Genomic DNA, 60,948 nt, shown 5'->3' with positions numbered 1-60,948 from the left:
TAGTCAGGTATCTCTATGAACTCTAAACTGGAATCTAAAACTATTGCTTCTTTTTTTGTAGTCCCATAGTTATTTATTTATTTTTTCCCTCCTATAAAATTAATAGTTTACAAGAACTCAAATTCAACCTAGAAAAGACGAGTTCTCTCCAATGATTACAAGGAAGTTTTTGAAGTATAGAAATCTTCATTGTTTTCATCTATAAAACTTTTTGTCATACTTACCAAAGTTCAAATGTACACAAAAACTTCAGTATGGGACTTTTTTTCCTCTCTTTCTTTTTTATTTATTTATTTATTTGAATGTTATTTTCTCATATGGCATACTGGCACATACTAAACTAACAGAAACACACTTTACAAAACACATTTAATTGGCATAACTTTCATACAAGTTTCATTTCATTGTTAGCAATTGTTACAATTAAGCCATACATCAGAAGCTTATGTACTTAAGTTCAAGTGTTTTTTAATTGTATTAGAAGGATAATATTATAGATATATTTTAATGGGTCTAGATGTTTTTCTTCATTAAAATGCATTTTAAACTAAATTCATTCTCATCCAAGGACTTTGAAGGGTTAGTATACATTGTACAATGTTTATTCTCATTTCAACTACTTTAGTAAGCATTGATGTTTAAATATAAAAAGAGAGAATTTATATAGCTTATTTTTCTCCTCTTTCTTTCTCTCTTTATGCATATTATAATTGTCTTACACTTGTTTCTCATTAAAAAACAAACAAACAAACAAACAAAACCCCCAAAAAAAACCTGCACACAAATTGAATTCAGTAACATTAGAGATGAACTTCAATTCAGAATCGCTAAGGACTGTGTTTTCATTATATGCCAAAAGATCAAATTAAACTCCGTACTAGCTCACAGATCTCTTAAGCAAGCACAATCCTTATTGCATGACAATTAAAAGAAATGGAGACATGCATTAACTTTAAATACCACTTGTATTTCAAGTCCATATATACTAAAAATGGAGGTATAATTTTTCCTATCTGATGTAATGTACTTGGCTTTGTAAATGCAACAACTGTACCATTTGAAAAAAAATAATTCTTTATTTCTTCAGTATTTTCCAGAACAATGTATGTATAGCATAACCCTGGAAATTCCCTAGATGGATGAAAATCACAGTAGTGTACAGGATATAAAGGTTAAAAATTATGTATCTTGTGGTAGCCTTCATTCTTTATCAATGGTCTCAATGGCCTCGATCAGAAATTAAAATATTTCTGAATATGCAAAAAAATCCCAAAACCCAAACCAAACCCAAAAGCTAGTATGAGCAGATTAGTTGTGATACAAATAAAGGGACTTTTAAAAATAGTCACTTCCTGGACAAAGCAAAATAGAATTATCTGTCCTTGACAGTAAATTCAGAGGTGGAAAATATGACCAGGAACATAGAAGTAGACATAAAAATGACACCTGTCAATACTATCAGAGACTTTATTACCATCCAACCTCTGCAAATAGAAAAAGCATTAAATAATAGAAAAAGTGAGAGAGAGGGAGTGTAGGCAGGGGAACAGGAAAAGCAAGAACTGCAGTTCTGTGACTAGCTCAGTTGTTTGGAGCATGTTGGAAGCAACACCAAAGATGTAGGTTTAACCCTTGTATGGGTCATTCAGTTAAGAGTTGGACATAATCCTTCAGGATCCCTTCCAGCTCAGAATACTCTGCAAAATTTGTCAGCTTAATTACATGCCCTTTCTTAAAGTGTTGGTTAAGAAGTATAGGGTTGTTGAACTAATATTCTAGTAACAGTTTTTCTGTCTCCCACTGTTTACTCCTTGGTGGCTCACTGTGGTGTAGTGTACTGCACTTTGCGAATACAGGAAGAAGAAGGATGACTTTTTGAGAGTGCTTTTACTTTACACTGCAACTAGAAAATACATGAAATCCTTATTTCTTCTGACATTTCTCTCTCTTCACAACCTAAGCATAATGGCTTCTAACACTATCAAGATTTATTTTAATGAGATGAAAAATTGTTTATTAGATGGAAAAATTAGTTTCCATCACTACCACAAATAAAAACCCATCTTCACTTCCAACACCTCCCAAACCCCACCACACCCCATTATCACTTCAATACCTTTCTAATTTTTCCTTTAATGATACTTAAGTCTTTACTGATTGTACATTAATTTACATTATTTTATGTATTTTGCTGTGAAAAATCCCAAATCACAGCTGTAAAGGTTGCTCATAGTGAGAGCCAGAGACCTGTTCAACTTTTATCTCCTCCTAAGCAGAGTTTTTCTGCTATCTTTCTGGTAATGGTTCTTCTATCTTGCCCCCTTCCATCCTTTTCCAGTGCTGTAGACCTTCAAAATCCCTGTCCAGATGACATCAGAAGCTGATAGGTTTTGACAGAGAGCATCCCCAAGATTATCCAGTGCAGACTTTGCTTTTTCACTCATCAGTATAAGAAAGAAGAGTACAAAGGTATGTAGAAGACAGACCTGGCATAATTCACATGAAGACTATCCAATTCTTAAGGACTCTGTGATTGCATGCAGCCTACCAATCCCAAACAAGATATGAATTGATGATATTCAACAGTCAAGAATTAAAAGAAGAGGAAAAGGTTTCTTCTTTCTTTCTTTTGACTGTAATGTTCTGTTTTGTTTTACTTTGCAATATTACCCTTTTTTAAAAATATTTTTTGCTCCTGGACTATACCTATTATGCAACAAAAATACTGCCTTATTTTCCATTAAAAATTACTATTGCAGAAGACTAGAGGACTGGCTGGCTGGCTCAAATCAACCAGTTGAGAAATGGCAGGGAACAGGGCAAGCTCTATATAGGTGGAATGGTGCAGGCCCTCCCCCTGCATCCTGGAGCCTTGTATTGCGCTATGAAACACATGAGCATTTGAAAAGTCAGTGCCAGCCCCCACTGCAATGAGGGTGGTTGGCTGCCTCGGCCAGCTGGGAATGTTCTGGCTCTGCGTAAAATGCAGGCACGAGACTTTAGTTCTGAAATTAGCATAAACTTGTATGTAGTAGACTAGAACAGAGCAGGGCCACATATCATGCTCCACTACCTTAGATTTAAAACCCCCAGAAATCATGCTGAATCTCAGGGTGATTATCTTCCTCTCTTTCTCTTTCTCTTTCTCTTTCTCTTTCTCTTTCTCTTTCTCTTTCTCTTTCTCTTTCTCTTTCTCTTTCTCTTTCTCTTTCTCTTTCTCTTTCTCTTTCTCTTTCTCTCTTTCTCTTTCTCTTTCTCTTTGTTGTGGTTTGACCAGGAAGTGAGTTTCTGGGAAAGTTGTGGTCAAACTAATCAGTGGCCAGATTTGAAACTGACACCTGGTGTGGCCACCGGGGACCTGGATACGCCACTGAGAACACACAGGGGTTAAAAGCAGAAGATTCCCAGAGGGACTCTCTCTTTTGAGTCCGGTGGTCGGTGAGTTGAATCTGACCTCTCCCCTGCCCAGCTGCGTCTAGGAGGGCAAGGCCATGCGGCCTGTGGGAAGGGAGGCCAGAGCCCTGCAAGGGGCAGGGGTAGAGGAGACCTGGGATGTTTTGGGCAGCCCCCCCCGTGAGAGAGTGATAGAGACTGTGCTGGCTTGAAATTTGATATCTTATGCTGGCACCATGGCCAGGAGAAGAAGAAGAAGGAGAAGAAGAGGGGGGGTTGGGGCGGGGGCAAGGTGCCCAGCCGCAGGCAGACCGCAGCTGAGATTTTAATCTCATTGTTTTAATGCCGTTGGTACTGAGATAATGGAAGCTGTAAAAAACACCGATCCTCCCTATCTGAGAATTGAGAGGGGACGGGGGAGGGGCAGATGAGAAGAAGGCTTGACTGAGTGAAGAAATACCAGCAGATGAGAAGTGCCCTAGATGGAGGAGATGATTGGAGTGGCTTTGGCTGGACTTTCCTTTTACATGGCCACAGGACGGAACCAAATCTTCCTGTAATGTAGAGATTGCACCTTGGGGGAGGCGGTTGGCCAGAAGCCAGGAGTGACAAAGCCATTGTGAGAAGAAGTAGAGGGAACAGAGACTGATGGGAAGGGTGTGGTGGAGCCCTCTGCCTCCAGTGAAGGATCTCTGTTCCTGAGATCCCCAGGCCCCAGGAGAGTAAATATGGGGGGGACAGATGTCCCAAATGGTGAGAGGCTGCCACTTCTTGGAACTGGGCGAGGCATTCTTCAAAGGACCTGAGAAGCAGTTTGGATCCATGGACAGTGGTGAGAGCACTGGATATGGAAGGAAGATAGTCACCATGGCAGATTCTCTTTGGGCAGCTGCCATGTGTGAAATGGAAGCACAGGAGGTTCCAACTGTGTTTCCTGGGAGGCCCATGGTGCAAGAGGGAGACTCCTCTCTCCTGGAACTGGGGGGAGGTTGTGTGAAGGATGGTATTGGACTGAGAATTCAGTGTTAGAGGGGATTGAGTGTTAGAGGGGTGGGGGGAGGAGGAGGAGGAGATATTCCATTGTGGATTGCTGTGTGTGGGTTTTTTTCCTTTCTTTCCCTTTTGTCTCTTACGTTGTAGATTAATAAATTGTTGTGTTTTTCCCTCCATTCCCAAGTTGGAGCCTGCTTTGTTCTGTTTCCGGGTCACATCTCACAGTAACCGTTTTGGAAATATACCTTTCATGGGGGCCCTGGCATTGTGCAAGGGTCAAACCATGACACTCTTCTACTTCCTTTTTCTTCTTCATGTCTTCTTCTCCTCAAATTATATTGACCAAGGAAAAAAAACAGTCATTGCCTTGTCGTCAAGTGCCTTTTTGTGCCTGGAGACAAGTTAAAGTTTTCTAAGGTAAACTTTGTTAATGATTTAGTCCCTTGAGCTGTAAACCTTGCAAAAATGTTGGTTTTGAACCTCTAGAGAATTTTGTAGTTTCTCCTGATTACTGACCAGGATAAATCCAACTGCTGTTCTCAAAGGCTGCTGGGTAGATTTGGGTATTACAGCTCCAGAAAAATCCTCTGTAGTCATATTCATATTGATCCAAACACAACATTTTTCCCCTTTATTTTAAATGCCATGATAGCAAATAAACAGAAATTACTTACTCTATACTATACTAACAAACAAATACACTACAATATACTAGTAATCAAAAAGGGAAAAATACATACACACTTATCTATAGTATTACATTGCTGCACACACTGATAGATTTTGGTGTGGCCAACAAATTCCCAGGCAACACATACGCATTTAGTTTGGATGTCCCTGTGCTCATGCTCAGATCTTACTGTCTTTGGGCTGACACTGAGGTAATCTTCAGCAAATTTAACCAGTCACTGAATATAGTTCACTAGTTAAATGCATGGTTATCATTGTGTTTTATAGAAATAAATTTGAAACAGTAATTTCGTTTTTACAAAAACACACATGAAGGCAAATGAAATAGTCTAAAGAAATTAGGTCAACCTAGCAGTTAAAAAACCTAAACATATATAATCAGTCTTGAGGTGGAGATAATGTAGATAAAGCAAAGAGGATAAAACAAAGTGTGGTACATACTACCATCTAGTAAGTAGACAAATTTCTCTCTGAAAGACTATGATGCAACAGAACTATGAATAATGATTCACTTTCTTGAATTGCAAAAGTTATTTTATTAATACTGAAGAAAGGAGTATTTTCATTATCTAAATAAGAAAACAAACACGTATATCCCTATTAAAGGATAGGGAATTGCAAGGTTGAAATTTGTATAACTGCTGAGCATTTACCTCCGTGGATACAGCATGTTTGTCTGAATTGCCAGTGACTGCAAATGACACATTTCTATAACTTCATTTTAGTTTGGATTGGAGGAAACACATTAACTGACAGATAATGAAAATGTCACATCAAATTCTTCACATGCTCAAGTTCATTTCTATATAATGCCATTAATTTGTAGTGAGATATATTTCAGGAAATTCATTATCAGTTTATTTCTAGTATGGAAATTAGGATTACTCAAGTGTTATATCTGCAAAAGTTTTATTTTCAATCTTAATTGTTGTCTAATCTTAAGAATACTAATGAATGTATAACAAGGCTTTAGTAGTAATATGGCCAACTTGATAATGCATAATTCAATCGGGAAAATACATCATTCCATAGGCAACATAATCATCCATGAACTTCTGTTAATTGATAAAGCATTCCCAAAGGAAACTCCCCAGATATGAAAAAAAAAATAAAATTCTGAGTTAGTGCAATCAGGGGAATGCATCCTCCTCACTATCTTACAGAGATAAATAATTGCATTTTTTGCAACAGACGAGAAAGTGTTAAACAAAATAAGAGGTATATAGCTAATATCTTAAAATTGTTATTATTCCACAGAAATAAAAAAAACCCCACCTTTTTGCAGATTATGAAAGAACAACACTAGATTTAAATTTCTTGTTTCTTGTAAGAAAAAACATACTATTATTATGTTTTTAGAGTATGCACTGTAAAAACAGTGGTTTTGGATTTTTGAATTGATTTATATTTTACTACTAACCATTCAACTACTAACTGACTTCACTGCTGAAAAAAACCCAAAAAAACCCAAAAAAACAAAAAAAAAAAAAAAAAATTGCAGCCAAAAAAAAAGAAAATTAATAACTCACAAATTAAGGAAAACATTGATTAAATATAGCACATAGTATAAATTCAGGTCTGGGAATGTGCTACCTCTAGTATAGAACTAGACACCAGATATTTCTGATAAAGGGAGATTTCTGATACAAGGAATTGCTTGCATCAGAAATATCAGGGTAAACAGGACTAAGGCAGTTATCATTCCCCTGTACTTGACATTGTTGAAGTTGCACCTCAAGTCCTGTGTTCAGTTTTGGGCCCCTTGATGCATGAAAAATTTTGAAACACTGAAACATGTCCAGAGAAGAGCATCAAAGCTCGCAAAGGGTCTGGAACAGAAGTCATATAGGAGTGGTGGAAGAGCTGGGGATGTTCAGCCTGAAGAAGGGAAGGCTTAGGGGAAACCGTATTCCTCCATAAAAGAAAGTTGCAGTGAGAAGATGGTTGGTATCTTCACTTAAGTAAATAACAAGACAAGAGAAAATGGCCTCAAGCTGTGCCAGGGGAGGTTCAGATTAGATATCACAAAAACTTTCTTCATCAAATGGGATGTCATGCATTAGAACAGGCTGCCCATGGAAGTAATGGGGGCCTCAAGCAAAGAGATACTTAGAAGACTTGTAGATGTGATGCTTAGAGACATGGTTTAGTGATGGACTTGGCAGCGTTTTCCTGATCAAATTGACCCTAAGGGTATTTTCCAACTCAAATGATGCTATTCTTTGATTTCTGTGGAGTGGATGCAAAAACAGAACCACCAATTATGTTATATATATACATATATTATATTTAGACTATATGTCACCAATTAGTGACATATAATCTAATTTTTTTTTTTTGATATGTAGGATGTGTCTATTTGGTGGATAGTGATTCCAAAACCCATATTTCTGTTCTGCAAGACATGTTCTTCACATATACCAGTCAGGCTCTCAGTGTCTCCAAATCCAGTTCAGACCAGCATCATGGATCCAGGTAAGCAGGATTCTCATTGACTGGTTTATTGGTTTAAACATTGACTGGATGCCAGGCACCCACCAAATCCTCTCCATCCCTCATCTCCACAGCTGGACAGAGGAGAGAAAATATAACAAAGAGTTCATGAGTTGATATAAGGACAGAGAGATCACTCACCAAATACCATAATGGGAAAGCCAGATTCAAACTGGAGATATTAATTGAATTTATTGCTAAAAAATCGGGGCTGGATAATAAGAAGTAATACAGGACCTTAAAAATACCTGTCCCCACCCCTCCCTCCTTCCCAGTTCTGCCTCCTTTACCCCTGCAGCACAGGGAGACAGTGAATGATGGTTATGGTCAGTTCATCACACACTGTTCCTACTGCTGCTTAGGGAAAGGGGTCCTCCCCCTGCTCCAACATGGGGTCCCTCCCACAGGAGACAGCTCTCCATGAACTTCTCCAGTGTGAGTCCATCTCATGGACAACAGTTCTTCATAAACTGTTGCAACAGGGGTCACTCTTCCACAGGGTACAGTCCTTCAGGAGCAGCGTGCTCCAGCATGGGTCCCCCTCAGGGTCACAAGTCCTACCAGGAAACATGTTCCAATGTGGGCTTCGCTTTCCACAGGCCCCTGACAGGAGTTTACTCCAGCACAGGCATCCCATGGATTCACAGCATCTTCTCAGTCATCCACCTGTGGGTCTTCTCCATGGATGGATCTCTGCATCCCTATGGTCCTTCCTTACTCCAGATTACTTTCTTAGTCAAGAAGAGTTAAAAATACTATCTTTAAGCTATATGTGCTAATGTTCTTTAAATTAGTTTTCTAGACCTGAACTGTCTTTTAAAATTATTAACACCATCCAGTTTGGCTTTTGCCATTTCTTATGAATTCTTCTGGGGAACATGTGCAGATAAGATACAGTAAAGAATGATTTAATTTTATTCTGATCAATGCAGAAGTAAAATAATGTTGGCATCATTTTGAAAGTGAGTGTCATAAGCTTAACCACGCATAAATATTCAACAACAAAACAAAAAAAATCAAGCTAAATCAAATCAAACAAATAACTAAATAGCACAAAAAAGAAGAAAAACCCAAAAACCTTTGTTGACTCTTAATATTGACTTTAGAGAATATTCTGGTAGAATTATCCTCCCTTTTGCAAGATAAAACTACTCTTCATACTCAATAGTGCTTGTTCAGAAACTTTAGGCTGTGATAAGGTTCTTAAAAATGACACTTATGATACAGAGTATAAGAGAAAAAAATATTCTTTAACCCCACTTGGTATAACACATTGGTGGTATTCCCAGATGTGAGCTGTTGTTTCTACTTTTGTGGCTACATACTTTTTTATGCACAGTACCATTAACAAGGATATCATCAGGAATATATAGTGTGTACACAGGTGTGCACCCAGTCATCCGAAGACATTTTTCAAACAGTATAAACTATAGTTTGACATTTGATACAGTTAAGCAAATTTCACTGTGTGATATTTTATCCTCCGGAATGACCTTGCTTGCAGGAAGGGTTATATTAGCTTTTTGAAATCTGGATATCTATCCTATTGACTTGCTGGAAATAGAAATGACAGTAAAAGAATCCAAGGGCAAAATACATAAGGAAGGGACAAACAATGAACAAAATGCACCTGTTGAGACATCTCATTTTTATGTCTCACACCTTTTAAAATTATTGCATATTTCTATGAGTTCTTACTGATAGTTAAGCATTACAGAATGGAAGTGTACATAAGGATACAAAATAAATATCAGCAGAGCTGGGCATTTATTCTTATTTATATCACTTTTATGTACACAAACAGGAATTACTAATTCTTGTCCTTTTGTATGTGACCTGCAATATAAGGACATTACAAAGGTGCTGCCTCCAAAATGAATTTTAGTTGCAAGATTAAACAAAGATAGATTCGCTGTATCATTCTCTTTTTAAAATCACAGTATTCATAGGAAGATTTGTATCCTGTTTGGAAAGTCAAACTGAAACAGAAGCTTTTTAATATGAGTTAAGACTGTTTTTAATTGGAAACTGAAATTAACTATTTGTGGGATTTGAGTTAATGTTTGCTTCATATTAAAACAGAAAGTAACAAAATGTCTAAATATTGACTATTTGTAAACTGTTCCAAATTAATTATGAAATGTGTAATGGTATGTTATTCTCTGCCTTTTTTTTCAATGTATGGTGTAAGTCCTCACACACAAAAAAGGAAATATCAAAGATAGGGAAATCACTGTTATTTCCAGACAAGATACTGAAGGGTCTGTCAGTTCCTTAGAACTGTAATGATTTTCCCACTAAATACAATATTACAAATCTTTAACACTTAAATTTCAAAAATTTTTTGTGAAATAGATAAACTGGTTTAAAAGGATCACTCAAATTAAATTCATACAGATTAATAGGGAAACATCATCTTCCATTACAGTGTGACTAATAGGTAGCTGCTGAACAACATACAAGTGGTTTGTATTTCAGCAAATTTGGGGGTTTTTATTTTCAATATTTTTTATTTTCTTTCATTTCTCTCCTTCCTTGCAATCATAATACTAAAAGATAGCTCCATTTTAAGGAGGAAAATAAGCTACAAACTCTGTGGTAAGTAACGATGTATCTTCAAATTCTTAACACAGTTTAGGCTCACTAATGAGTGAAGAAATTATTTTGTTTTGGTGTGTACAAACACCCTCAGAGATCTTCTATACCTCCTTGATTCAAGTACTGTATTGATGTCTTTGTTTGATAGATGTATTATTGATGCACTAATGACTTTTGGAAGATTGGTCATATTCTTGCTACTCACTACACATAAAGGTAGCCCAAACAACCATTTCTGAAAAGCAATAAACCTAAAATGCAAAATCCTAAAGACAAATGGAATAGTTATAATTATTTATAAACACCTCACAAGTAATGAGACTAATTCTGTATAGGAGCCTCCCAGAAAGCTCAATAAAGCAAGCTGAATTATTTATGCCTGTTATATCATCAAAAGTGCCTGGCTTTTGAATATATACTTATTGTGCTCCTAATAAACAAGCTGAAGCAAGGTTTTCATTAGCAAACCATTGTACTCTTTCATGTTGTGCACATGCTATATTATACATGATGAGGTACTGAAGAATTCAGAAAATACTTTAGATGTTCTTTTTCTGGGAAAAAAGTAGAAGGATGCAATCCACCTGAATTCTCCTGACGGCAGAAACATCAAAGGTATGAAATAAAATTCTGATAGCCATGACCCTGCTTTTAGTGGTGTATATTTTTCAGTCAGAATGTAAAGCACTGGGGTCAGCTAGCAAATACCCTACAGGTTTGCTACTGTAGATGAAATTGTAAACATCATTATCTTTTCAAAGGAGTTCAAATATGGCAATCATTAACTTTGCACACTCAGCACTGCATGTTAATCTGACAAGATCAATATGTTGCCTCAAAATTGCAGTGCTTTTACTGCTTATTTTGAGGAAAATAAATCTCACAAATATATTAACACTTCTAGAGTGTGCAATGAATAAATGTAATTAAAGTTAACAGTAAATATTTTCTACATCTTAGTAATTTAGTACAGAAACAATCAATTTTATATTCATAATGCAATATACATATCTAGAGTTCATGGAAATGAAAATAAAGGTGTAAGTTAAAGAGGTGCAATTAGGTATACCATAGAGACACATGATAAAATTTTCTGACATTTACATTCGGAAGTGCTTGTATGGTGTACAGTGGTCTCCCAGCAGAATCCTGACACAAGTTTCACAACAGTACAGGTGAGTTTACAAGTTATACAGAGACTTAGAAATTTCCTCAAGGACTTCAGTATGCCTTGTAATCTTTTATTCATGCATGTAAAGCAAGGAAGGAAACAGACATCTGAGTTGTACACATAAGCCATTTGAATATTTACTATTATTGAAAATTAATCTACTTCTAAAAACCAAATGGACTTTGGTAGGTTATTATTAATATACCACACACTAAAATTCTAAATGTGTATCACATTTATCCTGAATTCTGTATCAAAATTTCATGAATGAGAATGTAATTGCTTAACCTAAACCAGGGACTTTTTCAGAAAATTCAAAACAATGTTGGAGTAAATGAATACAGAAATTAAGAGATTTTTTTAAAATTTAAACTAAGTAGAAAACAATGCTAAATAATACAAAATAATTTTGTTATTCCTGGCAGCTTTTCTGATAATTTATCTTTGTATTTCCATTCCTAAATAGCTTGATTTTTGACTCATTAAAGCTGAGTTAGTCCTTTCCTGCTTTGTTTTTCACTCATGACTATTTATACCAAGATCAATAAATTCCATTTACTGAGACTCTCAGTATCAGAGTACCAAGGTTATAAAAGACATATTTTGAAATTGCAACTCATATTTCTTTTCATCCAGCCTTATTCACATATAAGAGCTAATTCCTGATCTGCTATTGACCTTGAGACAGATACGATTAACGCTTGTACAAACAGTTCTCCTACACAAATAGTAAAAATTAGACAAAGATGTATATTATTAATTACATTCTTTCAGTTAAAAACGTGGGAAAAATTGCAGATGAAGAGAACTTATTCTTTCTGTTTTCCAGCCACTTTACTGTCACAGTAAAATCAAAAGCTGTTAGAATAAACAAATTAAGTCCACATTTATGAGGGTGCAGAAACAGTTAATTAGATGACGAAATACATACTACTTAGAAATGTTCAGAACTACTCTGACATAATATTTTGAGCTCTTAGATTCAGCTGAAGGCCAGAATTCTAGCTGAAGTGTCTGGTTTATGATATTTATTATCCTCATATCCAATACTTTAAAGAAAATAAAACAAATGTTGCACTAATGCTAGAAAACTGAAAAATTCATTTCCTTTCTTTGACACTGCAGTATTTGATACTATACAGTTAAATAATCATAGGAATATTGGTGGTTCAAGGGGAAAACTAGAAATCTATACTGTAGAATTGTAGAACAGTTTGGGTTGGAAGAGTCCTATAAAGGATATCTAGTCCAACTGCTGCTTCAGTGAGCAAGGATATCTTTAGCTAGATCAGGTTGCTCAGAGTCCTCACTGTCTAACCTTGAATGTTTCCAGGGATAGAGGAAGAGTGGCTGGAAAATGGCCCAGCAGAAAAGGACCTGGGATTGCTGGCTGACACAGCTGAACATGACCCAGTGTGTGCCCAGATGGCCAAAGAGGCCCAATGGCATCCTGGCCTGTATCAACAATAGTGTGGCCAGCAGGACAGGGGCAGGGATTGTCCCTCAGTACTCAGCACTGGTGAGGCCACACCTTGAATCCTGTGTCCAATCTGAGCCCCTCACTGCAAGAAAGACATTGAGGTACTGAAGTGTGTCCAGAGAAAGGCAATTAAACCAATGAAGGGGCTGGAGCACAGATATGGTGAGTAGTGGCTGAGGGACCTGGGCTTGTTTAACCTGAAGAAAAGGAGGCTCAAGGGAGATGTTGCTGCTTTCTACAACGATCTAGAAAGAAGATGGTAGTGAGGAGGAGGTCAGCTTCTTCTCCTAGGCAACCAGCAACAGGACAAGAGGAAATGGCCTCAAATGTACCAGAGGAGGTTCAGGCTGGATATCAGAAAGAATTTCTTCACAGAAAGGGTTTTCAAGTATTGGAACAGGCTGCCCAATGAAGTGGTGGAATCACCATCCCTGGAAGTATTCAAGAAATATGTGTTTCTTTACAAGGTGATCTTCAGTCACAGATTGAATTTAACGATCTTGGAGGTCTTTTCCAACCTTTATGATTCTATCTGCCACTTCTCTGGGAAACTTGTTCCAGTGTTTCACCACACTCATCACAAAATATTTGTTCCCTATGTCTAGTGTAAACCTGCTCTCCTATAGGGTAAACATTACCCTTGTGCTGTCACTACAGGTCGTACTAAAGTCTTTCTCCCCATCATTCTCACAAACTCACTTTAAGTAGGAAAGGCTGCAATAAGATGCCCCCAGAGTCTTCTCTTCTCCAAGGTGAACAAATGCAACTCTCTCAGCCTTTCCTCAGAGAAGTGTTACAGCCCTCTAACTCTTTTCATAGTCCTGGTCTGGACCTACTCCCACATGTCAATGCCCTTCCTGTGGTGAGGACTCAAGGGTGGGATGCAGTACTCCAAATGGGGTCTCTCCAGAGCAGAGGATGGTTGGTTCATTAGTTTAGAGGCTTTAAAAAAACAAATAAAATTACATGCAGTAAAATGGTGATGAACTTTCATGCTTCACAATCTGGAATCACAGGGAATGTTTATTAAACATGACTAGCATCACCTATGCCTTAAGAAAAAAAAAAAGCAAATAAGTGGTATCTTTGTAGGGAACAGATTGCTTTTATGGAATGTAGCGTAATTAGGTACAAATCAAAAACATGTGACTAAGCATCTCAAAATATACAAGAAGCCTTTCAGATGTACTGGGGTTCATTTTGAACCAGATTTTATATCTTTATTATCTAATTATTATATTTTTTAATCTTTAGTGTCTAGTCTAAGTTAATTTTCTCTCTACAGTTTGTGAAGAAAAGTCAGAACCCGGAAATAAAGTTCATCCTGATTATGTCTGACATTTTACTTAGGAAGAGACAAATCACTATTGACAACAAGCTTAAATTAGATACTATCTGTTGGATGACCAATGTTAAATTAGATTAATCTCTTTTTTAGTCTGTGATGGCTCAATGAGGAAGAGGCAAGAGTAAAACACTGATTTACTGTTTCTAATTAAACAATTCATTTCTATATATGAGTCAGAATAGATCTTCCATTTGCCTAACAACAATAACATAAAAAAAGAAGAAAAATGAAAAGAACAAAAAACCCCCTGCTCTAAGTCACCTATTGAAACAGCAGATGAATGTGTTTTCAGGATCAAAATTAGAGTGCCTACATTCCTTTTTCCTTCTGGTTCTGATAACGAATTTATTAATCCCTTACCGAATTCCACCCTTTTCCTTAAAACATTTATCAGATGAAGCTATTTAAGCTATTGTTCATTAGTTTCAAACTAACTTAAATCCCATTATCATCCTTTGGGCATCAATTTCTTCTTAGAGTTCCAAGAAGAGTTTTATAACCTAGCAATGGCTAAGGGCATCCAATTTACTTTTATGTCTTAATGCATTTCAAAAACTTCTAGTGTTAACATTACAAAGAGAAAGTTGAACATGGAAAGACAGAAAGGGAAAAAAAAAAGAAATTTGTCAAATAAGAGGCAAGGATCTTTTATGTTGAAAAGTTCAAGGATGTTTACAAAAGTGATTTTGCCTGTGTCCATTTCTTCCCTACTGTCAGGCTGGCAATTTGACTTCAGATGTGTCATTGTCATTTTTCAGCACAGAAAATCTAACAGAGGAAGGACAATAAAAAGGGGAAAGAAAAAGAGAGGTCAAGAAAATTCAAGGAAACTAGATTTTTTTGTATCTTGGACAAGTTTTAAACATGCTTTTATAACAGGTGATATGCAGAGGTCCATTAAATGGACTTGCCCTTTGAATAATTGAAGCTCAATGAACAAAATGTACATCTCACTTTTATTCTAAAGTGATATTTTCAGAGAAGTAATAAATAATTTCTCTCCCTCATAAAGGGAACATATGGCAACAAAAGCCTTCAAAGTTTCACATATAATGCACATATATTTTACATGTCTTGCTTTACATAGTTTCATATGAATTGGCAACTTTTCTTTGGTATAGTGGAGGTTCTTAAACTTGGAATAACAAATTCTAGAATACTTTCATGCAACTCTTACTTTCAAGTAAGGAAACACAGTGAAGATGTGATGTTTTGGGGGTTTTATCTAGACTTTGCACCAGCATAACAGGTAATCTGAATTTGTTTGTTGTTACTCCCAATACTTCCAAGCCATCTAAAAGTCTCTATTAGCAGGTGAGGTAATTATGGCATCCATAATTAACAGAAATAAATGTGACCTAAATGAGATCTATGTTTTTCTGGAGCAGTTACTGTAAAGAATGTGAGATATCTTAAGGAATCTTGCTTAACATTAGGCAACTAAGTTTACGCAAACCAATTAAATGTTCATTTTCAGTGTCATATATTTTCATACTGGAAGATGGACTCTAATTAAAACAATTATTTTCCTTTATGATCAAATAAAAGGTCTTTCAAGGGGACAGTTAAACTCACAAGTTTGGCTTCCAGTCTAGGGGCAAAGCAAATTTAAAAAAAAAAAGCATTTCATGCATTCATGTAAAACACTGAGAACCAAGGTGAAGGGCTTGATAATGGAAATTGCCAGCTGTTAATAGAGATTTGTAAGCCTCATAAATAGTATTCAGTTTCTGACTAAACTTACCTATCACAAAATGTACTAGAAAAGACAAGCATGACAGAAAAGTAAACCAAAATCACTTAGTTATGGCATTGTATTTATATTTCTCAATTCCCGTACGCTTGCTGGTCAAATGACTGAGACTACATATTCACTTCAGCTTGGCTGGTCATCAAAAAATCTCTTTAAAAGTTGTTAATGTCATAGATGTTCAATGGTACATGTTTGAACATACCTTATATTATATTCTGTTTAAAATGTAATTAAATTCTACTTCATTCTCAAAATATTACTTACTAGAAATGAAGATTAAGTTTTCAGAGTACATGAGTTCACACTCAGAAAAATGTTTCCTTTCATTATAAGGCCTCTCCTAGCTATATAAAGTGCAAAAAATTCAGCTTTTACTTTTTTGTCAAGAAGAAATTTACTAATATCTAAAATTTTTTTACAAGCACAAAACTATGCAAAACCAAATAAACATTGAAGTAAAATGCTGATAAAGCAACATGACTCAATCTTTAATTAAGAAAATATATATCAGTATATCTCAGTGATGTGAACCTAGTTTGAGAAACATTTTGCATCAGTTTTACTAAGGACATTTTCCAAAAAAAGTTATTTCATTAATGCTGTGCTAGTATAGGTCATATTCATTAGGTATAAAAATAGAAAAAAATAGATAAAACTACTATAAAGTATCATGGACATTGGTATGAGACCACAAGTGGTTTATCAATTTTGGAGTAGATACTCCTTCCTGTAGTTTCAAGGTCTCTGCTGAAAATAATTACATGTGCATATATATATTTTTTATATTGCTATACTCTCAAAGTAAATACATGCTGTCTCAGTTGTTATAAATATGCAGAATATATAATCAATTTTCATTTAAAATTCTGGGTGTTACATTTTAATCTTACTTCTTCAGAGAGGAAATACAGCGAATTGTATTTATAGCCCTGGTTCCAGAAACATATTTAAACTGTGAATTTCTCAATATATCTCTGAACTGATAATTCAGTTTATTTCTTATCATGCTTTTTATTATAGATAGTCTATTTTAAAAGATTTTAAACATTAAGATAAATCTTTACTGAGCTCAAACGTAACAGTTTTTTAAATCTTGTAAATAAATATTTTGTTAGTACAAGTGACTTTAGTTTTTGGACAAAGGGTCAAAAATACACAGAATGTAATATTTTAGAATGGAATATTTTGAAATATAAACTTTATTAATTTAATTTGTACATGGTATAATATTGCCTCAGTCATATTTTGTTCTGTAGATAGATCTGCTTAGAAAGTAAACACTATATCATTTCACAAAACTAATATGAGGGACACAAATATCTAAGGAATTCACTTCAGCAAAACCAGCAAAGGCCACTAGACACAAAATTAATTTAGTGACACTGAGAAGAGCAAGAAAGAGCACTATAAGAGGAAACCAGACAGTGATATTGGAGCTCACTGACTTCAGGTTTAAGTGAGATTCTTCTCATTTAGCTGTTAATATATTCTACACAGGCATCTGCCTCTAGGCTGTCTTCCTCATTGTGTGGGTTTTGCATGGTTTGGTTTTTGGTAGCAGTGGTGACTTCTGTGAGAAGCTGCTGGAAGCTTCCACCATGTCCAGCAGAGCCAATCCCTGATGGCTCTGAAGATGGATGTGCCACAGGCCAAGGCTGGGCCTCTTCAAGATTGTAGTAATGCTTTTGTAATAACATATTTAAGAAGAAAATCAAAACAAGGGAAGTTACAAAGATTTAATTCCAGCTAGAGAAGAGGAGGAGGTGAGAACATCTGAGGGGAATATAGAGACACCAAGGTCAGTGGAGGAGGAGGGTAGGAGGTGCTCCAGGAACTGGAGCCAAGATTCCTCTGCAGGCTGTGGTGAGACTGTGGTGAAGCAGCTGTGCCCCTGCAGCCCATGGGGATCCACAGAGGATGCAGAGATCCAGCCACAGCCCATGGGGGAGGTGCCCACTCCAGAGGGGGTGGATGCCTGGAGGAGGCTGTGATCCTGTGGGGACCCAGTGGAGAGAGAGAGAGAGCCCTGCTTCCAGGCTGGAGCAGCCTGTCCTTGGAGAACTGCACCCCATGGAAGAGTGACCCACACCACAGCAGTTTTGGGAGGACTGTCTGCCTGTGGGAGGGACTGACACTGCAGCAGTGTTGGGAAGACTCTGCTTGTGAGAGAGGACCCAAGCTGGGGAGAGCAGGACAGGGCAGGGTGGAGAGGAAGTGGCGGAAGTGGGGAGGGAGGGAGGGAGGGAGGGAGGGAGGGAGGGAGGGAGGGAGGAAGGAAGGAAGGAAGGAAGTGGCGGAAGGAAGGAAGTGGAGGAAGGAAGGAAGTGGCGGAAGGAAGGAAGTGGCGGAAGGAAGTGGCGGAAGGAAGTGGCGGAAGGAAGGAAGGAAGTGGCGGAAGGAAGGAAGTGGCGGAAGGAAGGAAGTGGCGGAAGTGGCGGAAGGAAGTGGCGGAAGGAAGTGGCGGAAGGAAGTGGCGGAAGGAAGGAAGGAAGGAAGTGGCGGAAGGAAGTGGCGGAAGGAAGTGGCGGAAGTGGCGGAAGTGGCGGAAGTGGCGGAAGTGGCGGAAGTGGCGGAAGGAAGGAAGGAAGGAAGGAAGGAAGGAAGGAAGGAAGGAAGGAAGTGGCGGAAGGAAGTGGCGGAAGGAAGTGGCGGAAGGAAGTGGCGGAAGGAAGTGGCGGAAGGAAGTGGCGGAAGTGGCGGAAGTGGCGGAAGTGGCGGAAGTGGCGGAAGTGGCGGAAGGAAGTGGCGGAAGGAAGGAAGTGGCGGAAGTGGCGGAAGTGGCGGAAGTGGCAGAAGTGGCGGAAGTGGCGGAAGTGGCGGAAGGAAGGAAGGAAGGAAGGAAGGAAGGAAGGAAGGAAGGAAGGAAGGAAGGAAGGAAGGAAGGAAGTGGCGGAAGGAAGGAAGGAAGTGGCGGAAGGAAGGAAGGAAGTGGCGGAAGGAAGGAAGGAAGTGGCGGAAGGAAGGAAGTGGCGGAAGGAAGGAAGTGGCGGAAGGAAGTGGCGGAAGGAAGTGGCGGAAGGAAGTGGCGGAAGGAAGTGGCGGAAGGAAGGAAGTGGCGGAAGGAAGGAAGTGGCGGAAGGAAGGAAGTGGCGGAAGGAAGGAAGTGGCGGAAGGAAGTGGCGGAAGGAAGTGGCGGAAGGAAGGAAGGAAGGAAGGAAGTGGCGGAAGGAAGGAAGTGGCGGAAGGAAGGAAGTGGCGGAAGGAAGGAAGGAAGGAAGGAAGGAAGGAAGGAAGGAAGGAAGGAAGGAAGGAAGGAAGGAAGGAAGGAAGGAAGGAAGGAAGGAAGGAAGGAAGGAAGGAAGGAAGGAAGGAAGGAAGGAAGGAAGGAAGGAAGGAAGGAAGGAAGGAAGGAAGGAAGGAAGGGAGGGAGGGAGGGAGGGAGGAAGGACCTTTAAGTCATGTCAGTAAAAATGTTGTAAGACATGAATTTAATAAATATTGTGTTAATTTGAAGTCAATAAGGTATGAAAACAAGAAAATCTTTGCCAACAGGAAAGGAATCTGATAATTAAGTAACATAGCAATGAAAGACAATTCTGAAGAAAATGGTACAATAAGAAGTAATTCATTTAAATGCAATTTGAGAAATATAACATGCTATTGAGAAATATAACATGCTATATAACATGCTAGAATAGCTACCTAAAGATATAAATTACAAGAATTATATATCCCTAAGTGTTAGGATAGTCTATTTTGATATTTTTGTGCCAATAAAACTTCACTGGTGTGAAAAGAATTGAAACCAATGAATGGTGATAAACAACAAAGCTGAAACCTTGCTTTAAACCCACCTTCACAGAAAGCCTTTCAGACAGATGAGTACTAATCCAAGTGAATCACTGCCATCTATTTAATGCTTCCAAAGATCAAGGTTTGTTTTAGAAATCTGCACAGTATTTGAACTGGAGAGCTACAGGTGACCAATGGCACTTTAATTAGTTCAGGCTCTGGATCAATCAGTGATTTGCTGGTGCCTGACAGTTCGCATGCTTTTGACATTATTGATCTTTGTCCATTCATTAATCTTCTTTCCTTCTAAATTGTTTGGATTCCTTAATTCTTTGTATTTTCTCTGTCATCATTCTAATTGCATGCATGCGAGTCATTGCAATAGATCTTCATCTGTTTCATTTGTTCTTTTCCATGACATTCAGTAAATTTTCTTATTAAAATTTTATTTTAAAGATTATTTATGTGTGGCATTGAGTTATATTTGTTGATCAGAGATAAAATCTTTGTTCAAACATTCACTGTGACTGCTACATTTCTGAAGGGATGCAAAAAATCCTTTTCTAACAGCTGGTGCTGGAGAACGCTATTAAATGATGCCTTAGTTTAGTAAAAAGATCACTTTATGAAGGATAACTAGATATTGAGTTTGAAATACAGCCCAAAAGTAAAATTTCTTCAGCAAATCCTGATTCTTCTTTGCTATTTTTGAAATTTGAGTGATCAGAAACTATCCACCTGTTCTACAGATCAGTGTTTGGCCACCTCTTGCCTCTCATTAGGGAGCATTCAGTACACGTGGCCACTGTTATGAAGGAAGTATTATGTGAATGTGAGAAAACTGTGGAAACAATTAGTTTAATATTATTTGGAAGAAGACCAGCTAATACTTATTGCTGAAGTCAGAATACCTATTATCTATGCTCAAAAAGAAGTAAAAAATCTAATGCCTATTAAAAAACTTCATAAACTAGTTAAAAACCCCAGCTGCAATAATCCTTACAGTTTACATAATAATCTGAGATGACAATGCTAATCTGAGATTAGCACTTTATTGTTATGAAGGAGAAAAATTATCAGTATTGATGATGGAAAAAGAGTATCACCTATGACAGTAGGTCCCAGATCCAAAAGAGCATTGCTTTAATGTTGCCTTAAGGTTATTCTGATATCACACTTCTTTTTCTTGCTGCGTATAGTTTTCCTATCTGTTCTCTTCTGCTATAAATGATTACATGCTCAACCTGTATAAATAATGACCCAAAGATGGCAAAACCTTTCATTTGTATCAGAATCAGACAGTGCTATTAATAATGAGCCTCATTAGGCTACACTCAAGCTTGCCTTAGCTACAAATTTAAGTCACTAAATATAAGTCACTGAAAAAACAAAGAAAATAATTATGACCTTTTCAGTTCTTTCCAGCATGACTCTCATCTCTGCTTTTATTTTTAAAAGAGATGGGGAAGGATTTATGACATTTAAAATAAATATTGAAGTAAATTTAAAAGGGTTGAACAAACCATTTTATAGCTGGGATGGTGGAAAAAATACAGACAAAAGATGGAAATACAGATATCTACTTTCAGTTTTAATTTGAAAGGATTTTCAGGCAAGAGCACCAGTCTTTTCACTTGTTTATAATCCTTGAGTTTGTTTGCGTGTATATAGATATATACACACACAAACACACCCATATTTGAAATATTATTATAAATACTAATGCTTACCCTGATAAGCTTGAATGCTGAGGGAAAGGCAAATCAGATTCTTTTGACTCTTTTTAAAACTGTTATGTCAAATTCAATAACAGTGTTAGGCTTCTAATATTCTAGTGAAAACCTTAAATATTTATTGTCAGTTCTTTATGTAAGCCACATTTGCTTCTTGCTTTTATTTAAAACATAGAGAAAGAAAGAGAAAAAAAAAATCATCATACACGTCTGTTGCTTTATTATAAAAATTTAGTGGGCTATATTTCATGCACAAAACAATAGGCACCACGTTGTAATAAAGTTTAAACTTTAAAGTTTGCATATGTACTGGACTGTTTTTCTTTCAAAGGTAACAAATTTAATTTGTTAAATTATCTATTGCACTAGAGAGAATAAAATTTCACAGATCTTGAATGACAGCAGAATTTTCAAAATAAACTACATATCTTTTGAGAGTATACATTGTCCTGGTGGGCCAAGGCAATATATGCTATCTTTTATCTGAAGTCAAAAAGATTGATTTTATTCTAAACATTCTCCATTTAAAAAAAATAGAAATATCTTTAAAGCTGAAGAGGGAACCAAGGGGAATATTTTCTCAACACAGAATAAATCTGGATCCTTTTTTGCTTTTAATAATGTCAGCATGTCCTCAAAATGTCTTTTTGGAAAAACCTGTTAGTTCAGCGAGAATAATTTACTAGTCCATTTTTATCAAGACATGACAAAGTATTATGACCACTGTGAATAAAAACACAGTTAGACATTAAATTAATGAGACTGGCATGAGATCTGCTTCCAACTCACCATTTTCAAATTTACTTTGTAGTCTCCTTTAAGATGATGCAGGATTGTATCTATTAAAGCAGCATGCCACAAATATTCTGAGGGGGAAAAAGAGTTCTGATGCTATTAGGTAATATGAATAATCTAATTAGTTCATTTTTTGCTGCAAACTTACAAATATATTTTTCTCCTTTTAATTATCTTCATCTTTTTATGAGAACTTTGGATCTAAAATGGTGACTATTTTAACAAGTGGAACACTGATATACTGTAAACCTGCATGAAGCATTACAAATAAAACAATCCTAAGATGAGGAAAATAATTAATCAAACTGAATTTTCTTTTTAAGACTTGCCATATTATTCACTTCTCTCATGCAGAAGAGAACTCCACTCTGATATCCTGATATAAAACTAATTTATGTTTAGCAACGTGGGGGAATTGAGCTGCACAAAAAAACCACAAAAAATGTTCATAGCACAAGCATATCTCCTAATGTATTCCTATTTTTTTCAATTATGAATGCTTCTATGTCCATCCTTTAGTGAGGAATTCTTCAAGTATTGTATGAATGAATAAAAACAAACATAAAAATATTCTGCATCATTATGCCGACAACATCCTGTTGAAATTAGCATTTTTGGTATAGAATAGTCAACAAATAGAGGAAAATTGATCTATTTTAAATCTAACACTGTCAATTTGTATGGGACGATTAGATCAAAAAAATCTAAGAGGGACATGCAGTAGTCTAACTCTCCAGACTTAACAACATTAAAAACACCTAGCTTTGATTTTGGACAAGGTTAAAGACACTAATGGCTAAGGTTAAAGAAACTGATATCTTTGTGGGTTGGGGTGCTCATGTTTTTCTTCTATCGTCATCCAATCATAAGTTTATATAAAATATATCAAATCCATCTAAAACCAAATTTTTTATTTTAAATTAATGTAGGGATGGCTAGACATTGAAAAAAATATCTCAAGACAAAGAGATAAGTAATGGATTTTGCAGTTTTCATGTTTTTACACACTTCATTTCATTAATGTCCATTAACAAAATAGCTTCTTAAAAGTTGTGAATGGAATTTCTCTCTATTAATATGTTTCTTATTGATACAATAAGTCAATAGTGTTATTCTCATATGGCACACACCCACTAAGTCTTTGTGCTTTCATATAGTCAATAAACAAAGCCCTCATCAACAGAACGATTGTAGACTTTGGTTATCCTATGTTTGCATTTTTTAGAAACTTTTGATTCTACCATTTCCAACAGTGGGGTTGTATAAACGCAGTAGAAAGAGACAGATAATTATGCTTGAATATTAAGAAAAATGTGACAGCTATTCCTGGGATTTTTTTGTCTCCATCAATAAGAACTTCATACATAGTAAAGTATGTATTACTGCTGCTCATACACAAACTGGCAAACACATTCTTATGTATTCTGAAGAACATATGAAAAAGAAAATGCTCAGTTTATCTCAGAAAGAGCCAGAATATTTTCCTTCAGCACTACCTTTTCTTTAGTATTTCTAGCACTTTTGTGTCCCTTCTGTGTAGTTCCATTTGCTTACTCACTCAGCCTGTCTCACCCTCATTTGCTACACCTTTCACTCTTTAACTATTGCCCTGTTGTTAAAGGAACTGCCTGTGTAATGGGAACTTGGAAAGAAGAATTTACAGCTGCTAAAATTACCTATAGTATTCTTTTTCTGAGAGATAGGTCTCTATCTATGAAAAATATCCTCCAGATTTTAAAGATTTTCATTACTTTTTATGTCATGGTTTTGTAACTAACTTTAAGGTTAGTGAAACACAGAATGGTTTCATTAGAAGGAACTTTAAAGGTCATATGGTTACAGCCCTCCACCATTGGCAGAGACTCCTTCAACTAGACCAGGTTCCTCTGGACTCCATCCTACATGGCCTTGAACTCTTCCAGAGGTGGGACATCCATAACATTACTGGGAAAATTGTTCCAGTGCCTCATCACCCTCCTTTTTTAATTTCTTTCTAAAAAAGTAAAGAATTTCTTTCTAATAACTAATCTAAATCTACCCTCTTTCAGTCTAAAGCCAATCTTTACATATCCTTGCAAAATGTCACTCTCCAGGTTCCCTTTTGGGACTGGAAAGTCATAAAAAAGACACCCTGGAGCCTTCTTTTGTCCAGGATGAGGACCCCCCGCCCCCAGCTCTCAGCCTTTTCTAATAAAAGAGATGCTCCATCTCTCTAATCATCTCTCCTGTTGAATTGCTCCAAGAGGTCAATGTCCTTCTTGTGCTGAGGACCCCGGAGCTAGATGCAGCACTTCAAGTGGGTTCTCCACAAAGTGCAGTAGAGGAGCAAAATCCTCTCCCTGCTGCCCACACTGCTTTTGCTGCAGGTCAGGACACATTTGGCTTTCTGGGCTGAGTGCACATTTCTGGGTCATGTCCAGCCCATATCCACCAGCACCCGCAAATCATCCTTGGCAGGGCTGTTCTCATTTGTTCATCTCCCAGCCCGTATAGTTACATATTGCTGCAGTATTTTGTACTTGGATTTAATAAATTTGGATTCCCGTGGGGCTACTCCTTCAGCCTGTCCCAGTATCTTTAGATGCTTTGTTTTGTAAGAGAATGAAATAACAGAGATCTTGCAGCCATGTCACCACTGCTCGTAAGTGCTGCTCTGAAGTTATTTGGTACAACTGTACACTGATGAGTTGCATCCAATGATGGCAAACCCAGTTATTTTTCTTAAAAGGCTTCATATACTTTGCTTCAGACTCCTGAGTAGGACTTCTTGACAACATGAATACAACATGAATACAAATTAACACTCCAAGTACTGTGTTTTATCAGCTTTTTAATGTACAAGAGGAAGTACTTTTATAATGTCCTGATTCTGAGAATAACTAATTTGATAACTTTCCAAATAAGAACAGTGAAATTTCCCACTGACAAGAAAAACTAGTGAAGTGGGAAATGCATTCATTGTTGGAGAGCAACTTCAGTATGTAGCACACTGTCTCAGATTCATAGCTAGCCTACAGAAGAAAGCAATTCTGCATGTAATCCATACAGAACGTTATGTTGCTGTTTACATTTATTTTTCTGAAAGAAGATAAGGGCTTGTAGTACTAGAAATATGATCAAAACAACTCTATTGCAGTGCCAGCATTTAGAGGGTAAGCAGTTTCATGACAATCAGTTAAAAAAAAATCTTCTGGATCTTGTTCTTAATAACACTGTAAAAGAGAATATAGTTTCTTTTATCCCATGATTTAGGAAATAGAAGAATGTCAGTACTAACCATCATCTCCAGGAGCCAGAACTATTTGAAATACATATACCCAGTTACTTCTTAATAATAATTATCATATTTGAATTATAAATGATTTTAACTAACTTTTATTCTATTTTAAAATGTGCTGTTAACATCTGTAATTCAAAGTTGGTTTGGTTGTTTGTTTTTTTTTAATATGGAATGCACTCCTGTATCAGAAAGATATCTCTCCTCCATTTCCATGGTTTTTTTTACTTTGCAGGCAATAAAAAACTTCCCAGTTTGGAATGCTCAGCATGGGCTGGAGTCTGAAACTGTGTCAACTGAGATCTGAAGCACCTCCTGTTCATGGATGAGACATGCAAATCTCAGTGTATGACAGAAAGATGGGTTCTGGCGAAATCCATCAGGTCTTGCAGTCTAGTTTGTCTGGGAATCAGAGATGTAAATCCTGCCTCAGAATGCACCTCCTCCCCAGTGTGGACACACGGTCACTTCCTGAGAGTTTAACTGCTTTCAAAAAGCAGCCTAAATGCAGTTTCAATTAGCATAAATTCAAAATAATTAAAGTGCAATATGTGCAAAGAGTTTTTTCTCATTAAACCCAAATAAGAAAATAATTTCTTTATTAAATACATTGCTTCATTGCAGAGAGAAGCAACTGTTATTTCTTCATCTATTCACCAGTCATTTGCTGCATCATTTAATTTGGACATGATGGCAAATTCAAATAATAAAAATAAAATAAAACATAATAAAATAAAATAATAAAAATAATAATTAGTAGTAGTGGTAGTAGTAGTAGCAGTAGCAATAGTAGTATTTTTACAATATAAAGCCTATGCACAAATAGCCACATTTAGAGTAAGGGTTCTTCTCTTCAGAATAATTTCTCCACAGTAATGTCCCATTACCTGAAAGAGAATTCTTTTTACTTGACCTCAGTATAGTTGTTCTCAAGGAAATTATCACAAAAATAAGAACAGACTTTGATTTCAGTTTAGTATTTTCTCTCACAAGTAGTTGTTTTATGATTCAATTAAATGAAGTATAAGAGCACTTGTTAGCTCCTGATATTCATGCATATTACAACAAATCTTAATTATGTTTATCCGTTTATTCCTTTTCTGAAAAACGAAGAATAGAAACAAACTTAACTCTTGTTCAGCTATGTCCTTAAGCCCAAGCAGAAGTTCTATATTCTCAGTGACTAATTAGAAATCAAGATGGATTTAGATAAAAGTAGAAGTACAAAGTCAAAGATTAGTGTCAAACCAGATAATCTTTGTTAGGATTTAGCAAAGTAGAATAATGTATTTGATGATTCCCATCAGTTTCTGGCAGGTTTATAAATGAAGCTGTCAGTGGAAGAGGTATTGAATGAGATAAAAATAACAGGAAAAAGCAGTCTGTTTGTAATTTGTGTACTCCAAATTCATAAACTCCTAAAAAGCCAAACCCCAGACTAGAATGAAATTACTATAATTAATAAAGGAGAAATGCAGTGGTTAACCTAAAAATTCAAAGATCAGACCTATGATTGGTAGCAACACTTCAGTGTGTTTGAGGCAATATTTCCACAGAAATTTAGCAGTATAAATGTATTAAAGAGATCTTACATAATGAAGAGAGAGAAGGAGGAGAAAGAAATTTTAGTGCTCAATGCAATATTTCCTCTTTTGCTTCCATGCAACTACATGGTGTCACTGAAATGCACTCTTGTTTCTTAGTCTATAGTGCATAGCTGAAATTGCAAGAACAAAATGTAACACAGATCTCTTTAAAGTTATTAGTTGTGGGTTTTTTGTTTTTGTTTTTTTTTTTTTTTAAATTTTTTTTATTCTTCTTTTTTGGGATTAAAAATTACAATGAACAGCTCAAATTTATTTTTTATACCAAAACAATGCAACCATGATTTTTCAGTTTTTCATCAATAATTTCTACCACAAGAAGATACTTAAAAGCTCACTAATTTTTTAAGATATGAAATTAATTCTCAGGTAAAAGAAGATATTTGTGCTAATTTAATTTCTGATATTCCACTCAAGAAAATTATTATTTTCCTGAATCTTGACAGATGCAATATGTTTACTTCCATGCTTATGTTTCAGAGTTAATAGATTGTTCAACCTTGATTTCTATAAGAACTATTTCTTTTTCCTTAGTTATTTTTTATATAAATTGTCTGATAATAATTTGATATTCCAAATTTTAGAACTGTTTTATATTAACAGAAATTCAAATGTGTTTCTTTGGTTCATTGATTGTTGTCGTGGCATTTAATATGTTAGAACTTTGTAACTTTTAAGTTTACAACAAATGTTTTATTTTATTTTATTTTATTTTATTTTATTTTATTTTATTTTATTTTATTTTATTTTATTTATTTTGGCTTTTTTTCTCTCATAACATGATTAAAATATTAATTTTAGTAAACCATCTAGTGTATGATAGAAAAATTGGCAGATCTACCTGCATTACCAAAATATTCTACTGTGTGACCTACACACAACTGGTGTATTCTTTTGCAGTAATTTTTGGTGGAAATTTGTTTTTTATCCGTCATGAAATATTCTAGTAAAATGAAGAATCTACATTTCCAAAATGTTAGTCTTCTGCAAATTAGACCAGATGTAATTTCTTGCTTTGATTTTTGGAATTCTATCCTTACTGATCTTATTTTCCTGTTTTTCAAGAGGAGTTTGTGGTTTTGTGCAAACATGTTTTCCAATGGATTTTTTTTAAAACAGGTTCTGGCAAGATAGGGAAATAAAAAAAGGGAACTGATAAAATGTCATTATCTGACATTCTTGATCACAAAAAGGGTGATGTCCCACTCGGAGACAATTCAGGCTATCGAATTCATAGAATCTTAGAATCATTTTGATTGGAAATGTCCTCTAGAGGTGTCCAGTTCATACGTGCTTTAAATGGAGCCTAAATCGAAGTTGCAAGCAGCTTCAAAGTTTGATGAAGTTCTCAGGGTCGTAACCAAGAGCCTTGAATCTCTCAAAGGATAACAATTCTATTACCTTTCAAATCAGCCCATTTCAACAATTGACCTCTCACACTGTGAAACAAAGAACTTTCTATCTAACTCAGATCAAAAATAGGAAACAGACCATGCTTATATAAGGTAAATTAACATTGAATAAATAGAGGATGTCATGCATTGCAGAATAAAACCAATCCTTGCCTGGTTAACACATTTGTCCTTTGCCTTAATTATTTTCAAAGACACTGTGATTTAAGTGTACAAGCACTTAAGTGCAGCAGCAAACATTGTTCTGCCACATTTAATTTCATTGTAACGATTAAAAGTTTGAATTTAGGAAACTAACTATTTATGGTAGACAATGAATTTTTAGAGGATTTTAGAATTTATTTTTATTTTTGATATAAATATCAGCAATAACAGGAGAAAAGTAAAACATATTAACTAGTGGCTTAGTAGAATGTGGGAGCTAAAGTACTGACATTAAATGAGATGCAAAATTCCATATTTTTTATGAACATGAACCTACTGCTGGAAAAGTGCAGTCAAGAAATAATTAATAAAGGTATAAAGAGGAAAAACATACTTGTGTCTGTACTTAAAATTATTTGACAGTAGTTTGTGGTAGTACCTATGTCAAGGCAATCATTTGAACTATGCAAGTATTTAAAATCTGAGTGCTTCATGGTTTTCTACTCTTAGACCAGGCATTAACAGTCCATTTGCTCATAGAAATGGACCAAAAGTCAATTTTTTTGTAACTAGAAAAAATATTCAATATTGTTAAGAGTTAAATATATTCAGAGATTCTTCATCAGGGTGTCACCATGTCTAATCTTCTTGTGGATATTTCGTAGTTCCTCTATGCTATGATAAATTTTTGGGCAAAGCAAAGGAGACATGACCCCATGTAACCGGTTAGTGTGGTCGAACAGAGTACAAGAGGAGCTTTTGAAGTTTACTAAACACAAAAGTCCACTATTCCCATATTGCTGTGATAAAGATCCAGAAAGAAATTCACTTTCTTCCCATCTAATTCACTGATCCCATTAAAACAAAATAAAAGTGCATTACTTTAAAATATTTAATTTCTTCTCTTCACTGACAACTTTCTACCTAAATGTCAGATTTCCTAGTAACTTTATCCTTTCAGTGTGAATATATTCACAAGTATTCCTTATTTACACTTCCTCTTCTTTTTACCCCGTCTCCTCACTTTTGCTATTTGTCCATTTTGAAGATACATATTCACCATCATGTATATATTTAGCAGATATATATGTGCATGGGTTTGTTTTGCATGCATACATACCAAAGTGAAGAATATAGGGTTTTCTTGGCTGATGAATCCAAGAGACAAAAGCAGATTCTTTGGACATATAAGTCAGTAATGCCAAGAAACTACAAAACAAATCTATTGAAGTATTGTACCTGCCTTCATCCTGAGACTGGCAGTTTCATTACTGCACAGCTGACAAGTGTTTGATAAGTGGAATAAAACATTAATGTCTAAGAACATGCTAGATGATGAATATTACTGTGGAGCTCTTTATAAAATTTCATCCATTTGCCCAGCTATTGGTCTGGTATCAGATGTAAAACTAGTGAAAAACATTGAACATTTCAAGTATTCTCATTAAGATATTTCAGTATAAAATTGGAGAAAACACAGATGAAGTTTATTTGCATGCACACATTTCTTACTTCCATATAAACATTTACAAATTTGTCAAAGTTGATATACTTGACCCAGTGGTTTTGGATCATTTTAACTGTTGTATGCATTTAAAGTAGATATCATCCAAAGCTAATGATAATGTTCATATTTATATAGATATAGTTTATATTGTTGAGAGCAATATGGCATCTGAGGTACTGAAAGTGAGTGGGAAAAGGCTGTATATCTTTCACACGTCTGTAGTTTTAGCCGGATTTGATTGTACAAGCAATATAACTTTAGCTAGCTGCTAATTACATCCTTATGAATCTTACTAAAGAAAATGTAAATGTCTAACACATTGGCTATGTGCTGATTTTGTATGGCCTGGTTTATGGTGGTGGGAGGGCCACAGGGGTGGCTTTTGTGAGAAGCTGCTGGAAGCTGCCACCTTGTCTGATGGCTCTGAAGATGGATATGCTGTTGGCCAAGGCTGGGCCAATTAGAGATGGTGGTGACACCTATGTGAAAACATATTTAAGAAGAAAATCAAAACAAAATGGTGGTGCAATTTGAATTCCAGCATGAGAAGAGGAGGAAGTGATAAAATGTGAGGGAAACAACAAATCCTTGGGTAATGTACTGACCCATGCCCTCTCTCCCTGTGCTCTCAGTAAGAAGGAGGGAGGGGTTGGGGGGAAAAAAGTGTTTTTAAGGTCTTACTTTACTTTTCATTACTCTCCTCTGATTTTCTTAGCAATAAATTCATTTTGTACCTCTACTTTGAGCCTATTTTGCCCTTAGGGTGTTTTCTCCTGGTCCTTATCTCAACTAATGAACCCTTCATTAAATTTTTTTCTCCTCTGCCCAGCTGTTGCAGGGGAGGGTGAGTGAGTGGCTCTTGTGGGTGCCTGACATTTGGCCAGTGTCAAACTACTACAGACTATAAAAAATAATGTGTTTTGGCCACTGAATTTTGGGAGTGTTAATATTTTTATGTTGAAAGATCAATCTCTAATGATTTTCATTAATTTGATCATAATACCTTACGAGGCTTGTGTAGCCGCAGTGAAGTCCCTGTTGAAATAAATAAAAAGACCCCAAAACTTCCTATCTGAAACATGAAGAGTAAAAAAAAAAAAAAATTCTGATTTTAGAAATTCACATGGTTTGGCCATTTAACAGTTGAAATTAGATAGTTTGTGTTCAAAGGACATAACTGAAGAAATTGTGAACGCAAGTTAAGTATGTGTTAAAGATTATTTGTGGAAGTGAAAGTATATTTTTAAAAGTACCAGTCTGGATGTTTTAATAGGTACGTTTCTTTTGTAAGGGGTTCTGCATATTTACACACAAAGAAAATCATAGCATTTGAATAGTAAGTCCCCTAACTAGATATTTTAAATATCTAATAGAAGACATATTTTTAATGATTTCTGTAAAAATAATACAGTTATATGGAAGATTTTTTTCTTTTAACTTATAATATCAGAATAACATATTACAAAGCAAAAGACCAAAACTGATCTAACCTGTAAGTTCAGTACCTAATGGATGCCTCTGGATTGTGTCCAGTATAATTTCAAATATCTCCAAGGATGACAACTGAGGCACTTGGCTATCACAGAAAAAAATAATTAAATTGTACATATATAATTGGAATACTTGGTATTGCAGCTGGACTTCTCTTATCTTTTCACTTTGCACCTGTGGGAACAGTCTGGATCTCTTTGACATCTAGGCTCTTATTTGGTGGATAAAGACTGTAATTATGCTGGTCTTTAGCCTTTTCCTCAGGCTGAAGAAATTCTGCTCCATAGTTTCTTCTTGAATCTCATGTTCTCTAGCCCCCTAATTATCCTGTTGACTCTTTACTAAATTTGGTCAAATATCTCATTTCTTTCTTAAACTGGGAAACCTAAACTGGATGTAGTACTCTAGATGCAGGGTTATAAATCACAAACAAAGGGTAGCAATCAATTCCTCAACTCATTGTGGTTATGCTGTCACTAATACATCCTTCTGTTTTGTTGGCCTTCATTGCTGCAAGAATCTACTTTTGAATCATGTCCAATTCTTTGTCTGCCAGGATCATTTGGCCTTTCTTAATGCAAAGTTCCTTCCAAGCCTGTTGGTTTTCAGCCTATACTATCATATGAGATTTGGTTTGGTTTGTTTTTTAATTTAAACTTTCTTGAGCTTTCATTCAAGAAAGAACATTCTTCTGGCCTGTCAAGGTTTATCTAAGAAGCCATCTGGTCTTCTAGAACTTCTTTCATTATAAAGAAGATATATTTTTCCTACCTAACAGAGCTGCAGCATGCAGAATGACATTTGGAGCTGCAGAATGACATTCAAAGCTTTCTGTCTGTGTCCATGATAGAGTTTTCATTCCCACTAAAAGCAACAGAGACCTTTACAGAAGAAAGAACCCAAATGTATAAGTGTGAAACTATTATAGACTGGCAGACTTGACAGAGGAGGTAGACGATGTCAGTCCTGTTCTTAGACAAAACCTAGAAACTTTCCTCATGTCTAACTACAACACACACCACTGTCAACAGAAAATAGAAACAGTTGGCAGCAGCATAGAAAAGCATTTCCCAAAGCTACGACTAGCACTTTAAATACATTAACCATGGACAATAATGGACAGCATCTTCAATTTGAACAGACATTTTCTGGGCATTCAAAGAACTCTAAACAAAGATGTTAAATCTACTGAAAAGCTGTGAGGTACAGCAATAAAAGAGAAATACTGATGGAGATAATTTCTGCCCTTAATTATCCATGTATTTTATGAGGTGCATTCTTTCTGTTAGAAAAGGTAAATACTGTGTTTTCTCTTAATAAAAAGGATTAATTTTATAAAAGCCTCACTAATTCTTATATTGTCCACAGTTTAAATTTTATTTGTAAAATCTAACTTGATACAACTAAGTTCATGGTAAATTTATGTCAAAGGCATGTTTACTTAAACACATTTTTGAAGAATTTTTCATGACAGACTTTGCTCTTTGATGTCATCCCTGAAGACCACAGGAGGCACTAGGAAATTTTCTGCTGGATGATGGGTTTTAGAGCAAGCTGGTAACTCTGTTATACCAATTCAAATTGTCTCTGTTTAGCAACAGAAACAGATTTGTTATTCAGTTCTTCAATTATAGTATGTTTTGACTAAGCTACAAGAAGAATAGCTGTTTAATATGGTTTTTAATAAGCAGTCATAAAATTTCTTTTTCATTTGTGGATATTTTCAATAGCCTCTTTATTTTAGAATGTTTCTCAAAGACACATAATTGTGTATCTATTTTAGTGTAATGTCTTCCATTGTTCCTATAGTTCTAATAATTTCTTTATAGAGGTATAATTTGCCTCAATATTTTTGAATCTGAATTTTTTTTTGTTTGTTTTGTTTTGTTTTTGTGGTAGTATATGTCTTTTTTCTAGAATAAGTTACTGTATAAAGCCAGATGTACATCAAAATGGAAATGCCAAACACTGTAAATCTATTTCAAATTGATATGTAAATAAAACCAAATATATACCTCAATATTCTTAAGTATAACTACATGGTAATAGAACCAGCTCAAAAAAATCCAGGAGATTAATCTTTCCACAATATCTAGAATAAATACTTATTTTTAATGTGCAAAAAATTAATCAATGAAGTAGTTGTGACCATGGAGATATATTTTACTTTTCTGTATGACTTGATATGCAATGGTGGGAGAAGAAAATGCTCCTAAGTGAAGAACTGAGACAAAGGAGTAATCTGCAGAAAATTTGAGTCAAGATGACATTTAAGACTATATAGCCCATGAGTAGAAAATGTGATTTTTTTCACAAGCTGATGAAACAGACCTAGATATGGTTGAGCAAAGCATGTGTTTACAATACTGGAGCCCACAGAATCAGAAACAAATGGGGGGAATGGAAAGTCAATGTGCAGTTGCTGAGCTATCACATCACTAGGATTACAAAATGTTGTGGTGGATGGATAAGGGAGCTTTAGAAAAGACAAATGAGGTAGGTAAGGGGGCAGTGTGTGATGTAAACTTGCTTCTTATTTGCTTCAAGGATATGTTTACAGCAGCCTTGGTTAACAGAGATTGTGGACAGGAGTGACCAAGATCTGTTAGAGTCATAACCATGGAATTTGAAAGAGCAGATTCTGGTTTGTTGAATGATCTGCTTGAGAGGATAGCATGGGAGACTGCCCTGGTAGGTCAGGCATCCTAAGAGATCAGGATAATTGTGGCTGACCTCTTCAGAATGCAGGAAAAAAAACCACAGAAACTAAGGCAGACCAGCTGGTTGTAAACAGGGAATTCCTAATTGGGTTCAAATTTTGAAAGGAATTCTTGATAAAAGAGAAAAGAAGGGACAAGTTAGGAATACCAAAGCTCAGCTGGGTTGAAAATTGGGTTCCTTCCATCTCAGGATGTTTTATAATTCTATGAAGGAAATATCCTGTGTATTCCTTAAAGAAAAAACCATAAAGGCCAGTGAGGAGGAATTGTTGTTTTGTTTTGTTTTGGTTTTGATTTTATTATTTTCAAGAAGAGAAGCAGAGAAGAAATATATTTCAAGATTTAAGATCTCTTTGTAAGTAAGCACAAAGTGATAACACCAGAAAAAAAAATTCCGTATTTTTAACTTTTACTCCATCTTTGTCACTCTTTCAATTGAATTTCAAATGGTAAGGATCCGTTCAAAAAACTAATTTTTTCTTTTTCTGTTTAACAGTTCTCAATGATGGTACATCAATTGAAATAATAACCTGTATTGTGACATCAAAGCCATTTACTTCTCATCCATTTGTACTATTGCAAATAGGTGATTATGACTAGCTGGGGATATAATAATCCAAGCAGAAAATCTCTTTAGAAATGAACTCTATGTTTATTCAAATATCTCTTCTATAAAAAGCAATGATAGAACTAAATAGTCAAAATTGATTCTAAATACTATTCCTATCAAAGTCTTTTGTGAGGCTATAGGTAGTCTCTAGCAAGATTGTATATTGTGCTTTATACATAATTCTCCCTTCTGATTCTTTTTTGAAATTAGGAGTTAAAAAAACCCCAAAACAAACATATTATTTCTATTGAAACTTTCAAAGGAAAAACAAACAAACAAAAAAACAAACTACTTCTGATAAAAAAAGGAAGGGGGGAGGCAAGCAACCTCTTTGTAAGAAATACAACATAAATGTGAACAGTAACTCATGATTCAAAATTACTACATTGTCTGTAAACATATGATAGTTTTTAGAAAACTTTTCAGGAAATTTAAATTAAATAGTAGGTTTTATTTCTTTGAGGGTAATTTTTGGCAGTGTTAGATGCAAAAAAATTTCATTTTCTGTGTTTACAGTAGTTTCCTTAATTTCATTTTCAATCAGTGTATTTTATCTATCATGGCAAAAAATTGTAACATTTAAGTGAACATGGTATTTTAGTTCCCTGTAGGAATAGTATGCAGATTATAGTTGATGGTGATGATGGGTTATTAAAGTGAATGATGTTTTAGAAACCCTGAATAACAATGGTATAGAAATAATTGTGTAATTTATTAGTGTTTATACAATGTATAACTCTGTATGCAGAAATAAGGCAAAGAATGAAAATGGGGATATTTTTCAGATAGGAATATATTTTTTGGACTGTAAACTATTTCCCAGAAAAATGTGTAAGCTTTTGTGAAAACAAAACAAAAAATAAACCCCAGTCAAAAAAACAAAACAAAACAAAACAAAACAAAAATTTTTCTATATTTATTTTGAACTGCTGGAAAATTATTCAAGTACTCACAGAGCTCTACTTCCTGTACTTTTGTAGTATGGCATTTGTACACTTATCTTGCCAGGCTGCATACAGATCACAAATCTTGGAGTAAACAAATTTATTAAACATTTATGTAGGTGTATATTTGCTAATGTTCTGTATTAAAGAGGGGACCTGTGGGAGATCAGACAGCTATAAAAGCTGAGCTGGGTAATGCTGCTGACCTTTTGGTACAGTGAAAAGCTCTGAGAGAGATAAACTCAAGGCAAGAACATAATGAAGACATCACTCTGACCCTCTGGCACTGACTGATCTGGCAAGGGAAGATGCTACAAGGACTTTGCTGGCAAAAGAGATAACAAAGAAATTACTAGCGTAAGAAGGATAATCAGAAGATTATTATTATTATTATTATTATTATTATTATTATTATCATAGCAGAACACCAATCACATTTTCACTAATTTCGTTTTTTTCTATGTTTAAAAATCTATATTTCCAAAAACCTTTGCAGAGGTATAATATTGCTCATCAATAACTATTGAGGAAACAGACAAATAAAACAATTTTTATATGATTACTGAATTGCTAAAATTGTGAGCAATAAATAAAAATCTTGTTAATTACTTTAATTGTATCCTTATCATTTCTTTTCTGTCCAGTTCTCATTTTTATTTCTACTTTTAAAATACTAAAAATTCATAGAATTTTAGATTATTTAATGGGAGAAATAAGAAGCAAGTTTGCTTCAATTTTCTCATTGTTGAAACAGACGTATGAAAGTGATTACGGAAAATAAATTAATTCTTATTTTCAGTCAGAAAAACTGAATTTATCCCGGCTTGTACTTCGAATTTAAAATTGAAATTGGCACACATCTGCACTTGAAAAATTATATAACTTCGATAAATAAAATACTGTTTTTCTTGATTGAATTCCTTTTAATTTACAATAAAAGAATCCATACAATTCCAAATTACATTTTTGAAATATAGACAAACTAATAGCTTAATTTAAACATATAGAATAATGCTTAAAAATAACTGCCTCATTGCCCTATACAAAGAATAGGGAAAGAACACCAATTTGAAATTAAGAAGTATTGTTTGTTCCAATCCAATAGACAGTACTGACATGTGTAAAGCTCTTTAGAGATCACAAAAATTTCTGTCTGACCAGCAAGGTACAGTCTTAAAACCTAATATTTTGATTTTACTACAGAGACTGAAGTGTTCTACACATTGTAATGTCTAATAGGAGGAAAACAGGGTTACCAAATGCCAGGTTTAATCTTGTCATTCACATTTCAATGGTTACTGAGTATTTATTTAATGATCATGGTTCTAAAGAGTTCTAACTATCCTTGACCAGTATGTTGAGACACTTGAGTATGTTGTTTGGTATCCCTTTTTTGGTCTGGATCTCCTCTGTATTCCCATTGTCACCTCGGCAGACTCATTTTAAGAGGCAATTCAAATGTAAGTCAGAAAGTAACTGGCATTTGGGTAACACATCAGCCTATAATTCATTGTGTTCTAATGACAAGCATCACAACATTTCTCTTTAATCTGCTCTTAGCAAGCAATATTCTCTCAATCAATATTCAAAGCAATGGATAAAAACATTGCTATTTGTAGCTGTACATGCAATTCTTGGAAGAAAAACTAATGTTATGTATAAAGGTTCTTGGAAAAAGATACACATAAGCCAATAGGATTCCTATAATTACAGCAGAGTTTGAAAAAGAGCACTCTGAAAAAAATAGTCTCTTTTTTAATCATTTTCATTCTTGGTCATTTTTTATCAGATATCTGAAATGAAAATTCAAATCCAGAGTTGTGAGTGCACCAAATTTCAGTTCTGATATGACCCAAAGATATGACAGAATCATTTATTATAAGTAAAAGGGTGTCTATGCATTTTCATTTTTTCAGTCAGAATAGAGGAAGTTCTGGTTAGAGTTACTCTAATTAAGGTGGTCAATATTGACACTGAGTAGCAAGTTCCTAAAAAGCCAGCAGGTGAACTTCTTTCTCTGCAGTTTAAGCTTGCCATATAACATGAGTAAGAAAGATTTTTTGGTTTGTTCTTTTTCTCTAAATGCAAGGTCTTAATGTTTTCAGAACACTGTTTTTGTTTAAGTGTTTGAGAAATACAGTAAGGAAGTGTTAAATCATGGTATAACTGATAATCTGAATGTTAATAACCATGATCTTTATATAAGGTGAAAATTCCTTACAAAAGCACTATGCTGTATGGTGAAAAAGACAGCACATTTCCCATGTGGTAAAATCAGACTGAATTAAGCAAAAGATGGACTCCAATTCTGACACTGAAATTCCAGGAATAAAATATGTTGTCCTATGCTTTTTCTATTCTCATGTGCCTTAGATCACTTTCAAATATTAGCCCAAAGAAATAAACTTTTTTTTGGTAATGGTTCTGATGGGATGTCAGCACATTGAGCTGACAATATCTAACATGTGTTATGTTTATGTTTTATTTTCATTATTGAAGGGGAACAACATCAGCATGGAAAAGACAGAAGTACAAACATCTCAAATTGAACAAACAGTGGTTACATTTCTTGTTTTTATGGTATTTATGTTCACCTTCAGGAACAATAGAACAATTTAATGGAGTCATATTTTTTCTTAAGGGATGCATCAGCTGCAGAAGCTTTGATTTGGTGTCAGCACTTGGACATGTAATGAAGACTAATGCTGACTAAATGTCAAAGAGAAAACATTTAGAAAAATGAAAAGTGATCAAAAAAAAAAAGTCTTCCATTGCTCTGTGAGATACTTGAGAGTTTTACAGGTTCTCTTGTGGATCTTCAGTGATGAGCAGATTGCTCATATTGCATATGACAAGTTCTGCTCTGAAATACACACATGGATGTCTTAAATACCATAGACTATGTCAAATAACAGCAAACAGATATAGTTAGGCAGCTGAATTGAATAGCTATCAGTTATACTTTCAGAGCTCAAGCTCTTATATGATGATACCTGTGTTTTGGCACTCAAATTTTGTTGTTTGCATTTTAGGTTTAAATCTGAGCTGTAAGACTTCATCTGATACATTTTCATTCTTACTGTCTTCTTAATTAATTTTTATTAGTTGTACTGTAACAAATTGCTTCATCATTTATTATTGACCAATTTCTTTCTTAGAATAAATGATCAATCTTTTCTATTTTATCTTAAGGATTCTAAAGCAAGTTTTAAAATGCAATACAAAAAAATCCCCTGAAACTTACAGATATAAGGGAAGGTTATAGAATCAAAGAATGATAAAATATAATCATATAAGCATCATAAAGTCATCCCAGGACAAATGTTTTGGGTTTGGAAGGACTTTAAGAACATCTAGTTGCAACCCCCTGCCAAGGGTAGAGACACCTTCCGTTGGCACTGGTTGCTGAGAGCCTCTTCAAACATGACTTTGAAAACTTCTAATGGTGGGACATCCACAGCTTTGCTGGGAAACCTGTTTCAGTGCCTCACCAACCCCAGTGTAAAGAATTTCTTTCAATGTAAACCTACACTTTCTCAATTTAAAATTGTTACCCCTTTTTCTTTCACTACAAAATTTGGTGAAGAAATGTCCCTTTCCAGCCTTCTGATCATTTTTGTGGCCCTTTTCTGGACTCACTCCAACGCATCATGTTTTTATGTTGGGACTTCATAGAACTGGACACAGCACTCCAGGTGACTTCTCATGAGACCACAACAGAGAGGCAGAATCTCCTTCCGCAACCTGCTGGCCACACTGCTTTTGATGCAGCCAAGGATTTGGCTGGCTGCAAGCACATATTACCTGCTCATGTCCAAGTTTCATCTACTAGTTTTCCCAAGCCCTTCTAACAGGTTTCTTCTCAATCCATTCATCCCCCAGCTTGTATTGATTCTGGGGGTTATCCCAGCTCTGGTGCAACACCTTGCACGTGGCCTTGTGGAACGTTAAGAAGCTGTGGAGGTTTCAGTTTGAAACCGGGCAAGGTTCACCTGGGCGTTAATGCAATATACAGACCGAAGCTGCTCTTTAGAAACTTTTTCAGATTTTCAGTCTGCTAATAAATTTACACACCTTTTCAGTAACAAATTTCTGGACTTTGGCCAAATGAGAATGAATAAAAGCACAGCTGTAGGCAAGAAAGGTATTCAGAAAGAGCTGCTACTTCCCAATGACCATTATCTCAAAGTTAGATTGCCAAAAAATGTTCTCATATTCTCACCACCATCACCTCTTATGATGAGTTAGTTCTGAGCTATCTGGGTAATTTTCTTAAGTAAGACACCAATGATTTTTAGATGGATTCCTTTCAAAGATTTTAAGCATTTTCTGTGAGCTCTTAGAAGTTGCATAAAGAACTTATTGTCTTTAGTTTTCATTCTGTTCTGTGTGCCTTCAGATTTTGCCATTATTATATGTCAGTTTCTGTCATTGGCCAAGAAAGGCCTTGATTAGGATCAAATAACTCTCAGGTGTCCATTTTCTTTACTAAATGAGCATTGTATTCAACTTTCCAGGTAAAATTTGAGCTCTAAGTTTTGTTGTATGCTTGGTCTATGCTTCAGTATGCTTCATACTTTTGCTGTGTGTTTGATCAATGCTTCAGTTTATGTTTCTACAGTTTCCTAGTGGTATCATTTTATTTAAAATGTAATCCTCTGCCAGTACATACAATAGTGTTGTCCCCAGAGACAGTATGTCCTTTCCTCATTCTCAGAGTCTTCCTGGATCTCAGAGCAAATCCTCTCCAGTGGCCTGACTTCAGAAAGAAGAGAATCTTTTTCTATTCTGGGTAAATTGGTTTTAGATGTACAAGGTCAATTTGATTGCTTTGAACTTTCAGTTAATGTAATACATTACAAATATCAGAAGAAAGATTGGTTATTCATATCAAGATATAGAATCTTTTCATCACTTTAAACAGCTGAAGAAACATATCATTATCACCCACCATTGGATGTGCCAGTGATGATAGATGTATCTGTCATATTTGTGTTGATTTCTTATAATCTTTTTGAGATAAATAAAGAAAGGAACAGAAAGAATATTTTTATCAATTCTGACTGTAAAAATCAGATTGAAAAAAAAAACCCTCCAACTCTCATCACTCAAAAACTGAAAGAGAGAAAACCCCAAAATCTAAAAGGTAGGGCTGTAGAGATTAGAAAATTATCATTAATATAATCTGGGTGGATATGGCTAGTCTATTCAGCTCAAAGATAAAATAGGGGATACTTACATGATTTCAGAGTTGTGTGCACTAAGCAGTCATCAAATATTCCTGATTTTGATAATGAAATAAACAAATCCCAGTCACAGCAAAAAGCAAACATTCATAGCTTTAACAGCTGACTGAATCACAAGTGGCTACTTTTCTCTCAGTATGTCTAACATCCACCTGAGACTTTGCAGTAATAGTTCCCAGCTCCCTGTCATTCCTTTCAGCTTCCTGTTTCTTCCGTGCTGTAGGCAAGTTTAATAAAACAAGAATTTATGGATTTGAATTAATTATATTTTAAATATTTAATTATTTGGTAACATATTAGGTCTATTTACTATTCCCTACTGTGGTAGTAATACTGTTGTATTAAGTGCTCTATTCTCTTTCATTAAGCTTAAAAAAAAAGAAGCAAACCAAAACATGCACAAAAAACCCAAACAAACAAACAAAAAAACCAAAAAAAAAACCAAACAAACACCCAAACGCAAAACAAACAAACAAAAAACGCTTAAACACCAACTTTCTTTTTGATTTATTGCAAAATCTCAAAAAATCCCACATGGATTAGAGGACTGTCTTAGTTAAGAAAAAAATGCATAGGCTTTTTTCCAATGTCATCTCAATTATATAGTCATCAGTGTTTTCACAGTAGAACACAAAAGCTGGTGATAGGTTTGCTTTCCCTGAGGTTCATTTTTCAAGTAAAGGGTTGACATGGCTACATCTAAAGTGATTGGGCAAAGATGCCAGTTTTCTTTTGGGAAGAGAATAAAAAATTTACTGTTATGAAGTATGATCTCAGTTGTCTATTCTCAGTTATAAGTACAGAGAATCAAATTCTTTGAGTACTTACTTTACTTATCATGTGCATTTAAAAATATTCCAAACTGAAAATTCCATTTCACCATGATATCCTGCAGTATATGTTGTTGCCACCACATGTTATCTAAATTATCCTGAGAGAAACAACATGGCAATGTGGATGTGGGGGGAAAAGTGGTATTTCATTTCTTCCAAGTCTCAGGAAAAGAATGAATTTACTTCTCATTCTCCTCTGAATTAAATGTATACAGTATATAGGATGTTTAGGCCTTCTAGAAAAGAAAAGGAAAGAGTAATACCCTACATAACCATCAATCCAATCTGGGAAAACACTAAAAGACTTTCCTATGTTTCTAAGACTATCTATCCACAACTCTAGCTTTGACAAGTCATAAAAAATAGCTCAGATCCTTTAGGTTCCAAACTGTAACTTCTGGAAGATTTCAGCACAGGAATTTAGTATGCAAACTGGATTAAATTATGTTACCTAAACAGAGAAAACTTTACATGTAATCTTGTCTGTGATACAGTAGAATGTACAAAATGTTTATTCTCCCTTGGAAAATGTAATACTGAACCCATAGCTGTTTTATGTCCTTTAGACCTAAAAGTGGAAGCTAAACAGAATGAATAAATACTGAGACATTTTATAGAATCAGAGAATGATTTGAATTGGAAAGGGCCTTTAAAGATCATCTATTCAACCCCTCTACCTTAAGCAGGAACATTGTTCATTAGATTAGGTTGCTCAAAGCCCTGTCCAACATAACTTTGAAGACTTCTAATGATGGGGCACTCACAACTTCCTAGGGAAACCTGATTCAGGGGCTCACCATCCTTACTGTAAAAATTTTCTTCATTATGCACAAATCAAAATGCTCTGAGAGCATAAGAGAGGGGGGAAATTACCAACTTTTGATGCAGTCCAGGATATGGGTTGGCTTTCTGGGCTCCATGTGCACATTGCCAGCTCACATTCAATTTTTGCCCATCCATATTCCCAAGTCCTTCTCCCCAGGGCTGATTTCAATCCATCAATCCCCCAGTTTTATATTGATACTTGGAATTACCTAGGCCCAGCTGCATGACCTTAAAATTCACCTTGCTGAACTTTCTGAAGTTCACAAGGACCACTCCTCTAGACTGTCAAGATTCCCTTGGATAGAATCCCATCCCTCTAGTCTGACAATTGAACCACTCAACTTGGTGTTATCTGCAGACTTGCTGAGGGTGCACTCAGTCCCATCTTACACTGGCATTGATGAAGGTACTAAACTTTATTGGAACCTCTATGGACCCTTGAGGAACACCATTTTTTACTGCTTTCTACTTGGTCACTGAGAAAATGACTTCAACTCTGGGTGTGACCATCCGACCGCTTCCTTATCCATCTAACAGTCCATCCTTCAAATCAATTACTCTCTAATTCAGTGGCAAGAATGTTGTGTGGGATCATGTCAAAAAGCTTACTGAAGTCCAGGTGTATTACTGGTCAGTAGTTCTCATTGCAAATGGTGTGAGATTTTTCTAGGTTTCAGGCAATTAAATCAAACTGATAGCCTATGTGTTTGTTCAACCAGTCTCAATTAATTTCCAAGTAGTTGGAAAAAATATTTCGCTTTTTCAAATATTTGGCTTGCGCTATTCTAACAAGAAAAAAGGTAGTGGACTCATAATTTAGTTTTTTATCTTAAATGCTAAGAAGTGAGTAAGCTAAAACCCAGAATAAAAGAGGTTTTGTTATAACTGGTAAGCAAACCTCCAAAGAACATTAATGGATTTTTTAATGTACTTTACACTCTAAGGAATGCTAAAACTCCAGATTATATATCAGATTTTATTTTTCCCTCCATTCCACTATTCCTTTTAAAGTGATTCTAATATGCAGCTCTCTTTATTCTGCTTTATTTAATAACTGTGAGAAGAAGTAATAATGAGACTGGTTTTTTTCCCAAAGAATTAGAACAATTAATGTTAAAAAATGAGAGAATGCAACCTCTGAAAACTTGCACCAAATTCACAAGTTTCAGCTTTTGTTCTAGAGAAACTATTATTATTTAATGTATTTATTTAATTTATTTATTTTTTCAGCCATTTTACTGGAGGACCCACAGGTTATTCAACCATTCATAATCTATTTCATTACAGTTTTTATTTCAAAATTTTGAAGAAACTTTTTTTTTACTAAATTCGAAAGCACTACAAACCAGTAGCATAAGATAAATTACTGTTAGCTTTCTATACTAGCTTTCTATCACTGTTCATCTTCTCATTGCTCTAACCTTGAGCTTTACAAGCCAAAAAGATGAACTAAATGTGACTTGGGGCTGTGGGGAAAAAAAAATAATAAACTGTCAGAAAATAGATAACTTGCTAAGTTATCCATTTCACTTAATCCTCCAATGTCAAATTGCTTGACCTGTTAAAAATTAGAAATATAGTAAGCACACATGCTTTACAGAGAGAAAAGGAACCATGAATGATCTACTAATTTTGGAAGAAGCTCTAAGTAAGGAAAAAAAATAAAAATTAATTATTACTTTAGAAGTCAAACCTCTTTCAAGATAAGGAGATAACAAGTGATCTTTATGCAGGCAGACAACCCATAGGATATTTAGAACTATGAGCTAAACACCTAACCTATTAAAGCATAAACAATCATGGAGAACAGTCCAAACACAGAAGTGCACAGATATCAGTTAAAAGTGAACACAACTACTAAAGCTGATGATCTGTACCTTTTAAAAATTTGTGAAGGGATTCTATATTCACAAACTGAATAAAACAGGTTTCCTTCTCCTTCAGCCTCTCTAAGCAAACTACACTGGCTTTCCAGCCTTATGTGATTAAATATATTTATCTTCCTTCCAACAAAGCTTAAAGAAAAATTTTACTGTGCAGTTATTCATCTTCCCTCAAAGGTCCATCCAGTGAGGAGAAAAAATTAAAGAAATAATTTCTCAGAGACACAAAACAAATATATACCCTTATGCAGAGGGTAAAAATGTTTATGGCTTCACCTTTTAGTAATAAACAACCTCAGGTTAATATGGAATACTTATATAGCAGTTCTTTCTTTAGTCTTCACAGTCTGCACTTTATTCTTCCAGCAAAGAATTCTCCATATCTGTAGAGGAGATCAAGTGCAGCCTTTGATGCTTAAAATGTACTGAAATGGTTTATTCTAATCATTTATGCAGGTTTAGAAGATTGTGGAATTGTCTGTGTGTCTCTGATGTGTTTGTATGCTATAATACACTAAACTTACTCAGCAGAGAAACTACCTCTCCTACTGTAACTTCAGAAGGGGAGAAAACATGACCAAGTAAATAAATAGAAATAAAAATAACCAGAGTAAATAAATAAAAATTTGAAGTAGGGCATCAGTTTGTTAAAAAACATGGTCATGATATTTTTTCTAAGTTTTCTCTTATTCTCTAGCCATCTTTTTTCACATGTCTTGTATAGTAATGACACTGTCCTACTTTCCCCGCAAGATTTTCTTTTATTTTTGTTGGTTTTGAGTAATATCCACATGATTAATGGCATGTCTATTTATAAGGTTAAAATAAAATATAAAAGAACCCTTAAAAATGTAAAATTAATCAGGAGTTGGTTAACAGTACAATCTCTCTCAAGGCAGTAGCTAAGTGAGGAGCACTTAAAATTAAGAGCTGAATTCCTAGAAATTCCATAAAGCTGATGATACTTTTTATAAAAAAATGTTAGCACATGATGGCTCAAAAAGTTTCTTGCACTCTCCTAATACTGCCGATTTTAATTATAGTAACAGTAAAAAATGTGTATACAAATATACATAGAAGGGTGAAATTAAGGCTGGGGTTGGCCCAGCCATGCTGCTTTCAGCTGTCTTCAGCTGACACAGTGCAAGCACTTCTGTGCCCTAGACTCCAAAGGCTGACACCTCAAGAAAGTGTATTTAAGAGTGGGAATAACATTGCACAAACAGGGAAGAGTAAGGAAAAAAATAGTGAGAAAAGGAACAGCTCTGCAGACACCAAGGTCAGAGATGATCAATGGGGAGGAGATGCTCCAGGTGTGATAGCAGAGATTCCCCTGTAGCCTGTGCTGAAGTGGGTTGTCTCCCTGTGTGTGGAAGTCCACAGGGGAGAAGATAAGCACCTGCAGCCCATGCAGAGTCCCACAGTGTAGTAAGTGGATGTGCCCTGGAGGAAACGGTGAGCTCACGGAAAGCCTTCACTAGAGCAGACTCTTAGAAGCTATGGCTCAAACAAAGGAGTCCAAGCATGAGAAGGTTTTTTTAAGTGTAATCATGACCTGATGACTTGATGCTCTTGGTGGGTTAGATGTTTGTTACCCTTTTCTTACAGTTTTTTGGTTTGTTTTTGTTTTTTTTTTTTTTAAATTTTGTGGCAAATTTATTAATTTCTCCCTTATTTCATTTTGAAATCATATAATAAAAAACCCATGGAGCATATAGCAATGACAAGTAGATCTCTGACACTCACAATTTTTCGTACTATTTTTCAGATAGGAGAAAAAAAATGGTGTGAAATATTAGTGCATAAAACTCTCATCCATAATATCTCTAAAATATATTTCTTAACGAAGCAGTTTCTTGTTTAGAAAATAAATAAGAATAAATGAGAAAAAAGTGAAAAAAATATTTTAAATGTTAAAGGAAATGAGTATATAATCACCAAACAGATAAAAGTAATTTGTATACCTGAACTTCGAAAAAAGAAAAAGAAAAAGAAAAAGAAAAAGAAAAAGAAAAAGAAAAAGAAAAAGAAAAAGAAAAAGAAAAAGAAAAAGAAAAAGAAAAAGAAAAAGAAAAAGAAAAAGAAAAAGAAAAAGAAAAAGAAAAGAAAAAGAAAAAAGAAAAAGGAGAAATGAAATTGAATGGAAGAGGAATATTTTATCCTGATTTGGTCTTAATGTTTGTTCCACCAAAGCCTGCATTAAAATACAAAACAAAAAGCCTACGAGTTAGATACGCTCAGAATACTATAGAATAATACAAATTCTGGTATGAGCTGAGATAATAGCATTCTCATCTTTCCCTATGAAATCTGAATGTCATGAATTCCTGGTTTGAAACATAATTTAATAAAGGTCACTTACCAAGGTAGAAAACAGGGGAGATAAGGAAAAACCCTGCATAGCACATCTGTTTAGAATGAACTGATCTGACACAGTTATTAATTATCACAGATGCCTTAGGGCTGGAATAAAGCTGTCAACTCAGAAGCAAAATGTTTTCCCAAAGTCAGAGTCTCAAAAAAATGGCAATAAAGCCAGAAATGCTCAATCTACTCTGCCAAATATCTTTTCAGAAGCTGTGGCAATACTAAGGTGAAAGACAAAAATGTGTTAGCAAAGTCTTAATCAAATGGAAAGATTTTGAGCTGAGATAAAATGTGTTTGATTCAGATGGAACAGCATTTTATTAAATTTTTGAAGGCAATTAAATGAAATACTGGCTAATATTTTAGCACACATTAAAGAAATAAATTAATACAGGACTTGAGACTTCAGCAGCTTTAGCACACATGATTCAGCTAAGCTGTACCTATAGTATTTGCTCAAATATTATCAGTCCTCATTTCAAATGACAGGGAATGTTGTATGACATTGAGATAAAATGTTTGACAGGAACAGCCATGCTGCTCGGTTAGTTGTAAGGCTTAGCTTACCATTATTATTAGTACTGACCATATAGACTAAGAAAATATATTTACATAGTTGTTTTTACTTAGTAATAAAAAGCATTTAACATATTGATTGATTCCTAATGACAAAGATTATGACAGAGATTATGACAAAATGATTCTTAATGACAAAGATTGATTCTTAATGACAAAGTTGCCCTTACATTGATTCAGTTCTGTGGGGGTTTTTTAGTTTTTGGTTTTGTTTTTTTTTTTTTTGTTTTGTTTTGTTTTTTTTTAAATCTATGTGTCTGAGAATTTTACCTAAAAATGCATTTAAGCATATCTCATATGCCCACATTCAGCCATGGACATTCTTAAACTCTGAGACCAAACTTTGTATCCTGTCTTATACATAAGTACATCAACTCTGCCCGTAAAACAGGCAGGCCTCAGCCAGCTCTTGGAATGATCCTCAATATATATAATCCTCCAGACAATTTATCTGAAATAGATAGTGACAGCTGATGTGGACCACAGATGTGTGTGGGACCAGGCTAACAGTTAAGTGATGTGGGCCAGTGCTTCAGCCCATGATCTGGCACTTTGTGGGGGACGTGGGTCGGTGTTGTTTGTTTTTAATGGGATATGCTATCTAAACTGTGAATGATATCTAAACCTTGAATCATTCTGTTCAGATCAGACAGCTTTTAAAAACTGTGCTGCTGCAGTTAAGTACTGTTTAGAAAGTACATGTTTAGAAAGCATGAGCTTTGTGGATTCCTAGCAGCTGATTGATGGAATGTTACCAGAAGGATGTATTGCTTCATGCAACAGCTTGTCAAAAACACACTGTGGATAACAAAACTGTTGGATGCTCCAAAAGGAACAAAGCAAACACATGGAAGGAAAAAACAAATCACAAAAAGCTTTACCATCTATTGTGCAAAAACTGCCTAAACTACGTACTGATGGAAATTACCCCTGTGCATTTGCCTGTTCTTACACCCTGTATTACTAATTAATGCTGAAGAAAAGTTATCAAGCTATACAAGTATTTTGCTGACCTGGTATTTCCATTCTGGCATTAATATTCACCTCCTGACTTTTAAAACTACACATTTCAAATTTTCACTTATATCCCATCCTAAAACAATCTGCTGCTTGAAACTTTACAGTGTAACTATTATTTGTGTAACTTTTTTGCATTTAAGACCTTACAACAAAGAAACATTTTGGATTAACAGAAATATAAACGATGAAATAAAATGTGATCAACTTTGCAAACAAAAAATGCAAAAAAAGTTACTGTGGACAATAATTGCTGACAAAATTCAAAACACCAATTACATTCATGAACAAAAGCATGTTCTGCTCTTTCAAACAAATAAATACCTAAGAAGATATGCAATACTATAGGTACTGCTGATTTGGTTGTTGTTATTATAATTATTATTGGAATTTAATAGGTTTGCTTACCAAGGGTCTAAAGCCACTCTAAAATTAAAGGTGTGGTCACCATATGTGATAGGACATATTTATAAAGGTAATTTTATCATCTTGTTAACATTTTTGAGGCAGGTTTATTTTGGATTTTTTCATCAAGGCCAGCTCACTAGTTCAAACACATTTAATCAATGTAATTTTAGTAGTGATGTTGTAAGTACTTCCATAAAAATGCATTTATCACCTAGTCAGGCTGTGAAGAGATAGTCTTCTTGTCTCTTGAGACCAAACTGGAGAAGATAATTCAAAGCATTTTTAGAAATACTGGCAGCATGGGTTTTTTATGCCTGCTTTTATACATATTAAAACTAGACCAAAAAGTCCTAAGTAAATAAATGTGCATTTCTATGTCGTGTTGAAATATTTAACTTTCCTTTGTTTTCATTTTGATTTTGTTTCTCTTTTGAATTTAGAAGTCATGAAATCATATGAAAGGACATAAATAAAGGCAGAACATGAAGAATACTTACTTCAGTGTTCAATTCTGGCATTCTAAAAATAACCTTAGAATGCCATTTTGCATAACTGACTTATGACCAAGATAAATATTTCTCACTTTTCAGTTTTTCTTTTTTGTTGTTGTTGTTTTTTTAGTGTTTTTTTTTTTGTTTGGTTGGTTTTTTTTTGTTTTGCTTTTTTTGTTTTTTCTTTTTTAAGAAAAAATATTCTATCCCTATTTTCACTATTATAACATTTATAAACTAGTGGTCTGTAAGGGCAGGCACATTGAACTTCTATTAAATGAGGGCTTTTTTGCATATGCATTTTTGTAATATGTGGGTTGATTTTTCACCTGTTAAGAGGCTCCAGCAGAATCTGAGGCAGAACATTTCCAAAAGACTGGACACAATTTACTCTCAATACAGGTGGAAACACATTTCATTACATTGTAAGCAGAAGTGGAAAACTGTTTATGCTTCCTCTTCCTTAGCTCATTCAAAACACTCAGCCTAGAGGTTCTGTCTGGAAAGGAATTTTTTTCACAAAGCCCTTTGTTGATGGCAATTAGATTTGCAATTCTGGCATAAGTGCACCTCTGCTTTGATAAAGAAAAGTCATGTACAAGAAAAAAGCATGTGTCTATAGCTTTGACATTTGACCAAAAAGGGAGCAGTTTTAAACTCCCTTGTTCTTGTATTCTTATATATTATTAACCGCATTCCACCCACTAAACTGCAAACCTTAACTCCTTTGGTGCCATGGCCCCACCACTAAAAGTGTAGAAATCTGTGAAATGACAATAATGAGATTTAAGTTCTTTTGATCCAACAAACTTCAGGCATGAAGTGAAACACCACTGAAGTGCTCCAGCTGCAGTGGTGGTGCTTTTCCATTCCTCCTGGGGCACATTGCCAATTCTTTTCTCCTTTTTGCAAGCTGTTGGAAAGTCATGCAAGCATACAGTGCTTAATATTTACTACAAGGTAACATTTAAGCAGTTGAAATTCTTTGAACAGCAAGTTCCATTGTATTTATCACAATTAATTAAATGGAAAGAAGAGAGGGGAAACGTGTAACCTTCATCTGGTTCAAATGAAGTAAGGTGATGTTTTAAAGATTTTCTTACTGTTCTGAAACCCAGATCACAGATAACTGAGAGAGAATTAAGGCTCTTAATAACAAATGAGAGATTTTGAAGCTGTGTTGCGGCTACCTGTCAAACCCTGGATCCCCTCCCAAACCTTTTTCCTCGTAATGCTTAGCACTTTTCATCTTCAAAGTACTTCAAAACTCATTCGCTAATTAATCCTTTGAGCATCCCTAAGAGATTAGTAGAAAACGATGTGATCTCTGACAGCCATGCAAGAGCCTTGAGCAAAGCAATGAACCCTGCATCCAATAAGGATTATTGTCAAGGTCTCCTGAAGTCCACAGCACCCTGAATATATATTCTGTTGAAAACTTTGAACAACTGTAGAAGTATTTAAAGACTAAGAAGCAATATTTACAAAGATTAGGTGGAATTGAAGGACAGTGTTAAAATATAGAATCTAGGAAAAAAACATATTACTCCTTCAGCAGTATTTCTTAATCATCATAAAAAATGTATATACTCATATGGTAGTATCTTTAAATATCTATAGCTATCTTGCTTAAGAAATAACAGTTCTAACTTCTCTATAAGCCCTGCTGTTTACATTGCAATAGAAAATTAAACAGGAAAAAAAATACAGGATTCAGCTCTGGCTTGCACTTGTCTAACTACTAAAATCTTTGCGCAATGTTTGCTGGCACTCTTTCTTAAGGCCAACTTACATTCTCACAAAAAAAAAAATACAGCTTTGTTAACAGCAATTCCATTTGAAAACAGTCATTGTATATTATAACTTTGTAGGAAAAAGCATTTCTATGTTGCCCAAGCTAGAGAATGAGCCCTGATCCAATTTAGTTATTAAGATGGATGTAGTCATAGGTTGAAAAAGCATGGCATTGACATAAAAATGGCTAAGACTTCTAATGCCTGATACTTAGTATATTCTCAATGTACTCCAAGAGAGCTGCTTCATAAGAGGCTGTCATAGTTGGAGGAGTGGCAATTCAACCTATAATAGCCTGACCACTTGGTTTTGTGGTAATGATTATCCCTAAAAGATCTCTTCTTATTTTAAAGAAACTTCAGTAGAAGGAAAGGAGATAAGTAATTTCCCAGAATAATCAATAAACTCAGAGTCTCTTTTCACAGACCACTTGTAACGTACATGAGCTTCAAACAAATCTAGGTTTACAATTGCCAGATCTGTCATGAGTGTTCTGCCTTAAAAATATGATTCTTTCTTTTCTTAGAATAATTTTGGCAATAATGAGTCTTGAACATGTCTTGCAGAGTAAATTTGTTGAATTTTGTCCTGCAAGGGCTGGTTTTCAAAAGGGAATTCAAGGAAGGAAAAAAAAGAAACTTTTCTTGAGGTCTCGTTTTTTGGGGTGGTTGTAGTTCCCAGAGAACGGTAGGAACTTTGACTTCCCTCTGTGCTCAGTATTTCCTGTTGGTTTTCTCAAAAAGTCTCTCATAAAGTTAGCTCAGCCCTCTGAACTTCCTAGCTCCTCTCTTGGATATTGAATTTGGTGCTAAGGGACAATATCTAAAACATAAAATTGTGTAGCCTGATGACAATTGCAATCCTCACACAGCTCCCAAGTGTGTAACTGGACTAATGCTTGTTGTGCTTCAGTTTGTTCAAGAGACCAGAAACTGCTAAGCAGGGTGCTCTCCAAAATTGCCATGGCTGTGAATATAAGTTGAAGGAATACAAATTCAGAATGCATTATATTCTATTATGGGATTTGATGTTTACACGTGTACTTTTCTCACATTATTTTCTCTTTTCTTCCTCTCAAAGCATTCGTACTGTCCTATCACATTGTATCATAATTTTTTTTTTTTTTTTTTTTTTTTGTAGTGATAATGGTCAGACACTGGAACAGGTTGTTTGGAGAGGTTGTAAAATTTCCACCATTAGGGATATTCAACTGAACACCATTCTGAGCAACCTGCTCCACCTGACTTACTTTTGGTAGGACTACAATATTTTTAGAGAAGCTTTTCAACCTCAGCTATTCTGTGATTCTATTTGCAATTTAAAATTCAAAGTGGACACTTTCTGAAGAAAAGGAGAACAAAGGGATATAGTATATTCTGTCAAAAATCTTGGTTCTAAAGTTAGGGGCTGGTGTTTTTTTGGTTTTTTTAACATACTTGATTTCGGTCAAGTATGTCTGCTTTCAATACTATTGACTGCAAATTTAGTTCTTCACTGAGTAATGAAGATTTAGACAAGTAGCACACACATAGAAATCTAAATTGTTAACAGGAAACCTGGATACTTAATCTGAAGCTGAGCTTTATATAAAATGTTGAATTAACCTTCTTTCCTGGTATTACAATAACTACTTCTACTGCGTGAGACCATAAACATCACTTTTAGGATCAAGAAGTTTTTATTTCAATTATTTTTGCTGTGCATCTAGATTAATGAAGCTATACTCTGTACCCTACTGTTTCAAGCAAATTTAAGCTATATTTCAAAATTCCATTTCTGAGTTTCTACTGTGAGCCTCCCCTACTTTTCAGCAAGTCAAGGTGAAAGCATAATGATTCAACTGGTTACCAAAGATTTTTACTGAAGATTTCTCAAATGTAAATAAATAACCAATAATTTTACCCATCTCTATGGTAGACTGCTTGAATTAAATGGAATTAGAAGAGAAAGCTTTGTCAACTTTGTTAACATTTATGGTCTTATACAGAGTACAGTGTTGCAATAAGATTACTAGATTATATTGTCTTCCTAAATAAACATAATATTTCTGTGTTTTTAATAAGGCTCTTTCACTTTTTATTTCTCCTCATTCTTCTCCTAGGAAAGAAAGCTAGTGAAATATGTCAGGTCAGTTGTTTGTTTTTCAAAAGGTATTATGTTATTGATTACTAGGGAAATCCTTTTCCATTTCAAATTGAGATAATATTTTAGGGTTTATTTATTTTTTAAATGGAACAATTGTCCACATTAATCTCCAGAAGTATTATACCAAAACTGAACTAAAGCCAGAAATCCAGAAAAAACTAAACTCTGGTGCAAATTTTAGCTGTAACACTTTCTCTTTTGTTAAAAGTAGATTAAGAGTAACATAAAATTTGAAAGAAGTTCATATGACATTTTGAAATCCTTTTTTTTTTTAATTTCTTTTTTATCAGTTGGTGTTTTAAAACACTTCATTTGGAACATAAATTTAATAGGTAATTGTCCATAATTTCAAATGCTGAGTTTGAATCCAAGATACTCACATGCTGAATAATAAGAATTACAGAAGTATAAGAGCTTCTAGATAAGTCTGGAAATTCCCTTTATCCTCTGGATATAAATCTAATTGGTTTGGTTCTGACACAAAGGATGATATTTATAATGTTTGCAGCAGATTAATTCTCTAGGGGAAGGTTAGTGGCAGTAAACTGCCAATGGTTGGGACTTCCTACTTGGGCCTGCCATTTAACATCTTGCTTTACTTCTTAATAAAACATTTCCTAATTTGTGATTGTTTTCTCTCCAGGGAAAAATATTTAGCTTTTCAATTTTTTAATAAAGAAAATACCAAAATGAGCATTAAATATTCTCAGTGCTCTCCTACTGACTAAATAAAATAATTTCTAGGCTGTCATTTATTCCTACTCTGCTTTTTTGCACTAAAGTACTCTATCATTTTCATGGTCATTCTGTGCACCTGTTGGCATGTACACATGGGTGTTTAAAAAATATCTATATATCACAGGTTTATGGGCATATCAAAATATATTGGGAAGTAGAAGGATAACCAATAGCAATAAAGAATAATTGGAAAATCTTATTTTATTCCCATCCATCAGACCAAATATGAAATATTTGAGACTGCTGAAAGAACTCATGGTTTGTGAAATATTCCATTATTCCATTGACTGTAAATACAAAAAAAAAAAAAATCTGACCTCTACAAAACATTATGAGATATGGTTCTCTGCAGAAAGAGAGAGAAACCAGGAAACTGTAGATGAGTCAACTATGGATCAGAGTCTGAAAACATAATAGGCATTTTTTTAGAACATTTAAAAAAAAATCAATCCAGTCTTAAGGGTAGTCCTGGTTCAGTCAGGAGGTAAAACTGGATTATGTCCTCCAGACAAAATTTCTGTGACTCTATGACTTCAGGTTTACTACTCTTCCACTCATAAATAAGTTTATTAACTAAAGCAGGCCAAGACAACTCATGCTAAAATACACAACATGAGGTGATCACTGTATTGTCTTAGAAGTCTTGATTTTAACATATATTTCTATCGCATTTATGGAAATATAAAATGACTGTATTGATAAATGAATTCACAGAATTTCTACCAAAATAAATCCTGGCTTGAAAAAATTTTTAATCTAGATCTGCCTCTAGATATATAGCTGTAGACCTAGGTCTAGTCAGAGACATATCTTTTCCAGATTAATGCATTGAAAAAAGCCCATTTACTCCATAGTTTCCTCTAATTGTTTTTAATTATTTTCTTTGCATTTGAAAACTCCATTATGCCAGATAACTCACAGGGTATTATGATTCTTATTTGGCTGGGCCTGTATGATAATACAGCGTGAGAATTGCATTCAGATGACTAGAGCAGCAGGGTTTGAGCTGTGTCTTTAGAAAGACAAATATAGCAACACTCAGCTATTAAGTATGTATGATATCATGATATTTTGGATAGAATGCTTGACTTGTAGCTTTTCAAGTATTGCAGGCTTAATGTTTCTTAACTACTATCTTTGGCAGGACATAATGTCTTTTGTTGTCTAGAAAAACTACATATTTTTAGATGCATTTTCTTTTACTTCACTGTAATAACAGAAACAACAAGCACAATTTTTGACATTTTAAAGACCACTGGTTCAGGTCAGTGGTGCTTGAAGATAATCTCAAATCAGATGTCTGGGGCTGTGAATGCTAATCCCATATTCTTATCCAGGCAGTCTGTAGGGTTGTTGAACCCAATTTTCACAAGGGTCGTTGGTATAGGTATATCTTATGGAGTGTTCTGGCTTCTGCTAAATCTGTGAAAGAGTTCAGAAATTATATTTACTCCTCTTTTCAGGTACTTCAAATATGTAATACTGAATAACTGTCTTTTTTTATTTAAGAAAATTTTAATTATGGCACTTTCTACCTAGAAAGCTGAGAAATGGTCAGAACAATTAATTTAAATCTTGGGCGTTTAAAATTCTAAAATTAACTCATTTTTGAAATTTTCTAAACCCAATGCTTATGAAAGCATCCTGTGGGATTTGCACCTAGCAGGCATAAACTAGTCATCTGAGGTAGTTATTATGAATTGCACCAGCTATGATTTTTTCTCTATATTTTCAGTTTGGTGTACAAACCAGCTAAACACACATCTGCTGGAAAAGTAAGGTGTAAAATCCCTGTACTCAAACACACTGAGCAGGTCTTACCAAGTGAAGTGCAAGATTCATGCAGCTGATCAATGCCTTTCACTTTCATACCCAGCTCATGCAGACCAGATGAGGGATTTTTTCTGCTTTCTGAATTTTTACACCAGACAGCCTGTCAGGAATTTTGTATCTGAAATAGACAAAACCCAGGAAATAGAGAAATAGAGGAGCTGGAGCAGTCTGCTTTGGCAAGGGTGTTCTGATCAGACAGAACAATCCGTCCTCCTACCACCCCATTTTTTTTTCTATGCATCTCCTACTGTTCAATCCCTTTCTCTCAGGTCTGATATCATCAGATGTTCTTGCCATTACTGTGCCAGTGTATCACTCAGGAAGCAGCAACCTGAAAAACCTCATTAAAAAAAAAATAGCAACTAGATATTAAAAAATCTTACATTTTTACCTCACTTTTAAATGCTTACCTCTGAAGACCAAAATATGAGTTCCAGCTCTGCCTTCAATCGCTTTCCACACATAATGCTGAGGGTTTAGTGTACTGAGCATTTTCAAATTCCAAGTGTAGTTAAAGAAAAATAATTTCAAATGTAAACCTGAGGGTCCTGCTCAAGGATATACAATAACTAGTACTCTGGAGATTATCAATTCACATAAGAGGCACTTGGACAAATCTCTCTAATTATCTATAATGATAAGTTTTAAAGTTAAACCACTGTGACAATCAGGAAATTTCACAAATATGTGAACAAAGTTCTGTCAGTTTGGCAGCAGAGAAGACATCTAAGAGAGGCAATCATAACAAACACATTCATTTGCAAACTCCTCTGGTGTTACAGGCTGGACCTTTCCTCTGCTGTTTTATCTCTAATACAGAAAGATTCAGTGCAAAATTATAAGATCAGAAGCTGATCTTATTGGAAGAAGAGCCACTGAGATAATGGCAGTTATTACAGCTCTGGCTTAGGGATCTGTACCTCAAACTCTCTACCAAAAATTTACAATTTGGGATTTTTTTGGATTTTTTTTGTTTGGTTTGGTATTTTAGGCTGTTGTTTGGGTTACTTTTGGCTGTTTTTTTTTGTTTTGTTTTGTTTGTTTTTTGTTTTTTTTTTTTTTTTATCAGAACAGGAAGCAAATGAGTTGCAGAGACCAAACTTGATAGTGGAAATTTTATTCTATGTCCATATAGAACTTCAGTCAAAAGTTCTAAATAAAATTCAAAGCCTTTGAGGGTACAGGGAAAGGCAAAAGCAAACAGTGCAAAGATTTTATTCCCTTGCTTTCTGCCAGTCAAAACTTCCTTAGAAAGCATAGAATTTTAAATTAATTATCAAGACATGTAAAATTAATTTCTGATGATCTATTCATACCTTGCAAAAATCAAAGTCTTCCTTCAGGGGAAACCAGACTGTTTTGTATGTTCCTTGGACAAGGAATAATATAGCATATAGCCTATTTCTGTGACCCTTACTTGAAGATGACTTAGACCAGGTTAATGACAAATCCCATGCAACTCTATAGAAACTTTGGAAGTTCAAAGGAACAGTAACAGCAATCCCTAAGATGTAGTATATTAAGCCAGATAGAGCATCTAAAATCTCAGTGTATTATTAAAACTTTGACTGTATTGTTACTCAGCTATGCAAATTTTCACTTCAGTAATCCTTATTTCCCTTATCAAAGCTTTCTAAATTTGCAAAGCAGCAATACTGCGTCTGGTCTTACACTGTATTTGTTATCTATGTACATTACTTTAATTAGCTAATTTTCGTTTTCTTAGTCTTTGAATCTAAGAATCAGTTATTACTATTTTTTTTACTTCACTGTGATATCTAGCTTGAATTCTTAGTAGCTACCAGTGTAATTGAAGTCCAAGAAAATGTCAAAAATGTTATCTTAGCAATAACAAACAAAATATAGATCATGCTCTTAATGACCATATATTTAAATTGTCTCTGTATCTCAAAGGTTATATGCTGTGTTTGATTCTGAAGATTTTTAAATACCTTTTTAGATGTATTATTTTGCTTAGTCAGGATTTTTAGGGGAAAGGAAGATGACATTTAAAAAGGTGCAGAGTGCAATAGATATAAAAAATTACATCCCAGTTTGAATGAAAAGCTTTGCAAAAATTTTTTAAAAAATAACATTTTTAGCATTATTCTATCAGACTCTCCATTTTGCTTAATAAATTATTTCACAAGTCTAATAATTGTAATAATTAATTATGTATTTAAAAATATAAACATACAAAAACAGATCTCTTGTGACTAAAGTTAGCACATTGAAAGAATGAAGCACTAATGTCCTAATAATACCCACAGATATTTGTGTGTCATCATCTGTTTTGTAGCCAGACTTTCCAAGAGGTATTTCACTGTGGCAGAAATGTTACTATTTATTAATGAATAGAAGCTTGAAATTATAATCTTCCAGATCCACAGAATTGTAAAATCAATGATTTTACAATTAAATTAACATATAAAGAAATTTTATAGGGTCATTAGTTTGTCATATTTGGTAATAGTCAATAGGGTCAAAAAGCACTGAAAAGGGTTAGAGAACTAGAAAGACAGATGGATTTTCTCTCAGTATGGACCAACTTCTAAATGTGACCAGTTACATTTGCAAATGTTAAAGGACATTTTAGAAGGCAAAAATATTAACATTGATAGTTTCTGATAGCATCAAAAATATCTAATAATCTAGTTGTTAGGAAGCTCCCTTGATATCTTTGGTGCTTGGAAGGAATTCCCTGTTCTGCTTGATTATCTCTGGGACTTATATCTGTTCTTTCCATACTGTGAATCAATGCCTTGGGGTAGGTGTCCTTTGAAGTTGTTCCAGTTTGCTAAAGCAATTAAAATTTAGTGAAGTATTAAATATCATCACGTTTTCATAGCATAAATTATTGGGAAACCTTGATAAAAGATATGACTAGACTCACCTCCAGTGAAGCCACAGCATGCTTTCTTCATGTGCTTGTGGTGTAATCTGTTTTCCAGTTTCCTTGAAACTCTCCAACTGGAAACCAGTTCAGCCCACAGACGTTCCAGGTCAGGGTTTGTTGCCTTCTGTGTCTAATGACATTAGAAGCAAGAACACAGGCCTAGCAGGCACAGCACAGGAACTACAGAAACCTGGATGGAGACACAGCTGCCTGTCAGTGAAACCCTTTAATCATTTTTAACAGTAAATCTGTTCCAGGTAAGCTGCACAATTACAGCAATTTAATTGAACCCTTTTTTCATATGCAAACACCTGTATTAGACATTTCCAAATTTAATCATCTGCAGGTTTTGAGAAGAAGCTTGCACTTTGTGTTCACACTGCACAGAAAATATTGTCTTATATGGATGGGCAGCAAAATACTGAATGCAAAGGGAGAGTCACATGACATATTATCAGTTATAGCTTTTTTATTATTATTTTTTTCCCCAGTATGAAGCAAGAAGTATATACTAGAATAGCTGCAGAGTCTTAGAAAAAAATAAAATAATGCAATTCCTTTCAAGCGGTAAGGAATCAGAGGTACAAAAATGCAGGGTACCTCATGCAAGATTAAAAAATAATTACAGATAGTTGGAAATAAAACTCAGAAATTAACTCAGCAGTAACTTCTGAAAAAGTAGCTAAAAAATTATCACACTTTTCAAAAATGATAAAAAAATGATGTTGCTAAACATCAGTTTCAAAAACAGTATCAATTTGAACACTCAAAGGCATGGTGAAAGGATATGGTGGCTGACTCAAGATTTCAAACTTCTACTAATTTGTATAAGTTTTCAAAAAGTCGTGAGGCAAGATAAAGAGACACATCAAATAGAAAAATGTGCTAAACAGTCCCTTGAGATTTCAGTTCATGGATATCCTATTAATTTCTTAAAATGGAATTTTGGAGCGTCATAGATACATTTATTCATTAATTGAAAAAAAAAAAATAGTGACACAATATATGAAAAAAGCTCAATTAGTCAATTCAGGCAATACTTTTTCAATTTTCTACTCAATTTTGGGGTCAGCAGCCTTCCTGGATCAATATCCCCTAGATAAAGACATTTTAAGACCAAAAAAAAAGGTCATTCTTTCTCCTTAACTAGTGTTTCTAGTTGACTTTATATTATCTGCTTCACCACAGATGATTTAAATCAGAACATTCTTCCACAATAGATGCTGGACAATTTCAGGTATTAGCTACCCAGTCCAGAGACAAAAGAAGAAAATTATAGCTCTTTCTATTCCTCAGTAAAAAATGAATTTTAGCTCTTCTGAAAGCAAAAAATATTGTTTTCCATTATAGTCAGTCTCTGCTATACATGAAAAGGGACTAATCAAAAAATAGTACTATTATCATATGAATTCAGACAAGTCCAGTTACATTAATCAATCAGAAGCATCTTTAGCATTGCATTTCAGTGGTTTTGTGTGTGTGTAGTTCTGTATCAAGAATCATATAAAAAAATCCAATGAGGTTCTGATTAAAACCAGTCGTCTAACATAAGCTTACTTGAGAAAATATTTTTTGTGTCTGACTTGCTTTCATTTTTAAAAAGATGATAAAAGCCTTTATACACAAAGTATAATGAGCTAACAGAACAGAAGCATATAAAACATTTAGAAATACATTATTTCCTTTGTAATTTTCTTAGAGATTTCTTGGGGTTTTTGTCGGCTTTTTGTTCTGTAGTCCAATACATCAAACAATTTCCCAATAAATTTTTAAATTCATTGTTATTATAAATACATTATTGCTTACTGTTGCTTGCACAGTGCAAACAAGATCCTTTTTATTGCAGCAAACGCATTTTCTACACATAATTGATATAACATCACAATGTAATGGGTAATTACATTGAACAAAAGTATTCATTCTCTACCTTCAGAACACAGTGAAGGAGAATGTTGTGTGGTTTTTCTGAGGTTATGTTCCATATTCCTAACATACTAAAGAAAAGTGT

The 60,948-nt window shown here is 34.8% G+C and overlaps 1 long non-coding RNA gene across 2 annotated transcripts; it reads left to right on the top strand.

Annotated features, from left to right (window-relative positions):
• The first annotated feature begins 3,508 nt into the window (after positions 1-3,508).
• Positions 3,509-26,110, top strand: LOC135293943 (uncharacterized). Of its 2 annotated transcripts, none has more exons than XR_010356062.1 (4): positions 3,509-4,225; positions 7,425-7,551; positions 12,672-12,980; positions 25,692-26,110. It is a non-coding gene; the product is annotated as an uncharacterized LOC135293943 (long non-coding RNA). The 2 variants fall into 2 exon arrangements; XR_010356063.1 differs by lacking the exon at positions 3,509-4,225 and adding an exon at positions 4,537-4,803.
• Positions 26,111-60,948: the final 34,838 nt, after the last annotated feature.

The sequence above is a fragment of the Passer domesticus genome, chromosome 2 (genome assembly GCF_036417665.1).
Source record: "Passer domesticus isolate bPasDom1 chromosome 2, bPasDom1.hap1, whole genome shotgun sequence".
Classification (NCBI taxonomy): domain Eukaryota; kingdom Metazoa; phylum Chordata; class Aves; order Passeriformes; family Passeridae; genus Passer; species Passer domesticus.
The sequence above is the reverse complement of the archived record's forward strand: the minus strand, read 5'-3'. Positions and strand labels throughout refer to the sequence as shown.